Below are 57,714 nucleotides of genomic sequence, written 5' to 3'. Positions count from 1 at the left end.
TCATGTTTCGTCTCGTCAGTACGTTTAACACTTGATGCGCGAGGTACAACGCTCTCGAGGCATAAAGCACAAACAGCACGGTCATTTTTTGCTCAAACCCCCAGTCGTCAGTCAAAGAACGAGATTTTTTTCGCTGAAGGAGCTGTCATTATTCATTCATTTATCGCGCGCCGGTGTTTCTGTGGCTGGGTCAAACCACAGATTTCTCCTGTTCTGCGAGTTGCTGTGCAGACACACACTCGCACACGGAGCAGAAGAGGAGGGTTGCTACCGTAAAGCCTCTGAACAACACGGCACGCAACTAAAAAAAGTCTAAATTTCAGGTAATAATGCGCATTTTCAAAGTATAATCATTATTATTTCGCCGTGCGCTCGCGTGCCACTGGTGGCACGCGTGTCATAGGTTGCCGGACCCTGCTTTAGACTAACATGCTTCTCCCCTTAAATACACCTACTGATAGTTTTAACAAATCTACTGTTTTTGTTTTTTCAAACAACAACAAAAAATGTTCATTTGAGACTTATATTCTAGGCTACTGCTTTATTTTGAAGCAAGATGTCAATTTTGGTAAAAGTTTGCCACTTTCCCACAATGAAGTGCAAATGCACCTCTACTACACCAGGGGGCAGTGGCGTTCTTATTGCCGATGTTTTGATTTCATTTAGCCTTCACGCACTGCATTAAGCACAGAGTGTAAGGTGCCCGGGTGGAAACATATGTTAGCCTGGAGAAGGATGGGCGCCACCAGGCTGTACTTGCCCAGGACACACCACAGAAAATGGCACCCCTACAACCCCAGTGGTTAAGGGATCTAACCCACCAACCATAAGCATTGAGTAGGAAATATGGACACAAAGTGTAGCCGACCCTGAGAAAAAAATATTGAACACAGATACGGAGACGGGCGAAGATAGACGCGGTAAAGAGACAAACATAGTCCCCTCCAGAATGCTAAGACGAGGAAGTTGGATGAAGCAGCCGTAGCACTTCACAGCTACCACAGAGGGAGACTTTCATAGATCGGTTCGCTTGCAGTGATAAAATTGTTGGCGGCAGACAGCATGAAACCAAATAAATTTAGCTGTCACTCAAATACATCATAACCCGATCACGCTGATAAGATCCTTACACAATACAGCAACATCTAGTGGTCAAATAATACACAGTGTCCATTTACAGTGTCTACCTAATCTATCTAGTCGAAATCGGTCTATCTAATCTAAATCTGATCTAAATATATCTAATCTAATCTGATCTCAAATCTAAATATATCCAAACTAAACCTATCTATATAATCTAATATATCCAAATATAATCCAAATCTATCTAGCTCTCTAAATCTATCCATCCAAGTCTATTTATCTAATCTAATATATCCAAATCTAACTTAGATCTATCTATCTAATCTAATAGATCCAAATCTAATCTAAATCTATCTAAATATATAATATAAATCTCTCTAATCTAAATCTAGTCTAATGTTGGTCTATCTAGTCTAAATATATCTCAATATATCTAAATCTAAATTTATCTCAATCTACCCTAAAACTTAATCGAATCAATCTAATCTAATATTGATTTTAGATTGTGGGATGGTGTAATCGTAACCTGTGCATACCATTGAGACTACTCATGTTTAAGGGAAATACAAATAAACATGACTTGGCAGAAATTGTCAAGTATATTCATGTTTTAAAAAAAAGGAAAAAATAAAGCAGCGAAACCAAAACCTCTTCAAGTAATAATATTCCCAACTGTGTATGTTATTTACTGACTTTTAAAGGTAAAAAAATAACAATATTAATTTAATCCATTGGCAAAATACATATAAGCATGACTTTTTTTTTAATATACTCGAAAGCAGAGAAATTTGCATTTATTTTACATGACACATGACTCACCACAATTGCCGGCCATCTTGCTGCTACGGGTACCAAAAAAAAAGCTACTTCCAAAAAACGATTGGCAAAAAAGTGATAAGAAAAATTTTGCAGTTTGGTCCCTTTGAGTTGGACTTGTTCACAAATTTCTCACCAGTGCTGGGTCATTGTGATTTTCTAGTGGTTATCGGAGTCTGTTTAGCCTTACTTCCAATAATTAACATGGTAACAACATAGTAATAATGGGATTTAAGTAGTGATTTAAGAAAAGTGTATCATTCTGGGTGCTCTATGAGCCAACAAAAAGTAGCTCTCGGCTTGAAAAGGGTTCGAGACCCCTACTCTATTTATATGTGTAACCAGAATATTCATAATTAATAATAATACTTTTTCAAAAACGAGCTTGTTTAAAACCGGAAGTGGCAAACTTTTACCAAAACGGAAGTCGAATGTGACCATTTATTCCCGCACAAATTCCTGCTTCAAAATAAAGCAGCCATAAATTAAATCAAGATTTTTTGAGATTTGTTAAAATTAGAAGAGAAAAAAGAAGGTAGATTTGCTTTTTTCTAAATTAGTGGGCGTTTTTAATGAGAGAAATGTGGTAGTCTAACGCATAAAATGGGGTTCCTGGAGAGTACGGTATATAATAATAATAATCATCATCATCATCATCATCATCATAGAAATAACCATAATAATAATAATTTTAAAATCGTCTCTTGATCCTATCCCCCTCACACACACGCAATCACTTAGGTACAATAAATTATAATGAAAGAAAAATTAGTCGCATTATTTATGACGAATAATTTGGAATATTTGCATCACGATTCTTATAAAATACTCTTTTTTGTTGTTGAATTAGGTACAATTTATTTTCTACTTTTTTAACGCAAATTTCTGCAACGTATAAAATATGTTAAGCCTAAAAAAAAGTGTATCTCATACTGTAAACGTTACTAGCGATTTAATGTTTTGCCGCTAGAGGACAGTGTAAACTCTTGGGATGACAACATGACCTTGCAGCTTAATCCGATGCTGCTAGATTTAAATAAAACATTTCATCACTTCTACAAAACTGGCGACCTCGAGAAGCGTTTTGTGCTAATGAAAACGCTAATGATCTTTTTCTTTCCCTGACCTGCGAGGAAAATAATTTACCAGGCAACAGCGATTTGCGATGTTGAGCAGTCAAATATTAACTGTGTGCAACCCACATCATCGAGGGACAAATGTATGAGAGGCTGTTCGAGGAGTAAATCATTCTTGTTCTCACATATAACATAGGAGTGTGTTCATGAGACTGTAATAGTATGTGTAAGAGAGTATAGTAGTGCATATAAGATAGAGAGAGTGCATTAGTGTTTGTGCATTGGTGTGAATGTGTCTGTATAAGAGTATGGTACAATGTTATATGTGAGAGCAAGTATGATTTACTTCTTGAACAGCCTCTCATACAAATGACCTGCATGTTCAAACTGTAAAAAATGCGATATTGTAACAATGCACTTTATCCATTATTATCATTATTATTATTATACTTATTTTCAAATGATTCAATCATGCAAGAAGCCAATCATTATAGAGTATACTATATTTAAGTTTCCTTTTTTGTCTTGTATTTATTTTTTGTTTGCAAATATAGTCAAGTGAGTTTGAGAAGAACACTGGAGTCTGGAATCAAATATTTGGGTATTTTCACTCAGGGGTCTATGTACTTTTGTTTTACTATGTTTAGTTTTTTTGAATTTAGACTACAATGTATGCTGTTCACTGACACGACACATTGTGCCAATGTTTTGGGTTTTTTCACTGTTGTCCCACATATTGTATGACATTTTTTTATTAAATCATGAATTAAACTGTGTAGTTGCTAATAAAATGACTCTCTTTAGGTATTAAGATGTAAATGTAGACATCATATCTGTAGCTCTACTGGTATTTACGTCACTATATAACACCAACCAAGAATTCAAACTATAAACTTGTTTATTTATGTTTTATATTATTTTATATGATATTATATCGTATATTTAATGCGTTTTACGATTGACAGTGTTAATTCAACACTTGTAAATAAGGACCTGTTGTTCACTGAGTGTCATGATTACTGATGCGGGACACCTGAGTCTGGTCCGTTGATTTTTATTGGCTGCTGAACTCCTTTTAAACCCCCGGCTTTCTGCTACCGGTTGTCAGACCGTCTGCGAACTTAGGTTACACTAGGAAAGCTTTTTGACTCTGACTCCCGCCCGTTTTTGCTCCCGTCTGTTTCCTGGCTTTTTGACTCGTTTTGGCTCCTGACCTCGTATACTCTGTTTTCCCCGGTTTTTGACTCGCTTTGGCCCCCGACCTCGTCTACTCCCGTCTCCTGGCTTTTCGACTCGTTTCTGGCTCCCGACCACGTGTTTGCTCCCCTACCCCGGCTACTGACCTGTTTTTCCGTTCCCGACGCCACCCTCGCTCGTCACGGAAGTCCCACTTCCGCGTTCAGAACAGACGGCTCCCCGCGACCACCAAGCTCCAGATCATGTGTACCCTCCTTTCCCTTCTTCCCAATAAAACTCTGTGAAATGTTATGCTACTGGGTCCTGTCCCCATTCTGGTTTCTGACACTGAGGCAGTGTTAAAGGTTTTAAGTGTTAAATTAACACAATTGCAGAGTACCATAAATTAAACAGTGTTCATTTAACAATTAAAATAATTTCCAGTTGACACAATATGGTCCTTATCTACTAGTGTTAAATCAACACTGGCAATTTTACTGAAATTTATATTAATCGTTGTGTCTGTGTAGTTAGTGTTCCAGGTTGCAGAGTAGGGAAAGGAGGGGGAGGGGCCTATTTTATTTATTATTATTTACTTTGAATGTTTTTATACAGCACTTTCAGTTGCAATTCAGAAGAGTACTACATCAGGGGTGTCAAACCTTCGGGGGCCACATGGTTGCTAGCCAGACTAGTTAATTAATGGCAAAAAAAGTGTTCCATGGCTGGTGGGTTGAGGGTCTTTTTGGAGGCTCGCAAGATTTGATTATAAAACGATTATCGAGATTTTTGCCCTCTATTTTTTTTTCCCTTCACCAAGATTTAATCTTTCATAGTGTTTAGCAACTGTGCATTCTTAAAGGGACAATGTGTAATATTTAGTGCCTCCTAGTGGTACAAAAGCTTTCATCCAGTAAAAAAAAACATTGATTCGAATACTAGGCAAAATACCTAAACTGTTATACCAATGTTAGTTTTAATTTAAAGTCAAGAAATGTGTATTTTTTTTTACATCTTAGAATCCCCAATTAAGTCAGCGCCATGTTTGTCTGGCATCCTGCCGCCATGCTGTCCCGTGTATCACTGGCCCTCACTCGTACCAGACAACCCATGCCATCTAGTGGTCATTGGAGCTTACGAAAAAAAGCTAAACAACAATTGAATCCCACTATAGTTTATTTTGTCAGTGTAACTTGTGCAGACTGGAAAATAGCATACAAACACAAATTTATATGATTTATTCATCGATTTAAAAGTCCCTCTGCCTTTTATTTATTTTCATTTTTCGTAAAAATGTTGACCTGAGTACGGGAACTGCACCGTTAGGTTTCTAATCCATAATAGAAATGAGCTAAAGCTTCTTAAAACTTCTGCAAATACACCTTATACTATATTATTATGTTTGTGTTTTTTTGTATTGCCCTAAACGTCTGTGATTTTTACTTGAAGTGAAATAACACCAGTATGGGATTTCTCAATGTTCTCTGGTAGATTAATGGTAGTGAGCAAATACAGCTAGAGTTGGTTATTCGCCCTGCTTTGGTGACACTTAGTGGACATATTTAAAAGTGCAAGTCATTGAAAATGATGTAGCGGTCCAAATATGGCCCCCGGGCAATGAGTTTGACATATATATACGAATACATTTTGATTTGTTTATATTTTGCAGTTGCTATAGTAACTGGCAAATATATGATAGGTGACCATAAGCTTTCGAGCAAATATGTCAATGCGCAGTTCCAAAATATAAACTAAACTAATTGCTCATTCATTTATTTACTTTTGCACATAAATGTGTTGCATACAGTAGGGCGTGAACCAGGAAGTAGTTAATAATGCTGTCATTCACCAGTCATTTTCTGGAGTCACAGGAAAAAAGCAGGGTGTGTGTTTGTGTGTGTGTGTTTTTTGGCTGCTATGCATCGCTAGGATGCAAGTCTCCTGTTTTTAGCAAATTCTCAACAACCGAGAAATAATTGTAATAAACTGTGTGTTTAAACTAGATGACTTTTGTATTTGAAGTATAAATTTTCATTTTTTCAGTTTTTTTTTTTGTTTTGTTTTATTAATATCCAAAAAGTCTCTGATTCCATAGTGCATAATAAAAGTGTGTGTGCTATGCATCGCTAGTATGCAGGTCCCTTGTTTTTAGTCGATTCAAAACAAATAAAAAATCATATAACTTTGAAAACTCTTTCTTTAAACTATATAACTTTGGTATTTAATGTACTTGTTATTTTTTTCCAGTTTTTTAATTGTATTTTGTTTTTTAAAACCGAAAAGCTAACTCCTCTATTCCATGGTGCAGAATGACAGTCCCCATTCCAGTTTATAAACATGTGTGTGTGCGCGTGTGCATGTGTGTGTGTGTGTGTGTGTGTGTGTGTGTGTGTGTGTGTGTGTGTGTGTGTGTGTGTGTGTGTGTGTGTGTGTGTGTGTGTGTGTGTGTGCGCGTGTAGCTGCTATGCATCGCAAGCAGGGTTGGGTAGGGTTACTTTAACTGGATTACTTTCAATTACTTTCGGATTACTCCAATACCAAATATGCTAATAAAAGACAAAAGAAACTAAATATGAATAAAATTACTCAATTTTGTGCAGGCTTGGAATACATTGAACGGAAGAAATTATGTTGGCAAGGTCATCTCATCATCTCATCTCATCAGCTGCACCGCTTATCCTCAGTAGGGACGCGGGGATGCTGGAGCCCATCCCAGCAATCATCGGGCAGGGGACACCCTGGACAGCCAATCCCAGGGCCCACGGGGGCAGAGAACTCACTCGCTCAGTCACACCTTGGGACAATTTTGACCGGCCAATTCACCTGAAATGCATGTTTTTGGAATGTGGGAGGAAACCGGATTGCCCGTTGGAAACTCACGCAAGCACGGGGAGAACATACAAACTCCGCACAGTAAGGCCGCAGCTGGATTTGAACCCACTCAGGAGCTTCCCACGACCTCAGAACTGTGCCGCACACGCGCTAACCACTGCGCCGCCGTGCTGCAAGCTGTTTGGATTTATTTTCATTTTGTTTCTGTCACATTTTATGTCAGTTTTGCCGAAGATCAAAGAGATCAAAGCCAGGAGAGAAAGCTTACCACGTGTTGTGAGTCATACTTTTATTCATATTTAGTTTATTTTGTCTTTTACTAGCATATTTGGTATTGGAGTAATCCAAAAGTAATTGAATCGCAAGTATGCAGTTCCTCTGTTTTTGGTCAATTCAAAACAATTGAAAAATCATATAATTTTATAAACTATGTCTTTAAACTGGGCAGCATAGTGGCGCAGTGGTTAGCGCGTGTGCTCCACAGTTCTGGGGTCATGAGATCGAACCTCCTGTGCGGAGTTTGCATGTTCTCCCCATGCTTGTGTGGGTTTCCTCCGGGCACTCTGGTTTCTTCCCACATTCCAAAAACATGGATGTCAGGTTAATTGGCCGGTCCAAATTGTCCCTAGGTGTGAATGAGCAAGTGAGTTGTCTGTCCCTGTGTGCCCTGAGACTGGCCGGCAACCAGTTCAGGGTGTCCCTTGCCCACTGCCCAAAGACATCTCCGATGGGCTCCAGCAATCCTGCGACCCTACTGAGGATAAGCGGTGCAGATAATGGATGGATGGATGGATTTAAACTATGTAACTTTGGTATTTGGTATGTGTCCATGCGTGTGGGCGGGTGTGTAGCTGCTATGCATCAATAGGATGCAGGTCCCCTGTTTTTAGTCAATTCAAAACAATTGAAACATCATATGTCTTTAAACTTTATAACTTTTGTATTCAACATATTCGTTCATTTTTTTATGTTTTGTCTTTTTAATACCCAAAAAGCTGTGTCCCCTATTTCATAGTACAGAATGACGGTCCCCATTTCAGTCTATAAACATGTATGTGTGTCCATGCATGTGTGCGTGTGTAGCCACTATGCATCGCTAGGATGCAAGTCCCCTGTTTTTGGTCAGTTCAAAACATTTGAAAAATAATATAGTTTTAAACTATATAACTTTGGTATTTACCTCACTCGTTCATTTTTTCCAAGTTTTTTTATTTGATTTTGTTTTTTAATAACCAAAAGCTATGTCCCCTATCCCATTGTACAGAATGACAGTCCCCATTTCAGCCTATAAACGTGTATGTGTGCGTGCGTGTGTGTACATAAACACAGCAGATTAAAAGCATTTCATATAAATAAAGTTTTATTTTTTCTCTTTTAAAAAAATGACTATGCATAATAAACAAATGGAATCGTTAAATACTGTACACAGCATACGGAACTCTCCCAGTGCATGTCTTCACCACAGCAGAGAAGTCGTGAGTTGCCGCTTTTCCTTCCTCATAATAAGACATTTGAATACATTTTAAGATTAAATAGTACCAGTGTATGATGTAAACATTTCTAGGGGCTTGGGAGGGACTTTTAAAGTCCAGGCGACATTTTGTTTGCGAGCCAAAAAACAAACAAACATACAGAAAAAAACAATAACAAGCATGTATACTTCAACAACCGGTTGACCTTAACAGTTTTCCCCTCCAAAATCTCGAACACCTCGATACGTCTGCTACATTTACATCCTCATGTGTCCATTGGGTCATGCAAGAATAATATACACACTAATGTTCAAAAGTTTGGGGTCGCTTGGAAATGTCTGAAAAACCTGTAGGGGAAGAACCTCCATCTTTACTGAAGACCCTGTTATATACCCTTTTGTGCCATAACGGTTGTATGACGAGTTCATTTATTCAGCTGCAGTCAAAATATCTCCAAGTTTGATCAAGACTGATTACCCTAACTTCCTCTAGCCACTAACATTACACAGAAAAGTACTGTTTCTTTTTCAATGAAGATACCTTGAAACCAATCAGACATCGAAGCCAATACATTGTCAACGTGATAGATGACTATGTAAACTGCCAATGTCTGTTTAGTGCTATATCTTAATAAGTATATAAAAGCCCATTTCCATGAACCAGACATTGTGCTAATGGTGTTAGAAGGCTCATAGATGGTGAGAGAACCCTTGTGTAATTATGTTAGCACAGTTAAAAACGTTGAAAACGGTTCACCTGGTCAGAGAACCTATAAAACCGACCTTACTTTGAGTCAAGTCAAGTCATGTTTATTTGTGACGCCCTTAATCACAAGGAGTCTCAAAGGGCTGCACAGACCATGGACTACTGCAAACTACAGACTACTACAAAATACTTTTTAATACTACAAAATAACACAGTAAAACTACAAAAATACAACAGTAATATTATAAAATAAACAGTGAAACTACAAAAATACTTCAGTAATATTACAATACAAAATTACAGATATGGAAATACTCCTAAAATACTACAGCTCCTAGAATAGAATAGAATTCAATGCAATAATTCTGTGATTTTTGTAGTTTTTATGGTAGTATTTCTGTAGCATAACTGTGGGTCTAATTTTAAAGTATTTCTGTAGCACGATTTTTGTAGTATTACCATATTCTCTCTATAGTATTTCTTTGTAGTTTCACCTTAGTATTTTTGTAGTATTGCCATAGTCTTACCGTAGTAGTTTTACTTCAACATTTTTGTTGTATTACTCTAGTATTTTTGTAGTATTACCATAGTCTTACTGTAGTAGTTTTACAATAACATTTTTGTAGAATTACTCGAGGTATTTTTGTGTATTACCATAGTCTTACTGTAGTAGTTTTACTATAACATTTTTGTTGTATTACTCTAGTATTTTTGTAGCATTACCATAGTCTTTCTATAGTATTTTTTGTAGTTTCACCTTAGTATTTTTGTAGTATTACCATAGTCTTACTGTAGTAGTTTTACTATTACATTTCTGTAGTTTTACCATAGTCTTACTGTAGTAGTTTTACAATAACATTTTTGTAGTATTACCATAGTCTTAATGTAGTAGTTTCACGATCATTTTTTTGTAGTATAACTAGTGTTTTTGTAATATTACCATAGTCTTACTGTAGTAGTTTTACTATGACGTTTCTGTAGTATTACTCTAGTATTTTTGTAGTATTACTCTAGTATTTGTGTTGTAGTATTACCATAGTACAATAGTATTTTTAAATATTACTATAGTACTTCCATAGTATTAATATAGTGTTTTTGTAGTATTTTAAGGTTGTAAATGAGCAAATATCATTTGTGAGTGTGAATAAACATTCGGACTGAGAACCTTTGTGTGAAACTCCACAGTCAGTTCTTGTTCTAAAAAGGCTATTCCATCTGAGCAGTTGAAACTGAAGATCTCTTACAATTGTGTGTACTACTCCCTTGAGAAAAGAGCATCAACAGGCTCCAATCAAAATAGAAAGAGAAGTGGCTGGATGACAAGTACATTAGAGTCTCTTGTTTGAGAAATAGACACTTTATGGGATTTTAACTAGCAGCTTGGTTAAATAGTACCTGTAAAACTTGAGTGTCAACCTCTACACCGAAGATGAGACCCCGAGATGCTGACCTTTAATGCAGAGTGGCAAAGAAAAAGCTATATCTGAGACTGGAAAACAAAAGGAAAAGATTAAGATGGGCAAGCCAACACAACATTGGACAACTCATTTGACAAAAAAAAAATGTTGAGTTTATCATGGAAAACACAAAACTGTATGGTTGACCCCTAAACTTTGGAACGGTAGTGTGAGATATATATATATATATATATATATATATATATATATATATATATATATATATATATATATATATATATATATATATATATATATATATATATATATATATATATATATATATATATATATATATATATGTTTATTTTATTTTTTTACTCTGTCGGCTGCCAGCAGCCAGTCTGTCAGGCCACACCCACTGCAATCATGTCAGGTAGGAATGCATGAGCAGAACAGGAAAAACTGTGTCTATTCTCTGAAGGTAAACCCAGAGCAGAGCGAAGCTTCTTTCGCAAAGTGTTTTGAGACCGTCTCTATTTTCACAGAGGTACTCATCACCTCAACCGAGTCCACAAAACAATCCGTCGATGTGTGGATTTACCAGAGGGTCAGTATGGAATGAGGGGAATAAAAACAACATTCAAAGGGACACTGTGTAATATTTGACCAGTACATGTTGCCGTGATGTGTAGTTCTACCGAAGATCAGTTCGGAAAACAACAAGGAAGGTCACAAACTACGGGAACTCAATGACCAAAACGCACCATTTTTCTTCCAATTATTTTTACCCATATTTCAGAGGTTTTTGGTTTTCCAGGTACCCATAGCTGCAAGATGGCGGAAAATTAGCTCGCCTGCAGGTTAGCCTTATTTTATGTATTTAATGCAAACTCATCAACCTAAGGGTATTCTATATTTGCTCGTCTAAATGATAGTTTATGTATTCTTGCCTGCTATTCAACTCAATATTGTTTTTCTTTTATGAAGAATGTTTTTTAACCATTAGGAGGCACTGAATACTACACAATGACCCTTCAAATCCTTATTTTTGAATGAAAGAGGGTGGGGTAAACCCATTGGATCATTGGTAATCAGATTAAATATAAAACTTTAAAATACATAGAACCAACGGTTTAATTTTTAGCAAATGAGAGTTTTACATACAAAAAATATATTTGATCTTCAATTTTTGACTTCAATGATATCGAAAAGGTAACTGTAGCATGAACCAGGCCCAGTTGTTCAATGTGGATGCACAAATTGAGGATTTTGGGGGGATTTTTGGGTGAAATATTGTGAGTTTATAATAACTGTTGAGTAAAGTACTGTTATGCTCCTGTTACAAATTATATATTTGAAAGCAACGGTACGATTTTTCTTTCCTTTTTCCATGCTTACCTAATACTCATTTGCAGTTCAAAAAAAAAAAAAAAAAAAATCAAATAAGAAAGATCATGCCCCAAAATGGCGGACAATGTGAAATGGAGGATTCGTATCGAGGGAGGTAGCAAATGTGTTCCAAACAATGACTCACAGCTTGACCACTTAATATAAAACAATGAATTTCAGTAAGAATACATTCACTTAAGATGGGCATACACTCTATAAAACATCTTTTTGAGATTAGCTTTTGAGTTAATTGCAACGTAAGAGATGGAAGATCAACTCAAGGGTGGCGACTGAAAGGAGGACTGTTCGGGTCCTGTGGGTGTCAGTATGTTACGAACTGTGCCCCCCAAAATCCAGAATAGCTTTTTCCCGCCTACTTTACAATAGCAGTAACATGGGGCGCCGTCTGGGCCGTGATTTATGATTGGCTCTCACACTTGCACTTGAAATGCTCTCAGACATAAGCGTGAAAGGAAACACCTGTCAAAAGCTGAGGACATCATGGTCAAATGCTTTTAAACACATTGGTCAAGCGTTTGTTTTCATAAAAGCAAGTCAAACATGCTCCCAGCACTGAAATGTTCTCATAAACACAGATCAAAAAGTTACAAATGAGCAAACGCTTTCAAACACACTAGTCAAACATTTTTAAAATATGGTCACTTACTGTACTGAGATGGTCTCAAACACACGTCAAAAACGTACACACTTCATGGTAAAACGTTTCTAAACACAGTAGTCAAAAGTGCTCATTTACTTAAGTGAGACCCGTTTGTTCACAGTACTAAGATGCATGTATAAATGAGGATGAAAAATACTCAAACACATTTCAAACGCTTTCACAGACGTTGGTAAAATGTTTTACCTATTGATAAATTGTTATTATTAGTCAGTGCAAAGATTGCATGAGATGCCAGTTCCTTATTTGGACTAGTTGTTTTGACTTTTGTGTCAATGTCACTTTCGGACAATCATGTTGCTGTTCCTTGATATGCACAGCCTTTAGGGCTGATGTGGTTTTTGTAACCTTTGAAGATTTAATAAAAAGAGGGGGCTCGGAGGAGAGCTTTAGGAAGGGATGGAACTTTCTTAACACAGAGCCCTTCTCCCTGTCCTCAAAATTCTTTGATGTCTTCTCGCCTTCTTTTGAGTTTCAAGTCAAGTTTACACTTAACACATTTCTTTATGAATACAAACATTTCACCAGTGTGTGTGCAAGCATTTGGCATATGTTTATGTGTATATTTCACCATTATATATGCATGCATCGCAGTACTGTTTTTATTGCTTTTAAACATGCTGGCGAAATCTTGTGTTCATAAATAAGGGTAAAATATTTCCTCAGCTTGTGGAACAGCATTTGACATGCGTTTGTGAGTATATTTCACCATGATGTATGCATGCATGCATGCATCTCAGTACTGTGAGCGAAGGTGTTTCGCTTAAAGGAAGTGTACGCAATTCCGAAATTTTTTACTGGCTGCTGCCACATTGTGCCACCTTGGCTTGTGCCGTCATTGCAGCCTCTGTCAAGCTCCTTTTGCTGCACGTACAAATATGAGCATTTCTACAATGCGCTTAAATGAAATCTCTTTTTTTATCTTTCTTGGAGTTTCGGTTGGCGTTTGGTCTGTATTTAAAACAGGCCATCTCTTTCTTTCACCATTTTCATGCTACACTAACAAATGAAGACAAAATAAAAAACACAGGGACAAGCATAAAATTACCCCCCACGCCACAGCCTTCGCCCCTATTACTTCTACCTAATGAGTTCCGTCCTGAACAGCTTTGCTAAAATTATGATAAAAGCAGATGACGCGGTGTAAAAAAAATTCTAAGTGCTCTTTTAACTCAGTTTGACATTGTTAACACCTATTTAATAAAAAAAAATATTATACTTTCATTTTTTTAAGACAGTTCAAATGATGCACTTCACTTTTAAGTGAAGAGTGCTTTTGACCAGTGTTTGAAAGCATTTGACCAGTACGCGTGAAATCTTTTGACATGTGTTCATGAGACCAATTTAGTACTTTAAATGAGCGTGTTTGACATATTTGAATGAGAACAAATGTTTGACCAGTGTGTTGGAAAGTATTTAACCAGTATGCGTGCAATTTTTTTCACATGTGTTTATAAGACCGTTTCAGTCCTGTAAATGAGTGTGTTTGACATGTTTCAATGAAAACAATTGTTTGACCAGTGTTTTTGGAAGCATTTTACCAGTATGCGTGCAATTTTTTGACATGCGTTTATGATACCATTACAATACTGCAAATGAGCGTGTTTGACACATTTGTATAAAAACAAATGTTTGACCAGTGTGTTTGAAAGCATTTCACCAGCAGACGTGTACGCTTTTGAAATACTTTTCCTTTCACGCTTAAGTATCATAGCGTTTCAGTTGCCAGTGTAGGAGCCAATCATGAATTATGGCCCAGACGGCGGCCCATACAGTAACAAATTCAGCCACAGGTAAAACAGTCACCTCGGCGGACGACAGACACTGGCTGATTTTTCCATTCGTGGAATTGGGTGAACATCGTCAAACCAAAACTTTTTCCGTGTTAAAAAAAGTCATCTATCCAAAGATAAAAGTCTACACACCCTGTCAAGTTTTTTCAAATTGCTTACTTTTTCAAATGAAACTGAGTCAAAGGATTTCTAAACAGTTTTTTTACAAGTTGGGGAAGAAAAACTTACTAAACTTACTAAAACATAGAACGACGTTGAACAGACCTTACATAGCAGTGTTTTTCAACCAATGTTCCGCAGCGCACAAGGGTGCTGTGAGACTTTGTCGAGTGTGCCACAGATGTTTGCCTAATTTCAACTTTGCAAAAAAAAAAACATTGCTATTGGTTTCTTCTAAGGATTACCCAAGTAACTGCAACATTCTTCCATACGAGTAAATGGTTGCACATATCTTTTTTTGTTTTGTTTTTGTGTTTGTTTTATATATACTAATTATTTTCTCATGAGGTAGGTAGGACAGGAAAGAATATTTAATAACCTATTTTGTTGGATGAAGCCATTTAAGATTGTACTGTGAAAAAAACAAAGTAAAACATTGTGTATGATTTTAATTATTGTTTTAAAAAAAAACAAAGAATGTAGTAAAACAAATTAGTTCTACTAGAAAAGGGGTCGCTAACATTTTTAAAGCAAAGTGCTATTTTTCGTTACTGATTAGCGCCAAGTGATAACAGTTTGATACGCAGTTCTGATATAACATGTAAGAACGATGTTGTTATTAGGTTATTACTATGTTATTCACAGTTCACGGATCCCTTAATTGCCTGTGTCTTTGGGGCACCACTGAGGACGCAACTCCGGACATCTTTCTCCCCTGCTGACGGTTCCTGGTTGTCTTTGGGTTGGGGCAACGTTATCACCACTTTGTAACAATTAGTGTTAACGTAGGCTTAGTCAACCACTAAACATTATGCCAGATTTATTCGAAAATCCAATAACCCTAACCCTAACCCCTAACCCTAATCCTAACCAATGATATATTTTCAGAACCAGTCCGTGGGCTACACATGTGGTCGTAGGGATCTACCTGTTGCCCGTGAACACTGCGTTGACCCCTGCAAAAAAATACTTTCTGCTGATTTTAAGTATTTGCTATTTTTATAGAAACACAAGATAAAAATATAGCAAAGCTTGGATGAACTGGTTAAAAAATATATTAAATCTGAAATTACAGCCAAGTGATTAACCAAAACAAATAACCACGGTGGCCACAAACGATAAGAAAAAACATACTGCCAATTTACGCTTTCTAAAAAAACACAAACTGGTGCCAGGATTTAGTTTTTACACATTTTTGAGGGACAGTGTTTTTAGTTTGTAGTTTGATTTTAAAAAAGTACCATGGCTCAAGAAAAGTTGAAATCTTAACATCCACATCTCTAGTAATACTTTTGCGAACCTAGTTTTTCAGTTTTTAATCCTTATTTTGTGAGGCCACTGTTATTAATTTTCCTGTATCTCGCTCTTTCTTTCAAACAGGGGTGTGTAGACCTTTTATATCCACTTTAAATCGGTGTCCGACCGAATTGAGAAACAGGGTGGTGACTTTGCACAAACTCTTTTTATGCTAAAGTTCGGAAGCAGTTGTGACAAAAGATCTTGCGTTTGCTAAGCCGAACAGGATCTAAACCAAAAAACAAACAAAATAAAATAAAAAAAAAAAACAAAGGAGGCAGGGAGTTTCGCTAAACATCGAGTACAGCTATGTTTGAGTGTCCACAAAGTGCACTTGAATTTCATGCTAAGCTACAGGCATAATCATCCCTTTACATACAGTGGAAACTCGAGTGCTACAAACTTTCATTGGAGTCGTAAATAAATTATATAATGATTTTAGGGCTGAGTAGTATTTTCGAAATCAACAATAAATCCAATAAATATTTCTTCTAAACTCCTGTTTCCGTGTAGTGTCGTATAAGGGATTACGCAGACTCCCTTTACTGGTATGCAAATGATCATTGAATTAAATGTTCGAAGAAATCTATTTTTATCCAATTTAATTTTTAAGATTAATTCATTAGAATTATAATAGTTGATTTATATACATTATATAATTTTCTTGGGGACAATTTGTATTTATGTGCACTTTCTAACCAGTAATGTTTTGTTCAATGCCTACTAAGCTACTGCATTTTTTGCAAGCCAATATATTGGTGTTTAATTACCGTATTCTCCGCACTATAAGAGGTACAGGATTATAAAGCGCACCTCCCAAAATTAGTGTTTTGTGATATATCATACATAAGGCGCACCGGACTATAAAGCGCATGGGAATTCAAACTACTGTAAGGGCTAGGGTTGCCCAAATATAAACAAATGGCGTAGCCTTTATGCAATAGATTGATAGGTCGGAATACATCACTGATCAAAATTGCATAAGATAGGATGCGAAGGGAATCCACCCCAAATTGTGGCGTAGAGTGTGCCAGATCCTGTCCACTAGACGACCCGGGATATAGGGAATTAACCCAGATTGCGGCTTATAGTCCTATTTACTAAACTCCGAGGGAAACAGCCGTAACATGAGAAGGCATTAGGTCTTATGTTAGCACAGTATTTTAAGTGACGGTACCAAATTGATGTTATTACTAAGCCAGGCAACGATAATATTGTCAGACAATAAACTGGTCCGGGATACAGCTGCCTTTACAGAGCGCACAAAATTCTGAACTAAATGACGAGGAAGGCATTGTGGGAAGTAATTTGGTTGTTCTGAACTGAATGAAAAGAACGACGTCGAGGATAATATATTGATATACTCATGTCCTCACGTATTCACGTTTGTCACTTACAAAAGTTTGTTTGAGATAAGTAAAAGTTAAACAACATTCTCTCTACTTTAAAATATCTGGTACTCTGACTAAAAATAGTGTGATAATGCAATGAGACCTAAAGCCTTTTCATGTTTTATATGTTGGTCTTGTGAATCGGGTCCAATACTCTCCCTGCTGCGATATGGGGTTATATTCTCGTTGCAATTGTGAACAACCTTGGAGGTGAGCATCCAGTGCTCTTACAATTGGTACCTGGTTCGATACCCGCTGCCACCCTTGTTATGCAATGGGGGTCAGCGCATGTGAGGCGCACGGTCAAATTTCGGACCAAATTGGGGCTTCCGGGTGTGCCTTATAGTCCGAAAAATACGGTAATTAAACCTAACGAGAGACTTAGTATTCCAGTATTCCGAGTGTTACATGGTTACGTTACTGATCTTTTTCCCAGATGAGATAAAAAGCAGCAAACATGTAAGAAATAAAATAAAACCCAATGAAGCATCACTGACATGAAACACTGAGAGTTTGAGGTCCAAGGCCTGCTTGCACCTTCCACACCGTAAAAAAAGAAAATCCAAATTTCACCTGTGGTGATCCGAATCAGCAGTAACTGGATTGGGTGCTAGCCCACCCAACTTCTTTCAGTTTCTAACGGGTTGACAACTAAAAGCAGCACTATGGAGCATGACGAGGACCCTCAAACTAGATCCACGGGTGCTTTCCGCCTCGGGTGGCGGTCCCAGTCCGAGTTCGGGCTGTCCAAGGTCTGCAGGAAATTTTCCACCGACTCGGAGTCCACGAAAGCGGGCCGGTGAGGGAGAAGGTAGTAGTGAGTACTGCTGGCCTTTTTGCCTTCGTTGTCCACGATGGGTAGGATGCAAGGTGAACCCTCGCTGTTTTGTCTCTGTAATCCCCGACTGACGTATTTCGGGTCCGGAGCAAAGCTCTGGGTGGTGGGCATCACGCCGTTGACGTAGATGGGGAGGCTTTTCGGGCTGGGGGTCCGGGAAACTCCTAAGAACATGGGGTCCCTCGGTGGAAGCTTTGGCGGTTTGTCTTTGTCGCTGTATGACACCTCTGCTGACCAGCGGCGGATGTCTGCCAGGAGGACACAACATTTGTTTTAATGGTATATAGCAGCACTTCCAAACATGAGAATTCCAGTGCAGAGACCCCTCGCTATTTCAGTTATTGCCGGTGTTCTGCACTTCCTTCCTACTACATTCTACTAATGCTTAGTGCTCTTCCCACCAGTCATACATGCCTTTCACGCAGTGTATGTGATGGCAGAGCGTAATACAGACGCTCCCCTACTTACGACCATTCGACTTACGCAAAACAATAGGTACAAACATTTTTTTCAGGATGTCGAAAAATATCCAGACATTTCTGTAAGTTAGATTTTGTATTGTGTGCAGCTTTATCCGAGTAGAGTACAGTACTGTAGTGCTTCTTTCCGCGCTACCGGCATGTGGTGGCGCTGTGAGACGTCACCCAGGATCCACACCGAAGAGGAAATCTGGCTTCTACTTCCTAGTTTGTGTGTAAACACACTGCACTGTATCTCTAGCGCGCTAAGAACATTTTTATTGTTTAATATCTCGTGCATCCATTTGATATGGTTGGTGTAAAGTATAAGGAAGAGGCGAGCCGTTTCTTTTGAAAGTGGAATTGATGCAGTTGAGAAAATGGTTGGATCGCTTTTTTTCATCCACTTTTTAATCCGGAGGATAAACTCTTAAAGCGCATCCTCCAAAAGTTAGTTAAACTCAACTCTATTTATTTTTTATAGTCAAGTCATGTTTATTTGTATAGCCCTTAATCACAAGGAGTCTCAGAGGGCTTCACAGACCACAGAATGTCAACGCCTAATGTGTAACTTTGTCTTTCAGTACAATGCTTTATCATTTAGCCTACGTTGTTATAGAGCATATTATTTTATTAAACGTTTATTTTTCAGTTTCAAAACAATACAAGTTACTTATACAAGCCTTGTACATACTTATATATACCTTAAATATACATTCCATACAAAATCTAGCACTAAAATCAATCTCGTCCGTAAACAGGGCAGCTTGCTATATGAAGGGAAAATCTAAATCAGGACCAGTTCCACAGACTACCACTAGAGACAGCTCACTACCAGCATCCACTTGTCCGGGTCGCGCATGCAAACTACTACAGTGATCACTTGCTGTATCGCGTACATATTGCGATTTCGCTAGTTTGCAGAATTTCATCGAGTATTGTGTTTTACATTCTGATTGGCTAAGCAGATTCCCCACCCCTGTTCTGCTTGTGCTGAACAATAAATCGATAAATCTTTGTTACGTACGCGCAAACATTTTTAACTTTAACAAGTTTCTGTATTGTGTAAACAAAATGCTCTGGACAAACAAAAGCACCCAAAGGCAGAGGATGATGCTTTCTAACGCCAACACCGACTTCTCAACCCGCTAAACCTACTCTATAGCAAATTTGGCGCTCCGTATTGGCTCCCTGGCGTTTTTTCCAAAAAGTTTGATAACGGAAAAATATACATCTTCTGTAAAAAGGAAAAAATCATGTTCTAAACATTTTCCAATGAGTATAGATCAGTCCAGTATGCTTCTTTCCTTATAAGGCTAATATAAGGCTTTTCATTTTTTGTGGCTCCAGACATATTTTGGGGAGCGGGGGTGTTGGTCCAAAATGGCTCTTTCAACATTTTGGGTTGCCAAACGGAGAGTACCGTACTTTCCGCACTATAAGGCGCACCTAAAATTCTTATTTTTTTTCAAAAGCTGACCATGCGCCTTGTAATACAGTGCGCCTTATATATGGCTCAACATTAAATCACAAGGTCTCGCAACTTACGCAACAGCCGCCGACTCGATTTTCCCCCGAACGTGGAGTAGTCCGCGGTGTATGCTGGGATTTATATACCAGCGTTTGATTGGCTAACCAATGTGTCAATCATCATTTGAATCGATCACTATTGGCTAAAGTTATTCGGAGCCTCGGATAGGCTAGAGAGCCGAAACAAACCCTGCAATTGGCCGAAAACGATGTGTCAATCATCCGTTAAATCGATCGCTATTGGCTGAAGTTATTCGGAGCCTCGGATTGGCTAGATGGCCAAAACAAACCCTGCAATTGGCCGAGTTTAGCAATGGCGTAGCAAGCTTAGCAAGCTTGCTAAAGTACACCATAAAGAAACATGTTTTATTAGTCTGTATTTGCAAATAATTTACTCTCCTGGATTTACTTCACTCACGGTTGTAAGAAGACCATGATTGCGTATCATTATTGAACGTGAGAACTTAGGTGAGCTATGCGGCTTTTCCCAGTATCTTGTTTTAGAACGATCTTGATGTTGCTGTGATGAGTTGAGTGAATTAAACTCAATTCCAAGTGTTTATTGTCATATGCACAGTAAAGTTGCGAGCGAAAAAGAAAATAGAAACTAAGAAATGTTTGGCATTTCTTGAATCCCAAGACTTTAACCTTCGGAATGATATTTGAAATGATGCATTTGAGTGACATCGTACGGACACCGCAACCGCACGTGTCTACAACACGTATTTGCTTCTTTGCAAGCTTTGGGAATGTTAAGGGGGTAATCAGTTGGACTGAATCATCTGACTGTTTTGTCGACGTTCCCATTGTAGCGCCTTATAATCCGGTGCGCCTTATCTATAGAAGATATAGGACCAAAAACTATTTTTTGGGGGTGCGCCCTATAACCCGGTGTGCCCTATAGTGCGGAAAATACGGTAAATACCGTTTTTTATAACGTCCACGTGGTGGCGACAAAGTATCATGTAAAATAAAAGTGGATCGTGTCCTTAATACAAGCAGCAAAATTATTTTTAAATGTATAATTTGACGGTACAGAAGTTATTCGTGAAATAAATAAAACGTTTGTAAAGTAGAGTACTTTTATTTGTTAAACAAATACTTGAGCATGTAAATCTGGTTTGTATTTATGGTTTCAATGTATTATAGAGTCATAAATAAAAAAACGAATGAATAAAGCTTTCTACTTTGTGGGTTTTGACTATCGCAGGATCTTTTGGAACACAACACCCATGAAAAACTAAGTTGTTAGCATGACGCTTGGTGCACAAGGTAAAATATTGGTCTGAGCCTTTTTTTGTACCACGGACCAGTTTAATGTCTGACAATATTTTCAAAGCACACCCTTTAATGCGGCAGTCAAATAATTACGGTGCGACATTGTACGATGTTGTAATGTAGTATTGTGGCATTGAATTCTGACAAAGCAACAGTATTGTGGTGAAGGGATAAAATCGAATGTTTTTCCTACGCCATCAACGGCGCTCTCACTGCCACGATCCAGGTTCAAGTCCTGTTGTATCCAATGTTTACATTTTTTTACAAGTAAAAAAAAATGGAGAAGGTGGACGGCTTTGGTCTCCTTTGAAAGGTGGGACTTTGAAGTTTTGTCTCCAACTAAAATAATCACTGCAAGTGCTACTAACATTGAGTTTTTATTCCACATGCCTGCAGAAGAGTCTGGCATGGATATCTTATCTCTAAAACAGCTGGGACAATAGCATGAAGAATAACCTGGTCCAAAGTCAAATGTGATCACAATCTGAAAAACTAAATATTGTATTTGACACATTTTTCTAGGGATATGTTTAGGCGTTTCAAAAAGTGGCCGTTTGGAGACGACAAGTGCACAGCTGTAAAACCTATTCAACCATGTATTTGACTTAGGCCATTTTCTAGATATTGTAATAGAGTTGTAAATGTTTGATATCTCTTCCCAGATGTCAATCACTGATTGTGCACACTTGAGTGTGATTATCGCGTGTGAAACTATTTCCCAAGTTGCGTTACTCACGTTTGCGTTGGTTCTGATTTGAATACACACTGTAAATATGCATACATTTATTCATTGGCTAATCATTGTGTCTATCATCATTAGAATTTATCACTTTTGAAGCTAAAGGAGAGGATGTACGTATCAATACAGGCCCTCTTAGGCTAATGCGGGCAGTCAACTGTGAAAAAAAGCTTCCAATTAGTAGAGAGTAGTGTCAATGTAAGGTTCAGAGGCTGGCAGCCTTACGAGTCTGTCTACTTGTAAACGGGAATTATGCGGTGAAACAAGGAAGGTCTAACGATGCAGAAATGCTTTTAGGTGGGTTTTTTACTATCTGTCAGCATTATCGTGTGTTTTAGAGTGAATATTTTACACGGGTGGTTTTACTGCAATGTTGTGGATGTCACAAGACCATGTTTGCGGAGAATTGTGTCATGAGCTGACTATCACAGCAAATATTTGGTGAGGTATACCGATTACATAGTTTTCGGGTATCTTCTTTAAGACTGATCGTGACTTTTCTGTACTGAGTACATTATGAAATGGAGCTTAAATTCGAAGAGTTTAAGCATTCCAATGATATGTGACATGATGTATTTCAGTGAATGGTGACAACATACAGACACATATTTTTTTCTCAACCGTCCGACGTTAAGGGGTTAAATACGGGATAAGCAATAAGCAATCGCAACTATTTTTTTCTTTCAGTACAGCTCAAAACCAAGCACGGACCTGTACTGGTCCGCTGCCCGGTGGTTAGTTACCACAGAGGTGAAGGACATGGCATATTCACAACTTACTGGCGGTCAAAAGCGGTGCGTTATTTTGGCTCAAGAACACCAACGGTGGTGTGTCCTGAAGCTGAGCTCTCCTCTGAGTTTGTTACGTCACGTTTTTCGGATCAAGTAACCATTCAAAATACCATATAGTTAGATAGCGATTACAAATATAGTATTCACAAATGCACCGAAAGAAAATGCGAATGAGGGCTGATTGGTGAACAATGTGAGCCCGATATCTGACAGCACACGGACTCGTGTCGTTTCCAAACGATACGTCTGTGAGCCGGCTCTTGGAAGTGAACTAAGGGGGCCGGCTAACCACCAGCTGGTTCCCTCCGAGATGACTTGTGATTGGTCGATTTGCATTTTTGGGGAGATTCTGTGTGGAGTACTTAAAATTTGTTGATCATAAAAAAGTTAAATTTATTTTGCACTTCCTTTTTTTGTAGATTTATAAATATTCTAAATATATTTCCTGTGCTTACCAGTGTTAATGTATTTATATAAAAATGTAAAGGTTATTCTATTTTCTTCTTTTATCTCTCTTTTTCCTTTCGTTATGTTTTTTCGTTTGTTTCTTCCTGTGCATGATTTTACATAATAACTGTGAACTCGGGAATTTAAGCAACAAAAACAACAAAAGCCATTTGGGACCTGAAGACAGCTCTTTTTAAGTAAACTCAGGTTTACTACGTTCTTACGCATTTGTTTGAAAAAAATCAAGATTTTTGACATACAACGACTTATCTTTAAAGTAACGGAAATAGTTACTTTCCATGGTGACTAAATACTTTAACTATAGAGTAATTCAACTACTAACACAGTTAATTTTCGGAAGAAGTAGCAAGTAACTATTAATAACGTGCCCAACACTGCTGGTGAGCTATTTTCAGCTGTCCTTTAGACACTACGATGGAAACGCCTGCTCCATAAGCGGATTATTTCGGTCATATAAACTATCGTAAATTCCAGATTACAAGCCTCTACTTTATGCTACATTTTAAAATACAGTGCAGTTTATTTTTAACGATGGCACCGAAGAAAAACGGTGAGCTTCTTTTTTCCACAACGCATGCGCTCTAAATACGAAACACTGCAATTCTGGAGACGTTTATGACGACCTTCAAGAGAAATGAATCCATGTTTTTGCAAACATTATTCAAATTTATTTCTGTATAACACGCGCACTCGTGTACCCCCTTATTATAGGTTAAAAATCGGTATACGTTGTAGTTTCACTTTTCTTGTCACAAACCAAGCAAATGAAAAAGAAGTCTGAATTGAATCTAAAAACAGCAATGGTGAACTCACGTTTCAGTGTGGGCAAGGGGAAGCGAAGAAAAGAACAAGGGAAAAAAAGAAAGAGGAAAGCAAGCCATCGAGAATTACCGTATTCATTATAAAACGTCCACGTGAGTGATTTCGATATTGTTACCAAAAATAGACCTAATGTGTCCTGTGGGCCAAGGTAAGTAGTTGTATTTATTGTTTAGCAATTGTGGTCAGCGATATTTTCGACTGATCAACCATTGCGCAAATTCGGTAATATTCTACTGTAAAAACCTGTGTACAGCGCACCCAAACTTTCGTTTTTAAGGTAAAACAACAAAATAAAATAAGTACAGTAATGCATAACGGGAGCAAAACAGGACGTTTGATAGTACTCTATTCAATATTTGCAACATACTTACGATATTTCATCTTTTTTACCCACAGATCAAGTATACAATAATAGTTTGCAATGGTCTTTGATCTGCGCAGCCCTTTGAGACTCTTTGTGACTAAGGGCTATACAAATAAACATGACTTGACTTGACGGATCAAGTCCTTCATTTATTCATCCGAATTAAAAAAAGTGGAAGTTATCTGTAAAAAATGCTATATTTCTCTTTCCATATCATCGCCATTAATGTCAGGTTGCGGAAGTTTCCTTTAATCCATGAGGAATGGTAACAAGCAAATGCAATTTGGCCTGGTACCGCAGAAAGCCACGAATGACAACACAAAAAGACGACTTCAACGTTGCAATCTGGCACTATTCTCAGTATGGTTGCTCTGGCATCTTCGTCTGTAAACATAAAGCTCATAATTTATGCGACGCAGCCCTCATTTTATTTCGTTAGCGTAGTAAATACGCTCTCATCTTTGTGATCACCATCTTCAATGGTCACATGATTTGAAAACACGTGACATAAACAAGTCGGAGCTGAACTGAAAAACAACTTAGTCATTAAAGGGGTCAGGTGTGTGGGGACATGGCAGCGTTGGCGTTCTGCAGCCAAAGGGGTCAATTACCCACGCGTTTGGCGAGTGTACGCCGGGCTTAAAATGTACAAAATGGACGTGAATGATTTAATTTTTAAGGCTGTTTAAGAGGTCGGCTTTCAATCCGTTGCGGCTCGTGCTAAGATAAAACAGACTTCTTAAATTTGAGCATATGGCTTTTAATTAGGTATGTCCTGAATTCACAGATAAAAATGTGTTTGCATTCCTTGTTATATTGCCAAGCAATGACATCAATATTAAAATCAAACTTAAGACCATCTGGTAACAAGATATAGAATGATTACCTCCCAGATATTGTGCAAGATCTGCTGTCTTGGTTGTCCGCGGCGGGATGGGCGGAGGATGCTCTGTTTTGTGATCAGCGTTTAAGGCGGAGCGATTCATGCGGAGTAGGGAAGGCTTGTTAAAGGATCCGGCTGGTCCGGACTGAGAACGGTGAAGTTTTTTCTGAGATTTGTCCCGCTGCCGTTGGCAGGCGGTTGGCAGTTCATGGCGTTGAGGCTCCTGCGCGTCTTTCTGCTGCGAGGATAGTGCAGGGAGCTGCTGCGGTTGAGGCTGTCTGGGGCTCTGCGGTCCTAAAGGCCCATCGTAGTACGCATGGTTAATCCGTCCGCAGTCCCTGAAGCTTCTCCGATTGGGAAGTCCTGTCCGGAAGGGAGAGGGTTTTGAACACTGATGGGAAACCAGGCAGCAGCTCTCGTCCGTGCTGTTGAAGAACTCCACTTCGTTGTCCACGGCTAGATCTGATGAGAGTTCGCTATGCGGCGGGATGGGCGGCAGCGGCTTGGAGCACCTGTCCGGAGTCTGAGGCGGACTGCTGCGCTCTAACACGGAGAGGCGTTGGAATGGAGGGACCACCTGGTCTTCCTCAGCCGGACTTGGCGCGGCTGGGTCGGTGCTGCAGGACAGTGAGAGGAGGGAGGGCCGGGACTTCTTGGGAGGTAATTTCAGGGTGTTGGAACTGTGTTTAAGTCCTAGCAGAAAAGAAAGAATGATACATTCAAACTTAAGTCGTTGGAAAACAAACACTGTGATTGGTATAGCTCAAAAACATCAAAAGATTACTTAATGACTGGAACAAGGGGCATTAAATTGAGACTACAGTAAGATCTTCCGTATGTGCATATTAGTGCATTAATGCAATGCATTAATATGTGCCTCTGACCAAAATCGCAGAACTATAATGCAATGGGAAATGAACCCAAGAAGTCGCGGCGAGAGTGCCAACACATTACTGCTGGACCACCAGTGGTACAGATGACATAGGAAATTACATTAGAGCTTATCACACTCTTTTTACTCTGAGTGCCACAACACTGATTTGCAGAGTGCATTTTGAGTCAAACAGTCTCTCCACTTCCTTACCTGTGCGTCAATAACCTCTGGCTTAATACAGAATGTATGCGTACATCCCAGCTGTCTTTGGGCAGTGGGTAGGGGACATCCTGAACTGGTTGCCAGCCAGTCACAGGGCACAGAGACAAACAACTCACTAGCTCACTCAACCTTGGGACAATTTTGACCGGTAAATTGACCTGACATGCATGTTTTTGGGATGTGGGAGGAAACCGGAGTGCCCGGAGGAAACCCACGCAAGCACGGGGAGAACATGCATACCTCGCAAAGGAAAGCTGGTAGCTGGATTTGAACCCATGACCTCAGAACCGTGCCGTGGACGTGTTAAGTGCTCAGCTGCCGTGCTGCCCTTGTTGTATTCTTTATTATTTGTTGGTGGAAAAGAGTGAAATAGTGTGATAATGAGATAAAGTCTAATGCCTTGTTGCATGTCATTGTAATGGAGTGTCGGCACGCTCACAGAGACTACTTGGGTTTGATTCCTGTTCTGTGGTATGTAACTCACACCAGGTTATAAGGCACACTTGCAAATTTTTGGCCATAATGGGGTTTTTGAGTGTGTCTTGTAGACTGGAAAATATGGTAACTAATGAGCACATTGAGATTCACTGAACATTTTGAAGGAAGGATGAAAAAATATTAAATAAATCAAAATGTGGGCTGCATCAATTGAGGTGGCCTTTAAAAGTTAAAACCTAAATATTTTCTCTATTAAAAATTAGTTCAAGGAGGTATTATACTCTACCATGCCTATTTGTTATTATCTTACTTTTAACAAAGCTGTTCGGAGCAGAACACATTAGGTAAGGGGAATGGGGGAGCTCTGGAGAGTGATATAATGTTTTTTTGTTAGTGTTACATGAGAATAATGTAAGTAAGTAAAGGTTTACTTCTCGGACAGTCCAAACGCCAACCCAAATCCCTTGAAAGATTAAAAAAGTAGTTTATTTCAGCGCAGCTAAAAAATGTACATACTTGCACGCGCATCATGAACGAGCTGACAGAGGCTGCAATGATGACACAAGCCAGGAGATGGTGGCCGCGAGTATAAAAGTTCCAAATTCCGTCCAGCTCCTTTAAGAAAAGATCGTTTAATATAATTTCAAACCTTTTTGACAGTATTAAGCCTGCAAAAAAACTCTATTTGCAGGCTTAATACTGATAATTGCAAGCTAGTTTAGTTTTGTTTAGAAAATCGTGTCATTGATGAAATATAAAGCAGCCCTTGTCTCTGCTAAAACAGACTATTTCTCTAAAGCATTTGCTGAATATAAACTGGCTGGGGCGGCATTGGCTGAGGAGGTAGAACACTCGGTATCAAGAGGTCGCAGGTTCGATTCCCGGCTCTTCCGTGTTATATGTCGAAGTGTCCTTGGGCAAGACACTGAATCCCTAATGTCCCCGATAGCGGGTGGTTGCCTTGCACGGCTGACGCTGCTATCGGTGTATGTGTGAAGCACATTGTAAAGTGCAGTGGAAGGTCTTCATTGACCTGAAAAGCGCTAGATAAATGCAGACCATTTACATTTACATAAAAATAACCCCAAAATCCTCTTTGACACTGTTGCATGCGTTTGTAACCTCCCGTCTCTATTACTGTAATGTACTCCTCTTCGGTCTCCTGAAGTCTTGCATCAAAAGCCTGCAGCTGGTAAAAAATGCTGAAGCATGGTTTTTAACTAAGTCAAGAAAGTTTGATTACAATACCTCAATTTTGGCTGACCTGCACTGGCTCCCTGTCTGTTTAGGATGTGATATTAAGGTTCTGTTGGTAGTATACAAAATCATGCATAGACTTGCTCCCTCATATCTTTCAGATCTAATTTGCCCCTATATTCTGGTCTCGAGCCTTCGCTCTGAAAATGCTGGTCTACTAGTGATCCCAAGAGCCAAGAAGAGATCCGCAGGTTTGAGAGCGATCTCCATTTCTCCAATACCATTGCTCTGGTATTGTGGAATGCTCTTCCTTCTGAGATTCAATCTGCAACCTTAGTGGAACTGCTTAAATCTAGACTTACACACTCATATCCTTTAGCATATAATTGACTTATATTTGATGTTGATGGTGTCTGTGTATTCTTTGTTGATGCCCTTGCAATGGTCATCCTGAAAGGACTTCTTGTGATTATGGGTTAACTTGACTAGTCGCATCATTGCATAAGCCAGGTTTGAAAGCGTGGGAAATAAGTCGCTGCTTATAGACTGAATTTTACACTACTCATGAATACAGAGAACAAATTCTGATGTCACTGAGGATCATAATATTTCAAAAATTACAACATTTTATTCGTAGATATTGAAATTTTTTATAGTAACATGGCCACAAAAGACTATCGGCGATTATCCCAAGAGTTTCCTATACAATTACCGGTACTTACAATGGTCCTCACTAACCCCTATCATTATTATTATTATTATTATTATTCTCATCTCATCTCATTAGCTGCACCGCTTATCCTCAGTAGGGTCGCGGGGGTGCTGGAGCCCATCCCAGCAATCATCGGGCAGTGAGCAGGGGACACCCTGAACTGGTTGCCAGCCAATCGCAGGGCACACAGGGACAGACAACTCGCTCGCTCATTCCCACCTAGGGACAATTTGGACCGGCCAATCCAGAGTACTTTCCTTTATTTTATACTGCTTTGTTGTTGTCCTGTGACATTTTCTAAGCCAACATCAAAACCATAAAAATAAGAGAAAACCTTGCTGTTTGACAGGTAATATTTTACTGTCTTGGTTTCGCCCTGGGGCCCCAAATCGTCATACAAGGGCTCAGCTGACACGTTAAGTAAAGTGAAGCACACTGTCAGTATGAGCAATGAGAGAAAATGCAATCAAGATGAAAATAGCTCTTACCAGTCAACCTCAGCTAATTGCTCCCCTTATTGAGCGATGCTAAACGGTACAAACAACGCGGCACCTATTTACTCACATCAAGACGGACTATGTATAATACCGCGACACTATTGGCAATCTATGATGACGTTGCCGTTATTTACCTTGACCAAGACGATCCGGATTACAGCCAAAATGTGCAAGACGAGATCGGTCTTCCTGGGTTTTTTGGGGGGGGTTGTTTTTTTTCGTACAAAAAAATGTTTATACGGCATACACAAATTCACATGATCAAAAAAAAAAAAAAAAATACGGGGAAAAGTATCACTTGGTCAGGTATGATGACTAAACTTAGCTACATGTTACCAAATTGTATTTGAGAGAACAGTGTACAAAATCGGCTATGAAAATATACACATATATATTGATTTATATTTGTGAATATGTGTATGTAAGTGTATGTGTATATTTATATTCAATATATATATGTAAGGGCAGCACGGCGGAGCAGCGGTTAGCGCGTGTGCGGCACAGTTCTGAGGGCACAAGATCGAGCCTCCTGTGTGGAGTTTGCATGCTCTACCTGTGCTTGCGTGCGTTTCCTCCACATTCCAAAAACATGCATGTCAGGTTAATTGGCCGGTCCAAATTGTCCCTAGGTGTGAATGAGCGAGTGAATGGTTGTACTATATGTCTCCATGTGGCCTACAACTGGTCTGGCAACCAGTTCAGGGTGTCCCCTGCCCACTGCCTAAAGATAGATGAGATGGGCTCCAGCACTCCCGCGACCCTACTGAGGATAAGTGGTGCAGATAATGGATGGAGGGATGGATATAGATGTAATATATATAATATATATAAAATGTGGTTATGCATATATTTAAATATGTGTATGTGAATATGAATGCATATATCCATGTGAAATTATACATATGGGATTGTATGAGTTTTTATGCAAGTATGTCGGTGTATATATGTACATACATTTATATTTGTTTGTTTTTTGTAAAGGGGTGAGAGCTAAAAAACAATGCTTCTTCTTACTCCTTTCTGAATATGTCTTGTTTTCTATTACTTCGTTTTGTGGTTTATGTAGCTTCCTCGTTCTTCTTTTTTTCCATTATTACATGTTTTCATTTGACAGGAAGCCTTGCACTGATTGTGATGCATATTCTGAACAAATAAATGACAACAACAACAACAAAATAATTAAAAAAACATTCTTTTCTAAAAAAAAAAATATTTGATCCTGGCACTAGTTTCCATTCTTGAGGTTCTTCCAACCAATCGAGTCACTAATAAGGTCATCAAAGTATTCAAAGCAAATTGACAACCACAATCGTAATAAACATAGTTTTAATAACTACCTTTCTGATACTGTGGCCATTGTTTTTGACAAACTCTTACATGATATTAGTTTGTGCAGTTGTAACAATATTCATACACAGTCAATCTGAATGTTGTTCAAAAAAACAGTATGGGGAACTATTAAAAAAAATAAAAGCAATAAAATGGCATTACTGACAATAATTGCTTTTCGAGAAAAAAGATAAAAACTGTTAGATTTTGAAAATAATAGTTTCACCTAGTCTTATTTCATAAAAACACCTTCTAAAACTCCACATAATGGGACAATACAAGCTTTAGTTAGCGAATAATTAATTAAAGCATTTCTCGTGGATTCGTGGCCTCACTGTTTACAGATTTTTCATGCGATTATAACATTACCAACGCCTGATGAAATTGTAGGAAACAACAGAAAAATACTGGATTTCAAAATGATATCGTTTTCAATAGTTGTCTTATGCCAGTATGGCAATTAGCGCATACCAGGTTTTAAAACAGTTCAGGCTATTATTGCATGCTAACACTTTAATTATGGAATTTTGAATATATTTCCAATATGGAACAATAAATATAAATATAAATAACGGAGATGGTCTTCCTACCTTGCATGCATGAAACAAGTGTTTATTTGTATAGCCCTTAAAAACAAAAAGTCTTAAAGTGTTCTGCGGACTGCCGGTACGATAGCTCAAAATGCACGCTCCTCCTTCTTCCTCAAGGACAAGAAGACAAGAGTGTGAAGTCAACACTCATGCCATTGAATTTTAAGCCCTAATTTAAACACTTCTACTGAGTTTGCAGACGGAATTTCATAGGTAGTAGGTGTTGGTGTTTGAAATAAAATTAAACTTATACAAATCTCAGCTTTAGCATTTGAATTCAGATAGGCGCAGTCTAGTGCGTGCTTGGCCTACGCAGCGCTTGTAGTGTAAATGGTTCAGTTCAGTATATTAAAGCATACTCCCCACTACAGTTTACAGTCAAGGTGTCACAAAAACAGAACCCATTTTGGCAGTACATCGTTAAGGAATACTTTATATTGAAGCTCATTAAACAATTTAGGTTCACTTTGAGACACTTTATAACCCACAGAAAAACTATAAACAGCCAGAGACGCCAGCCAAGCACACAGAGCAATTTGATTGGGTGAGTGGAAGGGGTGAGTGGAGATATGCATGTAGCAAACTTCGTTCTGCCCAGCGCCGTCTGCACCGAAGGTAAATCATTACAATTTTATATGTCAGTATTCTCGTTTGCAGTATTTTGGAACATTTTCTCAAAGGAGCTTGCACCTTGTTTTGAAAACATTATTTTTGAAAATAATGAGCCTCAACTAGCATAAGTAATTGCAGAAGGGAGACAACTTAAAATTGTTATATTTGTCGATATATGGGTCAAAAAGGTTTCCGACCCCTGGGGCAGAGCATTGCACAGCACCGGGGCCCCCCCAAAAAACAAACAGTCGTGCTATTGTCACATGCGGTTAATAAATTTAGCATCACGGGCGACAGAAAGAAAAGAGTTGAACAAGCGTGACTCTTACTTTCGTAACTTAGCGATGGCGGATTCTTGTGCTGGCCTTGAGATCCATGATCCGGGTGTGCAGATTTCATAGTGAAGTAGAAGCTGCTAAGGATAAAAACGATGAGTACCACTCACTCTCAAGCATGCAACATTCCGCCATGTCAAAACCAGGCAGAGCACTCACTTATCCAGGTCGTGGGGGTAGCTCCACGATGACTTGGATCCAGCCATTCTGTGACAATAGCTGCCCCACAGGAAGGGGTGTTCTACGTGAAAAGATGTCTCCTGGGCAGTCAGGCCCACTGTGGACATGCTCCAGGTACACTCGGGTCGCATCAAAGCCAGGAAACGCTCGGATCGTCGGCCCGGCTAGCTGCCACTGTCGTACCTGCAAAGGGGCCCCGAAATACGTCACTCATAGACAGTGCTGGGACAATTACTTTTCTCGGTGACGAGTACTGTAATGTGTTACGAGTAAAATATTTGCCGTTACGATATAGTGTGTTACTCTGCTACTTACAAAGGGCACAGATCATTAACGACAACGTTAAGTCAAATCAAGTCATATTTATTTCTACAGCCCTCTATCACAAGGAGTCTCAAAAGCCACACAGAACACAGATTATTGTAAACTACAGCATCCCCTGATCTAAAACCTTAATCAGGGCAAGGAAAAATTCAAAACCTCAACATAAGGTAAGTGAAGAAACCTTGAGAAGGGAGCGCACAAGAGGTTTTCTTTTTTGTGCTGTAAGCATATATGTTAGCAATTAGGAAGGTGAGACCATTATTTACAATAAAATGACAAATGTAATGACGGTCTGTGTCACATATTGTGAAAATGACATTTCATTTGAATCACAACAGCTGATTGCTCAGTACCATGAGAAAGCCATATGTTGTTGCCTGATTGTGACCTCCAAAAAATGATATTCTCCTGAGTAGAATGGTATTCTTAAAAAAAAGAAAAGATCAGAATTGATTTGTTCAGCGAAACAGGAAAGAGCTTTCCTTTTACGTTTCGTACCCCCGAGCATTTGAAGAAACAATAGAAAACCTTTAACTATTAACTGTAAAAACAAATTAAATAAATGAATTAAAACCAAAATTCCTACGTATAGGTTACGATTAAAAATACAGTGGTACCTCTACATACGAGCTTAAGTCATTCCAGGACTGTGCTCATAGCTAAAATTGTTTGCGTAACCAGCTATTCTGCTCAATATGAAATAGTTAAAAACTAATTTGCCCATTCCCTACTATTAAGAAGGATCAAACTGGACAAATAAATAAACTTCGCACATGATGTGATAACGCATCAACCATCACCAGCCTTTCCTCAAGCACAGAATATGAGATAACTTAATTTTTGTCATGGAGATACCGGTGTCTGAAACTCATGACAAAAAGTTAGCGGACACCAGGGCAGACAAGTCTGAAAAGTTGCCTGCCCGGCCATAAAAATGCCTGCCCCATTTTTCCCAACTTGAAACACAATAAGACGACTAATCGCAAAAAAAAACATTGTTGCAAAGTATTAAGGATTGATAATCAGAATATATAACAGAAAAACACTTTAAAATTAAGTTTATTATAAATCTACTTCATTTCATGTATATGACATCTCTGATTTCCATCTGCCATCAATATGTACCTGTATTTACTCATCTTCATTCATCCAATGTTTGCGTTGCGTCATCTGCCACAAGCCACGTGAACTCCTCTTTCCACGATGCTTTTAGTGTACGTTTACGTTTTGTAGCGTCATACATTTTTTTTAGCATCTTTTGAATATTTCTTCTGGGGCTGAGGTTTTGGCTTGATTCCTAATTACTTCATTTTTCTTGTGTTCTTTGTGCATCTACTTTGGAAAATGATATAACGCTCGGGAGAGCTTTTAATGTACATTTACGTTTTGTAGCGTCATAAATGTTGTTAGCTTCTTTTGAATTTTTCTTATGGGGCTGCGGTTTTGGCTTGATTCCTAACCACTTATCCATTTTTCTTGCGTCTTCTTTACAAAATGATATGCAAATCCACGACCTGATAACACTCGGCAAAGTCCGGAAGCACGAAGTTATTCGATGCAGGCTTCTGATTGGCTGCCGAGTAGGCAAATTGCCAAACAAACCGAAATTTCCAAACCGAACCAAGATTGCGAAATCGGAATAAAGCAAACGTTTGATCTTAAAAAAAAAACAAAAAAACACCAGATTGATTTTTTTTCCTTGAAAAAGTTGTCGGCCACCCGGTCGGAGACGTTTTGTAAGTTGTACGCCCGGCGTAAAAGATACACGCCCCGGGCGTCCGGGCAGACATTATTTCAGACACAGGAGATACTCTCTTGAATCTACAGACTCACATCACGCACAGCAACATTTACACCTATCAAACAAAATACTGAAATCGGAGTTCAGTTGATATGTGCATATTTGATTGTGTCTGGAGTAGTAGCGAATACTAGGCAGTGCCACAGAAGGCGGTGTGGCTTATACAGGTCAAGTCAAGTCATTTTTTTTGTATAGCCTTTAATCTCAAGTCTCAAAGAGCTGCAGAGACCACTGACTATTATAACACCATCCCCTGATCTGAAACCTACATGAGGGCAAGGAAAAACTCAAAAACCTCAGCATGAGGAAAGTGAAGAAACATTAAGAAAGGACCGCACATGAAGTAACCCCCTTCCAGGATGACCAGGCTGCATTGGATGTTGCAATAACAAACAAATCAAATCAAAATAAAAAAAAATGGAGGTCACATTAACAAATAATACAAAATCCCAACTCCATCAACAAGGGCAAACGTGAGCAGATAATTTATAGTAAAAATGTGCTGAATTTTGGTCTTTGTATCTATGGAATTCGTTTTGCAATTCACCGTGCCTGAACAAAAAAAACATTTTGGGCAGGACCTAGAAATGGAGAGGTAAATCTGAGTGGCATGATGCCAAAACGGATAAGCATATGGACTGTTTTGTTCATTCATCTGCAAGATCCCAAGATTGCAGAAGCCAGACAAAGAAATATGAAGGTTTTACTGATTCCACAGGTTGGTATACTAATTTTGTTCTAGTTCCTTGGTTGTGTGGCTGTTTTAAAGCAGTTTTAGGGAATCAACTTCAATGCGAGTATCCAGTATATGGTATTTGTAACGAGATAAATACTTTCAGAGGGACGTGCTATGGAATGCTCTGCCCCCTGAGATTTAATCTGTAATCTCAGTGTAACTGTTTAAATCTAGTCTTGAAACACACTTCTATTCAATGGTTTATGAAAGACCTATATTCCCTGTTGACAATATCTGTGTATTAATTGTTATTAAAACATCCATTGCAGCTTGGTCCTCATGGAAGGCGGATTACCTCATGTGGGGTCCCTTCTCAAGGTTTCTTCATTTTCCTCATGTTGAGGTTTTTGAGTTTTTCCTTGCCCTCATGTAAGTTTTAGATCAGGGAATGGTGTCATAATAGTCTGTGGTTTGCAAAAGTCTGTGGTCTGTGCAGCCCTTTGAGACTCCTTGTGACAAATAAACATGACTTGATTTGACTTAATCTGGGGGGGTGATAGGATTACTGTACTTTTTAAATATAGTAACTAGCAAATGTAACCAATTCAATTTTTTCAGTAACGCGCCCAAGACTGTTCAAAAAAGACAGGATGAAACCTAAATGCAAAAGCAGGTGAACTGAAAAGAAGGAAAGAAATATTTGAACAGAAAACAATCTGCATGTCGGAAAAAAATCACCAAGGTGGTATCCAAGTTGACTTCAGGTACAAAACACATCAGTCACAATTTGGACCAATGCTCAAAGGGGCTATGTTTTCTTAGCTGTTGACCAGCAGAATGCAGTTTTCTGGCGGTATCCTTTCCTGGAGAGCATTTTAAAAGCAGCTGAGCGCTTCCGTTTCTGCAATCCGTCCGGGCTTGAGGCGCAGAGGAAGGGCCTCCTCCTGTTACCAGAACGGAACCCGATGTTGCAACGACTCCTCATGCCAAACGACCTGAATGTTTGTGTCATGTCAAGTATGTGTCAGGGCTGAGTAAACTATGTCTAGAATATTTCACGACCCGTGCTGTCAATCGATTTTCTCGTCCTGTCTTTTTCTAGGGTCACAAATACACCAGAGGAAGAGATTCAGATGAGATATGACTGGATGAACCTGTTCGGTATTTCGCAATCGGAAGAGGAATAGTGCCGAAAGCGGTGGAAGGCTCTTCGGTGGATGTGCTTACACTGTATCAACTTAGGTTAGGCTTTTCCCTGCAGTACTTTTCCCTGTGGTGTACCAACGTCATATGGTAAGACCTCGGTTTTGGTACATAGGAAGCCGAAGCAACACTAAAAAGGCACATGGTTCTGTCTAGAACAGGGGTGTCAAACTCATTTTAACTCGGGGGCCACACGATAGGACAAACATTCTCTCGAGGGTCGGACTAGTCGATTGAGGAGAAAGAAAAAAAGAGAAAGAAATAAGAGAGAGGGAGAGAAAAAGAGAGAGTGTGGGGCAAGTAAAGATAGAAAGGGAGAAAGAGAGAGGGAGAAAAGAAGAGAGAGAACATGAGAAACAAGAGATAAAAAAGAGAAATGGTGAGAGAGGGGGAAAGAAAGAGAGAGAAAGAAAGAAATCCAAAGAGAAATTAAAAGCAACCTGCAGCTCGTTTTTCTCTTGCACTTCCCTAAGCATTGTCTCAAGGGCCAGATTCATTCCCTTAGCGGGCCTGATCCAGCTCCCGGGCCGCCTGTTTGACACCCCTGGTCTAGAATATATAGGGCACATTCTTAACTACAGTTTTAGTCAGGGTGTCACACCAACATACCTCACTTTGGCAATGGGTTGCTGAATTTTTTTTTGAATGGAAGTTCATTATCTGTTGAGATACTTTAAGATGAAGACCAACAGAAAAACACCCCCCCCAAAAAAGAAATGCCAGTGAACCACTCAGAGATATTTGATTGGGCAAGCGGAAGAGGTGGGATAATCTCGGCACTCCCTTCTCTCTCTTGCTCAGTGCAGCCTGCGTCGAAGGTAAATACGACCATAGCCTTATTGTTTGCTGTATTCTGTGACATTTTTACAAAAGAACTTTGCTAGCACGTTGTTTGGAAACCGTTATTTACGACAATAGGACTGTAAAAATAAGACTCAACACTTTTAAGTAGCTGAGGGAGGGAGACAAGTATATTGATATGGGACACAGGCTCTAGCGTTAATATTATCTCGTAGATTTCATCAAGTAATCAAGTGACACAAAGAGAAATTAAATGTGCTGAAGAACTTTCATCTGGAGAGCGGGATTGGCGATTTTGTTGAATTTAGTCCCAAAATATATGGTGTGGCTCTCTCAATTGTATTTCTAAATATTTTTGTTTTTATGGCTCTTTGGGTCAAAAATGTTCTGAGTGATGAGAAAGAGAAAAAATACTCCTCCGACCCCACTTTATAAAAACTCATTCTTTGTCTGTTGTGAGCCATATTTATGGGCATCACTGGCAGCTGCAAGGAAACAATGCCCTAAAACAACAGGAAACACAGGGGGCATTAGTCGGAGCCAAAGTGTGCCAATGAAGCATGCCGTCCACCCCTTGTCTGTCCCCCAAGCCTGTTGACTAGGTTCGGTGGGCCTGGAGGGGGGACGGGAAGCAATTTGATCCTTGATAATGAACCCCAGGGGTCTTGTGCTTCCTCTTGCAACAGGTGCAAAGACAGTTCATCCTGGCACTCAACCACCGGAGCACTTACAGGCAGAGGGATTAAAACAAATGACACGTGGCCATGCCGACTTTGGATGGTTGGGCATGAGAATAGATGGACTCTGCAACTTACTTTTCCATATTCTTCCATAAACGGTCTAGTCAGTGAACATCGATGTATGTTTAAAAACTGATAGTTCCAGTCCTAAATGGTGATATGAGAAAGTATTATTACAGCTACAAAGAATAGGTGTTATAGTCACTCTGGGTGCCTTCCTGATTTTCCCCTTAGACCACAAGATCTTACTTTTACTGACCTCATAAAAGGGTACTGATTAGGAAACTAAAAGAAGGAGAAAAAAATGAAATATTTTTTGGATAACCAGAACATTTTAATATTGTGTCTTGTTCCACTGACAGACTGAGGAGATCATTCCTCCCTCATGCCATGAGGCTCTTTAACTCCACCCTGGGGAGTAAAAGCCCACATTAAACCCCAACCGCACATGTGCATATTACCCTTTTTTATTACAGTGTGTATTTTCCGTAGAACTATTTAAATAAATAAATATATCAACACGCTATATTGGGTATTTTTGTATTCTATATCTTGTATTTTATTTTTAAAACAAGGATACTGCTGGAAGTGTAAAGTATCTATCTATCTATCTATCCATCTATCTGTCTGTCTGTCTGTGTATCTATTCAGAAACATTCATGTATTTAACCCTGACAATTTGCCATTTAAATTAGTTAATTATCTCTTACAATGAGACTGTATTTTCGCATCCATACCCAAAACCTTTCTGTTAATTTTGTGTCTATAAAATGAGATGTTTTTTAACAAATAAACCAATATGGATTGGATGGACATTTACCATGTCGCAGCCAAAAAAGCTTTCTTATATACAAAATAAAAATGCTTTATATCACATGTAACAAAAGTGGTAATGTTTCCCTCCCAAACATGACTCAAGGGATCGATTCCCCCATAAGTTTTTTTCTTTTTAAGTTAGAAATTATAAATGTTATCATTGTCAAGCAACAACATTTTAAAATGTCTATAAACTTCCCAAATATCCTAAAGGACAGTGTGAATGACCAGTGAACAACGGGCTCCAGTTCAAGTCTGTCACCGCATTGTTGCGCAATACCTTGACTGTAGCAAAGCTCGCCAGCCCCAATTCAAAGTTAGGTTCGCCTTAACAATTAGAGACAACTTCAAAATAAATACTGAAATTAATGTACAGTATATTCCAACTCTTATTTTAAAGATGACCCTTGTGTGGACTAGCGTTACCACAGCCGAACCGTCAACATTATAAAGAACTCATCTCACTCCGGCCACCACCTCTTGACCTGTTGCCCTCTGGAAGGCGCTACAGGTACCTCAAAACTAGGACAAACAGGCTCATTGACAGTGTTCTGTCAGGGACATCAGCACTCAAAACAAGCACGGAAAACTGTGTAAATACAGAGCAGAAGTCAATGGAAGGAGACCAAGAGGAAGGCCGCGATTGACGTGGATGGACGGTGATAAGTGCACTGCAGGAAAGAGGTCTAAATATAGTGGAAGCTAGAGCTCTTGTTGGTGACAGGAATGAGTGGAGAAGTGTTGTAAAAGGATAGTGGGATGTTTGGGCGCATTTTAAGGGATGAGCAGGGCACCTGTATGATGCGGCAAGGGTAAACCAGTGAAACCTGTCGGGCCCTGCTGTTGAACAGAAGAGTGTGTTGTGTCACCCTGACCCGAGTGACACGGCCGCTTTCTTGTGTCCCGTTTCATCTGGAGGGACGAAAGCATGACCGACTTGGGTGCCGAGGTGCTTAACTTGTTTGGGTGTTTGGGCTTTTGGGTTGGCCATGGTCCAAAAATGTCTGTGTTTGTTTTTTGCTACTTTTTCCCATTTTTTATTTTCTTTGTTTTTGGATGTGTTTGTCTTGCTGTTGGTCACCCCCCTCGAGGGATATGACCAGGGTAGGTAGGTAGGTAGGTAGGTAGGTAGGTAGGTAGGTAGGTAGGTAGGTAGGTAGGTAGGTAGGTAGGTAGGTAGGTAGGTAGGTAGGTAGGTAGGTAGGTAGGTAGGTAGGTAGGTAGGTAGGTAGGTAGGTAGGTAGGTAGGTAGGTAGGTAGATAGATAGATAGATAGATAGATAGATAGATAGATAGATAGATAGATAGATAGATAGATAGATAGATAGATAGATAGATAGATAGATAGATAGATAGATAGATAGATAGATAGATAGATAGATAGATATTTAGAAGTTGTATTGCTTCTAAATGTCATTACACATATTTTCAGTGCAATATTGTAACGATGGACTTTTTATAAATGTTTGCACTTTTAGTACAACTTGGGTTTGTCTCTAAGCACTACTTTGTTAATATTTTTTGACTAGTTATCCTGTCAGTCTTTATTGCATGTTTACCCTGAAGCTCCATGTCTAATTTCATTGCATAACATGTTGTTATCAATGGCGATAAGGACAATTCAGGTAAATGCGAGGTTGACATCAGTTTGCCTGTCTCCCGTGAGACGATGGACAAACGCATGCCAGGACAATCGTCTTTTAGATAGTTATTTCCATTTGCTAATATGTCCCCACCTGAGTGTAATAAATATTCGGGCATTAATTCTACCCTAGAGAAATATGCTTAATTAGTCAGAGGTGGGATACTGTTCAATATAAAAGAGTCAACTGTTTGGTTATTGATCAAGGGCGTAGTTTTGTCAATGATGGAGGGGCTATGTCCCCACCAATATCGAGCAACAATATGTGATCCCTTTAAAGGTTCACTATTTCCCCACCAACGCCAAAACCAAACCTACGTCCCTGGTTTTGATGCAGTCTTAGATTGTTGTACTACAAATCTAGTTCACCAGCTCAGTAGCCTAGATGGTAAGGCGCCCGCTTTGAGACTGGGAGGTCGGTGGTTCGCGCCCCGGCCGAGTCATTCCTAAGACTTAAAAAGTGGTCGGCGGCGCCCTCTGTTGGCTGCGGCTGCATCGGCTCGCTACAACGGGTCAGGTGCAATCGACATTTCGTTCTGTGTACATTGTTACACAGAATGACAATACAAGGAAATTATTATTATTATATTATTATTAGTTAATACTTCAATAATCTATTCATTTCAATTGAATATTAATGTATTCTCAGTTTGCCAAAATGTGCTTCATCTATTAGGTCAATGCATGATAAAATACTAAGATCCAAACAAAAAATTTCTGTGCTCGTTTGAGGACCACATTGAGATGTTTACATAATCGCTCTAAGTACAGTAAACTATTCTATGGAGAAGACTACTGCGTCATTTAACGATGTAAACACAATATAAGGATCTGTTTCTATTTCATTGTTGTCTAAGTCTGTTATTCATGCAGAGATGACTGATTATTGCCTAAAATTTAAAAACAGAAGACCATTATGAACCATTTGAAGTAGTGACTCCATGCCTTTCAACCACCGCCAATGGTTCCTCTTACTAATCAGGGCAAATTGCCCTTATTAAGTGATAATAAACCTTACAAACACAACGTGGCATCTATTAACTCACAGGAAGAGGTGTTATGTGGACTAAAAACAGAGATAATTGATTTAAAATAAGCACAACCAATTTTGTCAGCATTTTTATGAGTTTTTCCCCCACCTGCAGTGTTACTTCACATTAGTAGCAGTATATTTTTTTTTTAATTCCGTACGATAATTGTTATACGGCTTGTAAAGTTTTAAATGATCCAAAAACATAGAAAATAAGGGGAGACTGTACAAGTGACAGGTATGTGACTCTAAACTAAATTGTATCTATTCAATAATTTGTTTATGTTCCAAAAACAGGTATATTACAAGCTAATAGTCAATAGTCCCAGATACAGAAGCTGATGAGGCACCCAAACACCATGGACCCTGGGAAGATGGTTTTTAAAATAAACACGAGTTACAGCAAATACAACGCGCTCTACCTCGCAAAAACAGAACACCAGAAGGAGTTGCCACCCCCGCTGCACGACACCCCTGCAGCGGTTTCCGAGCAACCATACCCGCTTTACCTGTGCGGCAAGCACGCAGTAGCGCACACCCCCTCGCTTTACCGGATTGAGACAATCGTAGTTAAAAAGCCCTCTAGCAGCAAGGTTTAGTCACGCCACAAGACACACACGTTTTTGTCATTTATTGAACAAACGCACGCAGGTGCACAATAAGAAATCGATTTCTCATCAAATGCATGGTCAAAAGGTTGGTGCAAGTTTAAAATAGCTGTACGAAATTTATAACTTAGCGACTCTCTGCCGCCAACTCCTAGCTTACCACATCATTGCCGCCTCAGTTCATAATGTGCGTGCAGATACGTGCATTTTCTAGACGCTCTTGAATAAACTCCTGTTTTCATCTGTCTCCGGGTTTATGTTGGAGTTTGGATCTGAAGATGGCTTTTTCTTACTTTCACCGTTTTAATGCTACACTATAGAGAAAAAACAAAATAAAAACCAGTGGGGATGAGCATGATGTCACTTTCCAGAACCCCCCCAGCCCCCATTCCTTGAACGGGATGTCTTCCGCCCCAAACAGCTCTGCTAAAAGTAAGATACAATCAGATAGGCGCTTAAGGGCTCTTTGAACTCAGTTGGGCATTGTTAACAAATACTTAATTGAGAACATATTATACTTTCAACTTTTTAAAGACACTTCAAGCGACGCACACTACATTTAAGGAGCACCCAATGCTGTTAAAAGAGGTAAATATAGAGTTAATAATAAGCGTTAAGAGTGGGCAATACTTGGATTTTTGGTATCGGTCCGATCCAAGTAAATACAGGGTCCTATCGAGCAATACCAATATGATATTTTTTGCTTGAATATGCCATGATCGTGGAATAATTGACCGTCCGTTGCGTTAGTTTAGAATTATGATCAACCCAGTATAAAGATTTTAGGCACTAAAATGTTAGCTGCATAAATAAGGAAATATTTATATTGCAACTATTTCAGTAGAAGTAGCATAAATATACCTATGCCAACATGACGGCTATAATATCTTGTTATTTAATGTTATTTTGGAAAAAGTCTGATACAATACAACGTAAATATAATTTAACAGTATAAACAGTAAAATACTTCTACTAAATAACTGATTCGTAAGAAAAGAATCAAACTTAAAAGGGCAGCAATTTAACAAAATTACAAATTAATTATAAGAATGTCAACGGATCGGATTGGAAAGTGATATTTATAAACGTACAACTCCCTAGCATTAATATATAGGAAGTTAAACGGGAAGACAGTATTGATCCCAAAACAGTAGTGTCGACCCGGTCCAAGTACTCAGTGGTGGTGGGTGGCTGGATCCCTACTGATGATATAAATATTTAGATTCATCTGCCCACCCTTCATGTACATGCCATGTTGTAGTACCACGTTGTCAAATTGAGGTTTTAAGACTCTCAAGAGAAAAAAAAGTAATACCATAAAGCATCATTCGGGCGACAGCTCCACGCGCGCACACAATTTGCACAGAGAACCAAAGTAACGCGCACTTCATTCAAACGACTCAAAGTGAAGCAGCACTCACCAAGAAAAACTCCAAACCCCACGAAACCCCTTCCCCGATAGCGCCTTCGGGTATCGCTCCGTTAAAAAAAAACTCCTTTCCGGGCTTCTAATGCGGCTCCGGTATGTTTGCAAGGTCCAAATAATTTGGCGATAACATGGGGGAGCAGTAGACGCCGACGAATGGCTGACACTGCCCCCACCCACCCTTGCACAATAGTGACACTTTTGGATAAAGTGTTGAATGGGAGCGAGCTGACGTCTTATAGGCTGCAGGCAGGCAAGCAGGCAGGCAGGAGTCCTAGCGAAGAGACGCCCAGGCCCTCCCCGCAGCGCACGCTCAGCCTTAAAGGCGCACACGTCCTTTTAGAGATTAGGATTTTCAATTTTTGCATAGACCTGGTGGAAAAAAATGCCGGCCTGGAGAGAGATGGGCACCACCAGGCTGTACTTGCCCAAGACACACTACAGGAAACAGTGCACCCACGCACACAACCAAGCGCAAAGTCTTATGTATGATCAGTGTGGTGCACGGTGCATACCTGTCGCGCTCCAGGGCTCCATGCCCTTACAAAATGTTGTATTTTCCCTTACAAAATACAAAATAATCTTACACCATATTTTTTTTCAAACTTGTTTATTTATGTAGTTCAACCTGTTATATTGTACATATCATATATATTGTTAATTAACATTTTGTTGCTCGACAGGAATGAGGTTTATTATAAAAAAAAAGTTCAAAAATGAAGCAGCTTGGACGTTCACTGTGGAAGGAAAAAAATACATGAAAATATAATTAAGTAGAATAATACATTTTCCTATTTCCTGCATTAAATTATTGTTGGTAATATACTGATTAAAGGGATAACCACAAACCTGTCTTTTTTCATGTTCTCCTTTTATACTTCCTTTTTTTCTTAACTTCTTTATACAACAACAATGATAATGCATCAAAGCAAGTGAGCCGTTTGAGAGCCGGCTCTCTTTAGTGAGTTGAGCCGAAAAAGCCGGTTCTCTAAAAAGAGGCGGACTTCCTTTCACTACATTACAAACACATAAAATCCGAGGCGGAAGATGCATGCGCACAGTAGCATTAAACCGCTCGCTTCGTTTGCAACGGAAAAAAAAACGATCCCGAGATAGAGGCTACTGCGGCGAACTCGTTTGACTTGATTGAGTTGCCGTTTCGTGATAGTCGGTGTATACCGGATGGTACCCATCATTGACAAATTTGCGTTTTTCCGTACAGATATTCTTGTACGTCGTACACGTCTTAAAATGCACAATACAGTAATCCCTCGGTTATCGCGGTTAATGGGGACCAAAACCACCCGCGAAAAGTGAAAATCCGCGAAGTAGTGACGCCCCTTCAAAAATGCTTTACATTTTTTTTATTTATTTTTTTTTTATTTTTTTTAGACCTGCGAAGCTCTGAACCCGCGAACATGGGACCACGAAGTAGTGACGCCCCTTCAAAATTGCTTGAAAAAATAATAAATAAATACAATTCTTTATTTTAATTTTAAATAATTTTTTTTTTTTTTTTTTAGACCCGCGAAGCTCTGAACCCGCGAACGTGGAACAGCGAAGTAGCGAGGTCCCACTGTAAATGTACTTTGTGTGGCAAAAATGTACAGGTTGACATTTATGACAGTGGTACCTCTACTTACGAATTTAATATCGTTCTGGGTTAAGCTTTGTAACCTGAAACATGTAAATGTGCTAAGTATCATTTTTTTAATAAATCATAAAAGAGCATCAGAACATGAAACAAATACATGTTAAATTTAGATGACCGCACAATTAACATAAAACGATAGATAGATAGATAGATAGACAGGTAGACAGATAGACAGATAGACAGATAGATAGATAGATAGATAGATAGATAGATAGATAGATAGATAGATAGATAGATAGATAGATAGATAGATAGATAGATAGATAGATAGATAGATAGATAGATAGATAGATAGATAGATAGATAGATAGATAGATAGATAGATAGATAGATAGGTAGATAGATAGATAGATAGATAGATAGATAGATAGATAGATAGATAGATAGATAGATAGATAGATAGATAGATAGATAGATAGATAGATAGATAGATAGATAGATAGATAGATAGATACACATAATATAAAAAAAAACAAAGAATAAAGGAGATAATCTAAAGATTTACTTATCTACATATCTTTTAACTGGCCTCTTTGATTACTGGTCCTCAGCAGTGTTTTTTGCCTTGCGTTTCTTTGTCAGTCTGTCTGCGAATCTCTGATTTTACATGGCAAGCCCTTTTTCGACCCTGACTCACACCGATCCCGTTTTTTGCTCCTGTTTGTCTCCCGCTACGACCTGTTTTGATCCGGACCAGGTCTGCTCTCACGTCCCGGCTTGCGACTCGTTTCCGACCCCAACCACCTCTTGCTATCCCAGTCCCGGCTACGGACCAGTTTTCCGCCGCTGACACCGCCATCGCTAGCTATGGAAGATCCACTTCCGTGTTTGGATCACAAGCAGAGTACGAGAGCAAACACCGGATCGTGGGCACACCCCTTCCTCGTTCCTTTAAAAAAACTTATGGTAAACGTTAAGCGAGTGGGTCCTGCTTCTGTTCTGGTCCTGACATTTTGCCAAAATGACTTTAATTGGAGCTGATAGAATGATGGCTGTATCCTCCTCCCTGTCGCCTTTGAACTCCTCCTGCACAGCGGTTTTAGTTTTAATACCTTTCCATTATCTATTTCTTTGTTTCGATGGCCAGAAAAAGTATCTTCCTCTTCTTTTTTCCTGGTACACATGTCTGCATGCCTTTCGTGGCCCTTCGTAGTGCTACCATGGAGTAGACGGTTTACAAAGCGGGAAAGGAACACGAAGAGTATCCTGTGATGGGGACACGAGGAGATGTTGGGATTCACACATACCAGGTGTTTACAGAGATGGAAGGAGACGCGAAGAGCATGCGCGTACTGTACTGTGTTTTTGACTTTGTATCCTGAAATGCCTTTATAACTAAAGGCAGCTACTTTGTAACCTGAAACGTTTTTTACGTAGAGACGTTTTGCCATCACATCACCCATTTCCTTCATCAACCCCACTGGCTCCCAGTCAACCATGGAATCAACTACAAAATCCTTCTGTACACCTACATTCACAATCTTGCCCCTCTCTACCTCTCTGACCTCCTTCACATTGCCACACCATCTTCCACCCTCATAATCCCCTCCTCCCTCCCTTTCACCATAGCCGCTGCCCGTCTCAGCTCCACGGAGAGCAGAGCTTTCGGCCGCTCTGCCCCCCAGCTTTGGAACTCATTAACGCATGACCTCCGAAATTCCGCCACCCTGTCCACCTTTAAATGCAGACTCAAAACCTACCTCTTCTGACTCGCATTTCATGATCATTTGCCTCACGTACTGCCCCCTTTTAACTCTCTGGGTTTTTATTTGCTATTTTTTCCTACTTGTTTAAATTTTTGTACTGCGACTTTGGGTGTCCTGAAAGGTGCTTTGAAGTAGAATGTATTACTATTATTATTATTATTATTATTATTATTATTATTATTATTATCATCATCATTGATTGTGCATGTATCAGCACCGATTTGTTGGACCCTAGTAGGTCCTTTCACCCTGTTAAAACAAAATGATCCAAGATGTTGGGCAAATATCTGTAACAATCACTTCCAAGACAAAATCCAGACACTTTGTATCAGTTATTTTTAGGAAGAACCCAATGAACCCAATTAACTGAATGTAAGAAAGAGGTGTACAGGTTTTTGGCCCAGGGGGTGTAGAATGCCCTACCCCTAATTGAGGTCGGTTGTATAACACAGCCTTTTATCATGATAAGTGCAAACAAGATCTAAAGAAAATAGGCAAATGGTAACCATGGGTTGGTGCTTTGAGGAAATTGGTGGAGGGGTTAAGAATCAATTACAGGACCATCGTACCAATCTGATCCAAGTTCTTGCTTAGTACAGATAATATCGATATTTGGATCGATCAGCCCGCCCCTTAACATTATTAATGGGAATGGAAATCAATTAAAAGTTGTCCTAGAGCAGGAGTGCCCCCTTAGCACAGTTGAGGCGCTGGCAGACCTGCTCTAAAAATAGCTCACCAGTACTGGGTCATTGTGATTTTCTAGTTAAATGATCGTTTTAGTGATTTACCGAGTCTTTTTGACCCTTCTTCCAAAGCTGGTAGTAATAACATGGTAATAACATAGTAATCACCCTATATGTTCTCATTTTCGAAAATCATATCAAACTGGGTGCCATTTATGCTGATTAGTAACAAAAAGTGGCTGTCGGCTTGAAAAAGTTTGGAGACCCCTGCTCTAGTGTCAGAGATTGAAATGATGATAGATGAGACAAGAAGAGAATATATTCATGTATTAAACACGTTTATTTACTCATTTTTTTTTACAGATTTATTTTACAGGAAATACAACAAACTAAGTTTCAATTTAAAAGAAGAAGAATTTACTTTTATTGTCATTCTTTGTAACCATGCACACAGAACGAAATGTCGATACACCTGACCCGTACAGTTAAACTGCGGCGAGCCGATGCAGCCGCAGCCAAACAGGGCGCCGCCATTTTAGACCCAACTGCTGTGTTGGGAGTCATTAGGTGACCAAACCCCCCGATTCCAACCCTTAATGCCGAGAGCCAAGCAGGGAGGCAATGAGTACCAATGTTGTAAGTCTTAGGTATGACTCGGCCGAGGCTTGAACCGAGCTACCGAGCTGATTTATGGGTTTTATAAAGCAAATGAGCAAAAGAATGTGCAGTTTTTTTTAGTTAGCTATCCGGCTACCTTTTTAGCGTTGTAACTAGCTAGCTTCCTACCTTTTTAGCTAATTAGCAAGCTATCTAGCGTGCACTTTAAATTTTTGAATGCTATCTAGCTAATATTTCATCTTATTAACTAGTTGTCAAGCTACATTTTGGCCTCCTTCCAAGATTACTATCTAGGTTTTTTTTTTTTGCTTTGTATCTGGCTATTTATTCGGTTTTCAACTCGTTTAGCTAGCTTTCTAGCTCCCTTTTAGTTTTTTTTTTTTACCTGATTCTAGCTAACTATCTATGTAGCTAACCTAACTATCAAGCTACTTTTTTTACAATTTAGCAAGCCATTGATCAGTTGCTACTTTCGAAATTCGAATTAATAAATTCCAGTTCGTAAGCTTCCGGGACAAAGACAATCTATTCAAGTATTGATAATTAATTTTTAGTCAAATAATTAAGATAATCGTATTAGAATATATTCATGTATTAAAGACATTTATCTACTTATTTGTTAACTGATTTATTTTACAGGAAATACAACAAGTTCCAATTCATGGGTTTTATAAAGCAAATGAGCAGGAAAAAAAAAAGTTTAGCTAGCTATCTGCCTACCCTTTTAGCTTTGTAGCGAGCTAGCTTCCTACCCAGCTATCTACCTTGGTTTTTAAATTTGCATGCTAACAATTTATCTTATTTTGCTTGTTATCAAGCTAAATTTTGGCCTCCTTTTCTACCTAACTAGCTTTCTTTGGCTTTCTATCTGGCTATTTAGTTGTCTTTTTACTCATTTAGCTAGCTATCTAGCTCCCTTTAAGTTTTTTTGACCTGTTTCTAGCTAACTATCAAGCTACCTTTTTCATCAAATTGGATGCTTTTCATGCTTACGAGTAACAAAGAGTAGCTCTCAGCCTAAAAAAGGTTGAAAACCCTGGTCCTAGAGTGACTTCCCGGTTCCTTGAGTGTGAATAAATGGATGGGCAGTGCCAAAAACAACATGTTTTACACAAAGATCCAGTAGTGATCTTCCATTGTCATTCAACAGTCACATCCTGCAATCAGATAGTTAAGGTCCGTGTCAGGTTCTGCTGTGACGTAGAAAGCATTTGAAGGACAGTATGTCTGTTAAACACCCTTTTAATAACAATGGTGAAGAATGTTTTTTTCCTCCTTAATTTTTCTGTTTTTCGTCTGTTTTATTTGATTTGCGTCATTTGCATTTGCACATTTCTCAACAAAGGTCTTACTCTACTTGCATGTGCTGCAAACGTTTTCCTCTGACATGGCTCCACGACAAGCAAAACAAGCTTAGGAGCACCCAGTTATTGTACCTGCATGCATGCATTATGCTGCCAGCTGAACAAAGCCTACATTGTTTTACTGCACAGCTTATCTGATCACCTTGAGCCTTTTTCGCTATTCGGCTGTGCTTTTTTTTTCTCTAGTTGGTCCTGTTTGCAATTAGCCTATTACAGTGGTGGGCCGTCAGGGCCTGCGACACCTTCTCTGCTGGCCTAAAGAAATATCGGAATCATGTCATGTGCATAGGCGTAACCAGCCCGTTTCTGGGGGTGCTAAAGCAACCCCAAATTCGACCCAAGCACACCCAAAAGCCATAGAAAAAAAAACGCAAACAAAAACATCAACAAGAAGAAGAAGAAGAAGAAGAGTAAGAGTAAGAGTAAGAGTAAGAAGAAGAGGAAGAAGAAGAAGAAGAAGAGGAAGAGGAGGAAGAGGAGGAAGAAGAAGAAGAAGAAGAAGAAGAAGAAGAAACACATTGACAACAGACATATTTTCATGGGTGTAACCAACCTCTTTTGGGGGCAGCACCTCCAGAGCATTTTAAAAACTCTCTTTCTCTCAATAAACAACAGGATAAGCTTTAATATAATGAAAAACGCTAGCTAAAATGTACAAAACAAAAATGTGAATGGGAAGTACTTCACCACCATTAAACGATTCAGTACATTTGATTCCTAGCACCGCTCTCGCCCCCCTCCCCCTTCCATTTCAGCTAAAGCCACTTGCGGCATAGCGGCAGAGTCTGTGGAGGCCTTGATTTATTATGGTAAGAGAATGGTATTATGCGCGCCCAAGAGTACCAGAATTCAATCCAAAAACTAAGATTCATTAATAAAAACTTTCCTAAAATGAACATTTAATTGACAAAAACAGCCTTCAAAATAAAAAGCCTTCAGCAAAATATTTTGAATTTTACATGATATATCACCTTAAATGAAATGGAAAAATATGTTTTAACCAGCCAGACACTCCGGCTGCTCTGCCCCTCCAAAGCTCTGAACATAAAATCGGGGACGTGTATTATATTTTGTCCATGAATACCTATGAAATAATTTGAAATTATGTGTCAGCCTTCTTTAATTGGTTTTCCCTTCGTCGTGCTGCTTCTAAGTGTGTGCTTTCATATTGAAACATTTAACAAATCACATTTCAGCCGTTACCTGTTGCCAGGGTCAGAAATTTACCCAGAGGCAGCCACCATCAGTTCTGCAGGCTCTGACCCAATAAAATAAAAACCGATCAACCTGTTGGTTTAGCCAATCAGATTTTGAGTTGAAAGAGCCAGGTCCTTCTAGAAGGCCATGGGAAACGTCAGCGATTTCACAAGCTATGATTGGATAGGGGGCAGTAATGGAAGTATCACAACGAAAAGGTGAAGGAAAATACCCCCGTGTCCACTGCTTCTGTTGTAACCTAAAACGTATGCCAGGAATACGACAGAATAGGCTTGACTGTCAGCATTAGCTTTGATAGTGATAGAAAATCACTTTTTGATGGAACTGAAATGCACAGAACCAGATTCACCCTTCCCCATCACAAATACAATGTTAAAATTTGTGTTTACCTTGGGCTTGGTCCTTCAAATCATCTTAATCAATCAGGCTCGTTTGGGCTCTTAGGCCCGTGGGCTGGGTCGGATTTCTTGAACCCGATCTTACCGCTAGTAGTCGGTAAACACAGCTACAGTGGATGCTTTGCCAGTGGCGCCAAGCTTTAGCTATATATGTAGAGGCTAATTTTTCTCTTGTAAAAATTCAGGTTTTCTTCAGGCTTGGTCCTTTTAAATCAAGTTAATCGGTTGGACTGGTTTGGTTTATCATACCAGCGAGTAGGGTCGTATTTCTTAGGCCTGATCTTACCTCTAGTAGTCATTAAATACAGCTACAGTAGATGCTTTCCCAGTGGCGAAACGCTTTGGCTATATTCCGTAGAAGCTAATTTTTCTCTTGTTAAAATTCGGGTTTAACTTGGACTTGGTCCCTCAAATCAAGTTAATCAGTCAGGCTGGTTCGGGCTCTTATACGCGCGGGGCAGGTCGTATTTCTTAGGCCCAATCTTACCTCTAGTAGTCAGTAAATACAGCTACAGTAGATGCTTTCCCAGTGGCGAAACACTTTGGCTATATTCCGTAGCAGCTAATTTTTCTCTTGTTAAAATTCGGATTTTTCTCGGGCTCTGTCCCTCAAACCAAGTTAATCGGTTAGGCTGGTTCGGGTTTTTATACCAGCAAGTCAGGTCGGATTTCTTACGCCAGATGTTACCTCTAGTCGTCGGTGAATACACGCTTTGCAAGTGACACCACTTGGCTACATCCCGTAGCAGCTCATTTTCCTCTTGTGCGTCCCTCAGTATTGACTCACGAGCCACATAAAATGTTCTAGGGGCCACATTGGGCCCGCGGGCCCTGAGTTTGAAACAGTGCTCTATACACTCACAGGAAAATCAAAATGATTAGCTTGAGCCTTTTATCCACATTGTGATGATTAATAATGAGTTACGATTGTTGTTTCTTTATCAGTTCACGACAGGCGCTATTCCGAAAAAACACAAAAGGTAAAACTGTTTGGTAACTTCAACTTGTGCAGATCCATTCCGGCATTTTACAGTAAGGCAACATGCGTAGCAATAAGGCAGTGGTTTATTAACTACGTGGCCCTTACCGAACCAGGCTAAACAAACCTGCGCGGTGACACTCAGGCTAACTAAACACATCCACACAATAGCGACAATCACCTCATGTGTTGAATCAATAATGGCCCAAAGCAGAGGTGTGTGTCTGTGTGTATGCAGAGAGAACAAAACGTTCTTGTGTCATAGTTTGTAAATGCTTTACAACTAATGCACAGGGGGCGCCCCCAACAACTTCAAGAAATTAAAAGCTACTGACATGGACCCTTTCTAAATTTGAGCATGTTTCTGCAGCAGCATTACACTATTTATCTGAATTATAATGCATAATGTAAAAGCTCTAATTGAGTAAAACAGTCCTATGTATCTATCTATCTATCTACCCTGGTCATATCCCTCGGGAGGGGTGACCGACAGCAAGACAAACACATACAAAAAAAAAAAGAATATAAAAAAGGGAAAAAGTAGCACCAAAAAAAAACACACAAAATTTTGTGGACCATGTGGTGAGGGGCCCTCTCCCCCTGGGAGGTGTGAGAATTCTCCCACCGTGGTCCGCTGCGTGTTGTAAGAGGCGACTAAAGTGGAGGGAGCGAAGGGACTGGGGATCCTCTCCTCTCCATCTCTACTCCCTAAGAGAAATCAAGGCAAAGAACAGTGTTTCTCAACTCGTTTTCAGTGTGTCGCGGGCCTTTCCATTGGCAAAATAATGCTAAGAAGAAGACAAAAAAGACGGAGGGTCATTAACACTCCTTAACAGTAGATGGCAACAATGCCCTGCTGGATCTCTGCAACAAATTTAGTCGATCGACGCGTTTGAGAGGGGCCACATCTCATTTTATTGTGATTTTGTTGGTTTTATTTCCTTGTTCTGCCCGTAATAATTAGTAACAAGAAAGTGGGAGTGAAAAGTGGATAACAGTGACAACAACGATTGAGTCAAAGAAGGAAACAAAATCTGAAAATGGTGTACGAGTGTGCCATTGAAGTGCTCCTGGATGGTACAGTAAATGGTTTAAAAATGTTATATTTTTAGCTTTTTACCAGTAATCTAATCTTTATTAACTACATGAATAATTATTGATGTTTAGGTACAGATTTTATTAATATTTTGAATTATTTTAGTGTGTGTCTATTTTAAAGCTGTTTTAGGGGGTCGCTTACATGGGATGTAGCCTTGTATGTCGTACTCATCTTATGTGCAAAATGCGGATACTCAGTGAGAACAAAACACCTACACCACTAAATGCACACTCTGCCAATAAGAGCGCCACAGCCCCCTAATGGGGTGGAGGTGCAATTGCACTGTATTCAAGGATAAAAAAAAAAGTTTGGCGAGTTCAAAGACGCCCCACATTTTGACTAGCGCTTGCTTATAGTCCGATAATTTCCAAACACACTAAACAAGTTTGGTCTAGCTATTTAGATGGTTTTTACTCTTTTAGCTAGCTATCAAGCTCACTTTTTGTCACGGTTGCCATGGCGCCCAATTGGCCCCCGCCGTGTGGCGCCAGCTTCTGTCACGCTTGCAATGGCGCCCCCCGCCCGTAGGCGCCAGCTGGAGCTTGTTTACAGATTGGCTCCCTGTCAGTATTGAAACTCCTGTCAGCCCCCTTTGGTCGGTCCGTCTGCGAATCTCCGTTTTTACACAGCAAGCTCTTTTTTCGCATGTCCTGTGTTTTTGCTCTTGTTTTTCTCCCGCCACGATCTGTTTGATTTCGACTTTTTCCGTTCCCGACACGGCCGTTGCTCGACACGGAAGTCTGAGCAACCTACTCCCCGCGACCAACGATCTCCGGATCGAGTGTGCGCTCCTTTCTCTTTTCCCCAATAAAACTGTGAGTAACGTTACGCGAGTGGGTCCTGTTTCCTGTTCTGGTCCTGACTCTTAGTTTTTTTGAGCATGAACTTTACGTTACAATATTATTATCATTGATATAATGCTCTGTACAATCCTTTGAGACTTTTTGTGATAAAAGGACTTGACTTGACTTATGTGAGTATATATGGTTCCTGAAGTTGTTTTAGTTTTGCGAGTCATTTTGTTTTTTGAAAAAGGTGAAGATATTTTACGACCCGCTAGTGTTTTACGATCTAAAAGGCACAATCCTTTCATGGGATTTATTTAAGAGGACATTTTTTGTTAGTTTGGGTCTTGAGGCTTGTCGTAAGGGTAGATGGTGGGTCAAACCAGTTGAGAACCTGAACCTAAGAGTAAGAATGTCACCTTGGTGCTAATTCTCTCCGAAAAACCCGTGCGCAAACGCAAACTTGTCAGCAATGTGATGTAACAAATCACAGGAAAAACCATATAAAGCAAAGGGAAGGGAAAGCGAGATGGCGCATGAAGGAACTTCTTCATCATTGTGACTCACGCAGAACCTTCAATTTAAAAAAAAAGGTCACCTTTTAATTTGCTGCCTTTCTGTGAAACAAAAGAAGGAATTCCCCTTTGTGGCATACCAACACAAAAGTAGCACTACAGTGTGGACGGGTGGAGCCTGGTTGGCTCATCAGCGTAAATGATTTGTTCACAATGGAGGTCAGAGCATTGATTGCCCCGGCCTGTTGAGGTTATTAAATCGCATGAATATTCAACCTGCGGCCAAAGTCCTTGCAGGTATAAACACCCGAGCGGGAAGAATGGGTGACGTCTTTCGGGTCTATTGAGTTGCTGAATGTGCAAAAATTAACATTCTCAACCAGCATTAATGCAAAGTAATCCAGGACCTGCTTACTTTCTTTGTTCTTGACCTCATTTCAAATAGCTATGAGATTCAGATGTCACGCTCATGGAAATTGGACCTTAAATACGTACGGTTTACAGTGGGATTGCCATTGTAGGAATCAAATTAAAGGCTCGGGCAATGTTTTAACACCTGTAAAAATAAGCTAATCTATATAGAGTTAAACATTCAATGATGTCATCGCCATAAACTCGGCAATGAATGTGCAAATGGATAAGTGTCCTGGGTATAAGGAGACTAACTTCATTAATCCGCAATTTTCATTTTGTTTTTATGGTTTCAGTATTACTTCTTCTGAAGTCCTCTGCCACTGATGCTTGTGGTGACAACACAAATCGAACGAAAAAACCTTAACAAAAGCACTGGTATACATTCATCTGCACTGCTTATCATCAGTAGGGTCGCGGGGGTGCTGGAGCCCATCCCAGACATCTTCGGGCAGTGGGCAGGGGAAACCCTGAACTGGTTGCCAGCCAGTGGCAGGGCACATAGAAACAGACAACCATTCACTCACTCACACCGAGGGACAATTTGTACCAGCCAATAAACCTGACATGCATGTTTTTCGGGAATGTGGGAGGACACCGGAGTGCCCGGAGGAAACCCACGCAAGCACGGGGAGAACATGCAAACTCCACACAGGAAGGTTCGATCTCATGACCTCAGAACTGTGCCGCGGACGTGCTAACCACTCAGCCGCCATACATGAACATTTTAAATGCAATTCACGGATTTCAACACTCACTCTTTGAGAGTTAAGCCTGTCCTGTCCTATTGCTGGTATACGTTTTTATTGGATTGAGGGCCAATCCACAGAAGCAGTGAACACAGTGATAATGTATTTTTCTCCACCTTTTCGTTGTCATATTTCTACTACCGCCCCTAGCCAATGAATAATCAATCATTGTTTGTGAAACTGCTGACGTTATGTTACACCTTCTAGAGGGCGCTCCATCGCCAACTCGAAATCAGATTGGATAATCCAACAGCTTTATCGTATTTTATGCATCAGGGCCTGCAGAGCTGATTGGGAGAGCCTCCGGGTAGATTTCCGACCCTAGCAAAAGGTAATATCTGAACTGTGGTTGGTTAAATGCTTGTAAATGAAAGCACACGTCTAGAAGCAGCGCAAACGGGTGAAAACAATGAAAAAAAAGCTGACAGACCATTTGAAATTATTTAATAAGTATTAATCGACAAAATAGAAATGTCATGTCATGTATATTTGTATAGCCTTTTATCACAAGGTGTCTCAAAGGGCTGCACAGACATCGCAGCATTCATATTTACATCTCAAAGATGACTGTTGTCATATAATATACTGGTCTCATTGATTTATATATAATCTCATATATTTATATAATTAATTTTCCAAATTACTAACCACTTAAGTCTTGGACTTTGTTTCCATGGTTATATGTTTTTGCTTCTCCCTTTATCATCACTGCAAGCAGACCTACAACATTGTAATATATATAGGAACCGCTATTTTCCTTCAATCACAGCATATCGTTTAGCTCCTCAGTGGCTTTGCTTTGCCATTGCATTTTTGCTTGCATTAGTTTGGTCTAGATCAGGGGATGGTGTCATAAGAGACGGCTCAGCTAAAAAGTCTCTGTAGTGCGAAGTGGAAGGAGAAGAGGACGACGAGGTGAGCGGAGAAGATGAGGTAAAATTTTGGACTATTTGATAAAGTTTCAGGAGCGAGCAGAGAGAGTGGGAAAGGTGAGATGGCACAACATTCATTTGGACAGGTAACTTAAAATTAGTTTTACCTGGTTATATCAGTATCAGAAATTATTTTCCCCCCAATTTATTAACACTCCACTTATTGAAACATAAATATTTTGTTTGTTTGTTGTACATGATTCAATTGTTTGTTTGTTTGTACATGATTCAGATTGAATCGTTTCTTGTACATGATTCAATTGTTTGTTTGTTTGTACATGATTCAAATTGAATCGTTTCTCCGGCGCCGTCACGAATGGCAGCCACTCCAGCAGCTCCCGTGTTATTTTCGATTGTTCTCAGTTATTTTCGATTGTTCTCAGCTTAGGGATGCTGCTGGAAAAGTGAATTTCCCTTCGGGGATGAATAAAGTATCTATCTATCTATCTATCTATCTACTTTACACATTAGACTACCGCTTTCCTTAAAACATTTACTGATTTTTCAATTTGAGACTAGTATTGCAGCCCAGACGGCTTTTTATTCCGGCCCTCCAAACAAAACTGTTCAAAATATCATGACATTAGTAAACAAATTACTTGATTTTTGGTGTCTACTTTCTCCCCGTCTACAACAAAAATACTACGAGAATACTACAAAAATCAAGATCAAAAGTGAATGTTGAAAAACAGTTTCCAAGTATATTATTTTGCTTTCATTCTGAAAAGAAAAAATAGGACCAAGATTCCACAGCGGAAATACTACAAAAATTGCCACGGTGGTAATATTTTAATACAAAAACCCTACCAGAGAAATATCACCCGGGGAAATACAACAAAAGTAAATAATTAATGAAGTACTTAAAACATGGACCCGATTTAGTATCGTGCTTTCAAAACTGATTTCATGAAATAACATCACATGACTCGGATATTTTTAGGCCAGCAGAGAAGGCCTTGCAGGCCCTCACACCCTGATGCCCCTGACTATGGGCTTGTCTCGTTCAGCTCAAATCATGGGCTTTAGGCTTTTATTTTCTCGTCTTCAAAAAGCAAGCAGTGAGTCATTTTGAAACGACACAATTATACGGTATGGTTGTTGCTGGGTTG

At 39.3% G+C, this 57,714-nt stretch overlaps 1 protein-coding gene across 1 annotated transcript; it reads right to left on the bottom strand.

The window, feature by feature from the left end:
* Positions 1-10,922: 10,922 nt before the first annotated feature.
* On the bottom strand, positions 10,923-43,673 carry errfi1a (ERBB receptor feedback inhibitor 1a). The gene is made up of 5 exons (XM_088338060.1): positions 43,487-43,673; positions 32,404-32,607; positions 32,239-32,321; positions 25,442-26,131; positions 10,923-18,353 (listed from the first exon to the last, which is right to left on the bottom strand). The coding sequence occupies exons 2-5, from the start codon at positions 32,553-32,555 to the stop codon at positions 17,953-17,955; spliced, it is 1,326 nt and encodes a 441-aa protein (XP_088194186.1). The 5' UTR covers positions 32,556-32,607; positions 43,487-43,673; the 3' UTR covers positions 10,923-17,952.
* Between the last annotated feature and the right edge of the window lie 14,041 nt (positions 43,674-57,714).

Source organism: Urocampus carinirostris, chromosome 6 (assembly GCF_059441175.1).
Source record: "Urocampus carinirostris isolate Australia breed hairy pipefish chromosome 6, RoL_Ucar_1.0, whole genome shotgun sequence".
Classification (NCBI taxonomy): domain Eukaryota; kingdom Metazoa; phylum Chordata; class Actinopteri; order Syngnathiformes; family Syngnathidae; genus Urocampus; species Urocampus carinirostris.
Note: the sequence above shows the minus strand (reverse complement) of the source record. Positions and strands in the feature narration are given on the sequence as shown.

What these genes read in the sequence shown, in the direction of transcription:
- errfi1a (XM_088338060.1), bottom strand. Translation starts at nt 32,555, where the DNA reads ATGCGACCCGAGTGTACCTGGAGCATGTCCACAGTGGGCCTGACTGCC. An exon ending in GCCATCGCTAAGTTACGAAA is followed by an intron (nt 26,132 to 32,238) that starts GTAAGAGTCACG and finishes CTTTTCTGCTAG; the next exon opens with GACTTAAACACAGTTCCAAC. An exon ending in TCTTGCACAATATCTGGGAG is followed by an intron (nt 18,354 to 25,441) that starts GTAATCATTCTA and finishes TCCTCCTGGCAG; the next exon opens with ACATCCGCCGCTGGTCAGCA.